Source organism: Malania oleifera, chromosome 4 (assembly GCF_029873635.1).
Source record: "Malania oleifera isolate guangnan ecotype guangnan chromosome 4, ASM2987363v1, whole genome shotgun sequence".
Lineage (NCBI taxonomy): Eukaryota > Viridiplantae > Streptophyta > Magnoliopsida > Santalales > Ximeniaceae > Malania > Malania oleifera.
The window spans coordinates 73,022,670-73,094,758 of record NC_080420.1 but is presented as its reverse complement, the minus strand read 5'-3'; the positions used below and the strand labels follow the sequence as shown (position 1 = coordinate 73,094,758).

Genomic DNA, 72,089 nt, shown 5'->3' with positions numbered 1-72,089 from the left:
AAAAAAATTATGAAAAAAAAATTTTCGCGGATGAAGAACATAATGAACAGTGCTAGAATTGGGTGACAAACCCGGATTCAAAATTGGGTTGGACCATGGGTCGAGGCGGGGATCCTGCTTGTGGAGTGCTAATATCATGCTGACACAGAAGTTGACGTAGGCGTCGTTGCTAACGTCATCCTGACAGGTGCTGATGTCACTCCTGACGTCAGAGGAGAGAAGAAAAAAGAGATTTTTTTTAATGGCGAGTACTTCGACAGCCAAGTTCGAGGTTGAGCCCTTTAATGGGAAAAATAATTTCAGTTTATGGCAGAGCACTGTGAAGAATGTGTTGGTCCAATAGGGACCGATTAAGGCACTGTATAGGAAAGACAATAAGCTAAAGACCATGTTAAATGATCAGTGAGAGGAGTTGGAAATGAAAGCGGTAAGTACCATTCACTTAAGTTTAGCTCCAGAAATTAAATATAGTGTGTTGAATGAAGCATCACCAGCTGAGCTTTGGAAAAAAATGGAGAATATTTATATGTCCAAGTCCCTAGTTAATAGACTGTATTTGAAGAAATAGTTGTATCAGTTGAGAATGAATGAGGGCAGAGAAGTCAGAGACCATCTCAATTATTTCAATAAGATAATCACGCAATTGCTAAGTATTGAGGTAAAAATTAAGGAAGATAAAGCATCGATTCTGTTGTAATCGCTTCTCAGCTCACTTGATACTTTGAAAACCACACTACTGCTAGGTAAGGAGACTATTACAATTGGTGAGGTGACAACTGCCATTCTAGAGAGTGAGAATTTTTACAAACCAGATCATCCAAGACATGAAGAAGGGTTGATGGCTAAGGGTGAGTCTAGCCAATAGTGGGGCAGGAGTTCTACCAGGGTTAATTGGAATTGAGGAAAATCTCAATCTAAGTCCAGGGGTAAGAGTGGGAACTGGAGAAGTGGTTGTTTTTTATTGTGTGAAAAAAGGGCATATAAAGAAGGACTGTCTAAGGAGGAAAAGAGATTTAGAGGAAAAGAACAGGAAGAAGATTGAGCAGGCTGCTGTAGTGGAAAGCAGTTCATCAGTTTTTGATGGGGATCTTTTGGATGTTACTATAGGTTCCAGTTACTTAGCTGATACCTGGACCTTGGATTTGGTGTGCTCATATCATATGTGTCCATACAAGGATTGGTTTAACTCCTATGAACCAATCTTTAGAGGGACGTTGTTGATAGGTAATGATGCTTCCTGTGGTATTCTTGGTATTAGAACGATCAGAATCAGGATGTTTGATAGTGTGGTTAGAACCATCAGGGATGTGACACATGTTCCAGATCTGAAAAAGAATCTGATTTCCTTGGGCTATTTTGTAAAGACACAAATAATTATCATAATTTAATAATAGGAGGAAGAGAGAAAAAGAATTAAATTTGAACTATAACAGGGGTCTCGTTGATGAATGCAACATGCTCGTCGACGAACACGCTTATGGGGATCGTTGACGAGGACACATGTCTCGTCCACGAGAAGATACCGAGAGGCTATTTTTTCCAGCTCTAAATTTTGTCAATGAGGAATAACCATTCGTTAACGAACTTCCTTCGTGGCCTCGTCGATGAAGTGACGTGGCTCGTCAATGAGTGCAAGTGTATAAATAGCCTAAACTCGATTTTTCTGTTGGAAATTTCATGAAAAATCACTCTTTCTCTCTCTTTTTCTTTCTCTCTCTCTCTCTCTCTCTCTCTCCCCTATTCGTCTCTTCCCCCTTCCCTCTAAGATTTCAGGCCAGATTCTTGTCGGTTCGACTATCTAAGGCCACCATGACACTCTTAGGGAAGTTCTTTTCAAGTCTGCTGGAGTGGATCGTTGGTGGGGCTGACTTGAATTTTATCCCAAATTCAAGGTAAGACTTTTTATTCAACATTTGGCTTTCCTACAATTGTAAGAAATGTAGTACTCAAAGAAATATTAAGGTTTTGTTTAGGGGGATATTGTTTTTAGGGAGTTGAACGGAGAACCCTGCGGGTGTTGGATTGGACACTGTAGGGGCTTTTCAGTAGTCAGGTAAGGGAGTAAACTAAAGTAGTCATTTTTCATTAAAATTATTATTATTTAATAGCAGATAAATTTTTAGAAAGCATGTGTTATATATGAGTATATTTGTGAAAATGTATATTTGGAAAAATACTGCTGTTACACAGGAATATGTATTTTTAGTATGAAATGTCAGGAAATGTGATTTCAGAATAGAATTCATGATTTTATTCAGTTTGTGTGGCATGAATATTATTTTATGCAAATTGTATTATATTAAGTCAATTTTACAAGAAAAACATATTTGTAATTATTTCAGGAATAACATGATAATATAGTGAACCATGATTTTAGAATATATGATAAACAGTGCATTTATTCAGATCAGTATGTATGTTATGTTCGGTGCAAGGCCGTGATTGATAGCTGGCGCAAGGCCGTGGATTATGCATGTTTTCAGTCCAAGGCCGCAGTTATGAATGTATTCGGCGCAAGACCGTAATTATTTATGTTATTATAGAATTCATAAAAATTCTATCAATATATTTACATTAAACAATACATTATCATGTACTATATGTTATCAAAACCCGGATGATAGTTCAGATCAGATTTAGAAGCACGGCACCGTAGCTATACAGTTCAATTTAGTTCAGACTTGTGCTAATTGCCCCTACTAGTAGAGGGGGTGGGAGATGGATAGTCGATGTGGTTTTCAGTGTAGAGTTGTAGACGTCCACCTAGTAGTCCGGATCAGGGTGTGGCGGGCCCATCGTACTTACATACATTTTTGACTCGTCAGTGGTCGGCCAGCCTTCGCCGGGTCCCGCCTTCGAGCTGCACAACCCATTATGAGGGGTAATACATGACATCAGCTAGCTATTCATCCTAGATAAATTTTAGAATTACTAGTTATATCAGATGATTTTATGAACAGTATGATTCAGTATAATTATGAAATTATATGCTTAATCAATTATGTTATTATCAATGTTTTCAGGTATGTGACATGTACTGTATAATTTTTATAGCACTAAATATTCATGTTGCCACACAACTGTATTTAGTTTATTTCCCCTACTGAAAGGTGTCTCGCCCCAGCTTAAACTATTTTAGGGAACCCAGAAAGACCGGCGGACTGAGGCCTCCATTGAGACAGTTTTTACTACCCAACTAGTAGGGTAAGTTTTGAGCTAAGATCAACTGGTTTTTGGTATTAGATCCTAGTTTTATCTTTTGGTGACTTTGAGGATCGTATATTTATACAGTATATGGTGGAATGTAGGTACTCTGGTATATTGTATTTTATGGTTGTGTGTATGAAATTTATATTTACTGCTGCTTAGGTTTCTGCTATGTATGACAGGTGTAACCCCGTTACCCATGAGTTTCGGGTTGACTTAATTATGTTGTTAGCTGATGGTATCAGGGTGTTTAACATGATTAATTATGTAGTAAGTTAAATAGGTCATTACAGTTTGGTATCAGAGCATAGGATGCTAGGTTCTGTAGACTCTAGAATGTAGTAGTAATAATACCAGAGTATAGAATAAGGGAATTTGGGGTCTGGTTTTGTAGTCTAGATGCAAGACTTCCATGATGGTTTGTGTTTCTTTCCTGGGGTGACGATTTCAAGAAAGCCATGGTAAACTATCACTGGGTTAGGTATCAAGGTTGCAGGATTGAACCTTGAATTAGGATCAGGGATGATGATTTAGTTAAGGATATAATATACTAGTGAAATGATATTTTATGGTAATAGGGTCCTAGGTTAAGTTTATTGTATTTTCAGGATGGACCCTGGAGGTAGTAGCGCCCATGCTAGTGGTAATGAGGGTGCTGGACCCTCAGGCACTGCAGGTGATGATTCAAACACAGTACTGCACAGCATGGCACAACAAATCATGGCTGAAATTGCCAAGAAATCCAGAGAGTAGGGTGGCCCGTCTATAGGCCATAACAGTTCGATTGAGAAATTTATTAAGATGAATCCTCCGCCTTTCTCAGGAGGAATTGATCCTGCGGTCATTGAAAACAGGGTCCAGGAGATTGAAAAAGTATTTGCAGTGCTGTAGTGTATTGAGGAACAGAGGGTGTTGTTTGCTACATATAAATTGATTAGAGAGGCCGAGAGATGGTGAACGACAGTAAAACTCCTAGAGCAGCAGAGGACAGTGCCTATAGAGATGACATGGGAGTGATTTAAGGAGATATTTTTCAATATATATTTTCTAGCCTTATCCAAGAAAGTTAAGATTGAGGAGTTCCTAAATCTAAAGCAGGGATAGTAGACAGTGCAGCAGTATTTGGTGAGGTTTATTAAGTTATCTCGCTTCGCCTTGTACATTATTCCCGACGAAGTGAAGAAGGTACGATAGTTTGAAAAGGGCCTGAGGAGAGAATTATATAAGCAAGTGTCGATACTGAAATTGCAAAATTTGACTGAATTAGTAGATAGGGCTACTATGGCGGAAGTTGGAGAGCAGTTGGAGGCTGAGGAGCAGAGACAGAGAAAGAGATCCACGCCTTTTGGTTCCTAGCAGGGGTCCAGTAGGAGTTCGTGGAAGAGGGGTGGCTACTATAGGGATCGGAGGTAGGAGACAGGGAATCGTGGTTTCTAGGGTATGCAGCCTTGTCCAACTTTCCCGACTTGTGGGAAGAGACACCCGGGGGAGTGTCATGCCGGGCGAGGTATCTATTACCAATGCGGGGATTCGGGACATATGATGAGAGATTGTCAAGCTCATATTGGTGCTGCTCCCCTTCCTAGACTTGTTCGGGGAGGCTATCAGGTGCCACATGGAGGCCAGTAGAGTAATATGGCTCCAACTAGAGTTTTTTCTTTGACGTCGGGTGATGCTGAGACAGTCGGCGACGTGGTGATAGGTATGGTTAGTATGCTTTCATTTAAAGTTATTGCATTATTTGATTCAAAAGCCACACACTCATTTGTGTCTATGGAGAGTACTAGACTATGTGGGGTAGAAACACAGTTATTAGACACTGAATTGTTAGTGACTACACTAATCGGGTCAGCAGTGAGGTGTAGTAGGGTACTTCGAGGCTGTCCAGTTGATATTCAGGTGAAAATTTTGTCTACTAATTCGATAGTACTAGACATGCACAGGTTTGATGTCATATTCGGCATGGATTAGCTAGCAACTAATTTTTCCAATATAGATTGTCGTTCAAGAGAAGTGATATTTAGACCTCCAGGAAGATCAAAATTCAGGTTTATAGGGTTGTGAGTGCAATCCCCATCGCAGTTAGCTTTAGCTATTCAAGCGAGGAGACTGCTCTTGAGTGGTTATCAGGGATTCGTGGCCTTTATGAAGGAAATGTCAGGGAATGAATTGAAGCTCACTAGTATGCCAGTGGTAAAAGAGTTTATAGATGTTTTTCCAGATGAGCAACTAGGTTTGCCACTTGATTATGAGGTAGATTTTCTGATTGATCTACTTTCAGATACAGCGTCGATCTTAAAAGCACCTTATCGTATGGCGCCAGCAGAGTTGGCAGAACTAAAAGATTAGTTGCAAGATTTACTTGATAAAGGGTTTATACGACCTAGTGTATCTCCGTTGGGAGCTCCAGTATTATTTGTGAAGAAGAAAGACGGGTCCATGAGGATGTGTATAGATTATAGGGAAATTAATAAAGTGACAATCAAGAACAAGTATCCTCTACCCCGTATAGATGATTTATTTGATCAGCTCCAGGGTACACGAGTGTATTCTAAGATTGACTACAAATTAGGTTATAATCAAGTAAAGGTAAGGGGAAAAATATATATATTAAACCAGAATTTTTATGAATTTAATGGAAAATGAATTATGTTATATATATGTTTATATGTTTCGGTATGGGTTTAAAATGCCAACCATTTAAATTATGTTTTTTTGAGTTTTGGGCTGTGTATTGATGCAGCATGGCAGAGTTGTAGCATATGCTTCCAGGTAGTTGAAAGAGTATGAAAAGAACTACCCTACCCATGATCTTGAATTGGCTGCAATAGTACATGCATTGAAGATTTTGAGGCATACCTGTATGGCAAGCAATGTGAAATCTCCTCTGACCATAAGAGTTTAAAGTATTTTTTCACTTAGAAGGAACTTAACATAAGGCAGAGAAGGTGGTTGGAACTTATTAAATATTTTGACTGCACTATCAGTTACCACCTAGGGAAAGCAAATGTGGTAGCTGATGCACTAAGCAGGAAGTATGTGGAACCAGCACTGGAAACTATAGAGGTTTAGTATCTAATTATGATGGATCTGGAGAGAATCGATATAAAGTTGGTCGAGAGTGATCTTCAGGCATGTATTTCCAGTTTAGTGGTACAACCTACTCTGCAAGAAAGGATTAAAGTTAATCAAAAAGAGGATCCAGAATTGGCAGAGGTAATGATCAGAGTACAAAGTAGTTAGGGAGAGGAATTTTGTATTGCAAATGATGAGGCTCTACGGTTCCATTCTAGATTATGTGTTCCCACTGATGCTGATATCAGGAAGACCATTGTAGAGGAGGCTCACAAATCTTTGTACATAGTTCATCCCGGCAGTACAAAAATGTACAGGGATCTGTAAGAGTCTTATTGGTTGAGTGGTATGAAAAAGGAGATTACTGAGTATGTAGCACATTATTTGACATGCCAAGAGGTAAAAGCTTAGCACCTGAGGCCAGCAGGTCAATTGCAGCCACTTTTTTTCCCAAAATGGAAATGGGATCATATATCCATGGATTTCATTTCAAGGCTGCTGTCAGCATTACATGGCTAGAATGCAATCTGGGCGATTGTAGATCGTTTGACTAAGACCGCCCATTTCCTTCCTATTAAGATCAGCTACTCCCTTAATTGACTAGCGAAGATTTATATTTAAAAGATAGTTCGTCCTCACGGAGTACCAATGTCTATAATGTCAAATCGAGACCCGCGTTTCACGTCACATTTTTGGAGGAGCTTGTAGGAGGCTCTAGGGTCTCAGTTATCTTTTAGCACAACATTCCATCTTCAGTCAGATGGGTAGACTGAAAGGACGATTCGGATATTAGAAGATATGTTTCGAGCATGCGTGCTGGACTTTTGGGGTAGTTTGACACAGTTTATGTCGCTAGTGGAGTTTGCGTACAATAACAGTTATCAGGCCAGCATTGGTATGATACCGTTTGAGGCACTTTACGGTAGGAGATGTCGTTCTCCTTTATATTAGGAAAATATGGGTGAGCGGTAAGTTGTGGGACTAGAGTTAGTACAGCAAGAATATGATAAGGTTCGGCTCATCAGAGATAGAATAAGTGCAGCTCAGAGTCGACAAAAGAGTTACGCCGATAACCATCACAGGAAATTGGAATTTGATATTGGTGATCATGTGTTTTTGAAAATAGCTCCGTTAAAATGGGTTATGAGATTTGGGAAGAAAGGTAAGCTTAGCCCAAGGTTCATTGGCCCATTCGAGATTCTAGAGAAAGTGGAGCCAGTTGCCTACAAACTAGCTTTACCCCTTATGTTGTCTAGGATACATGATGTATTCCATGTTTCTATGTTGAAGAAATACATCTCAGACCCTTCTCATGTGATCAGTTATGGTGAATTAGAGCTCAGTGATTCACTAATCTATGAGGAGGTACCAATACAGATTCTGGACAGGAAAGAACAAAAATTACAGAATAAGAAGATTCCTCCAGTGAAAATCTTATGGAGAAATCACGCAAGAGAAGAAACTTCTTGGGAGCTCGAGGAACAGATAAGGCAGAAAAACCCACAATTGTTCCATGGGGTTCGATTATAACCAGGTAAAGTGTATGTAAAATTATGTATTATTTATCTTGCAAGTTAGTTAGTGTATGTGTTAGTTTAGTTAATAAGTAGTATTTTAATTTTGGGGAAAATTTTATTTTACATATGTAATCTTCCAAAATCTGAATGTAACCACGGTATTCCTTCGCCATAAGTGAGGGTAAGTAATAAAATAAGTCGACCATTTATCTTTAAGGATGGTAAATCATATCGATAGTGAATTTCGAGGATGAATTTTATAAGGAGGGGAGAATGTAGAGACCCGAATAACTATCGTAATTTAATAATAGGAGGAGGAGAGAAAAGGAATTAAATTTGAACTATAATAGGGGCCTCATCGACGAATGCAGCATGCTCGTCGACGAACACGCTTAAGGGGATCATCGACGGGGACATGTGTCTCGTCAACGAGAAGATACCAAGAGGCTATTTTTTCCAACTCTGAATTTCGTCAACGAGGAATAGTCATTCGTCGACGAACTTCCTTCGTGGCCTTGTTGATGAAGTGACGTGGCTCGTCGACGAGTGCAGGTGTATAAATAGCCTAAACTTGATTTTTTTGTAGGAAATTTCACGAAAAATTACTCTCTCTCTCTCTCTCTCTCTCTCTCTCTCTCTCTCTCTCTCCTGTTCGTCCTTTCCCCCTTCTCTCTAAGATTTCGAGCCGGATTCTTGCCGATTCAATGATCTAAGGCCACCACGACACTCCTGGGGAAGTTCTCTTCAAGTTTACTGGAGTGGATCGTTGGTGGGGCTGACTTGAATTTCATCCCAAATTTAAGGTAAGACTTTTTATTCAATATTTGGCTTTCCTACAATTGTAAGAAAAGTAGTACTCAAAGAAATACTGAGGTTTGTTCAGGGGAATATTATTTTCAAGGAGTTGAACGGGGAACCCTACGGGTGTAGGATTGGACACTGTAGGGGCTTTTCAGTAGTCAGGTAAGGTAGTAAACTAAAGTAGTCATTTTCCATTAAAATTATTATTATCTAATAGAAAATAAATTTTCAAAAAGCATGTGTTATATATGAGTATATTTGTGAAAATGTATATTTGGAAAAATACTGCTGTTACAGAGGAATATGTATTTTTAGTATGAAATGTCAGGAAATGTGATTTCTGAACAGAATTCATGATTTTATTCAGTTTATGTGGCATGAATATTATTTTACGCAAATTGTATTTTATTAAATTTTACAGGAAAAACATATTTGCAATTATTTCAAGAATAACATGATAATATAGTGAACCATTTATGATAAATAATACATTTATTCAGATCAGTATATATGTTATGTTCGGCGTGAGGCCATGATTGATAGCCGGCACAAGGCTGTGGATTATGCATGTTTTCGGCGCAAGGCCACAATTATGAATGTATTCGGCGCAAAGCCGTAATTATTTATGTTATTACAGAATTTAGAAATATGCTATTAATCTATTTACTTTAAACAGTATACTATCATGTACTATATGTTATCAAAACCTGGATGATAGTTCAGATCAGTTTCAGGAGCACGATACCATAATTATACATTTCAGTTCAGTTCAGACTTGTGCTAACCGCCCCTGCTAGTAAAGGGGGTGGGAGATGGATAGTTGATGTGGTTTTCAGTGTAGAGTTGTAGACGTCCACCTGGCAGTCCAGACCAGGGTGTGGTGGGCTCATCGTACTTATAAAAATTTTTGACTCAGCAGTGGTCGGCTAGCCATTGTCGGGTCTCGCCTTCGGGCTGCACAAACCGTCATGTGGGGTAATACATGACATCAACTAGCTATTCATCCTGGATAAATTTTAGAATTACTAGTTTTATCAAATGATTTTATGAACAGTATGATTCAGTATAATTATGAAATTATATGCTTACTCAGTTATGTTATTATCAGTGTTTTCAAGTTTGTGACATGTACTGTATAATTTTTACAGTACTAAATATTCATGTCGTCACAAAACTGTATTTAGTTTATTTCCCCTACTGAGAGGTGTCTCACCCTAGCTTAAACTATTTTAGGGAACCCAAAAAGACCGACGGACCAAGGCTGCCGTTGAGACAATTTTTACTACCCCGCTAGGAGGGTAAGTTTTGAGCTAGGATCAGCTGGTTTTTGGTATTAGATCCTAGTTTTATCTTTTGGTGACTTTGAGGATTGTATATTTATACAGTATATGGTGGAATGTAGGTACTCTGGTATATTTTATTTTATGGTTTAGTGTATGAAATTTATATTTACTACTACTCAGGTTTCAGCTGTGTATGATAGGTGTAACCCCGTTACCCACGAGTTTCGGGTTGACTTAATTATGTTGTTAGTTGATGGTATGAGGGTGTTTAACATGATTAATTATGTAGTAAGTTAAGCAGGTTGTTACATTTTTGGACAGTAATGGTTTCTCTTTTTAAGTTAAGGATGGTGTCTTGAAAGTAGCTAGAGGTTCACTGGTAGTAATGAAGGGTCATCTGAGAAACAATTTGTATGCTCTGGTGGGTAGTATAGTGATAGAGGGAGCTACAACTAGTACCTCTTTAGATACAAATACAGATGATACTACTCTATGACATATGAGGCTAGGTCACATGAGTGAGCATGGTTTGTAGGAGCTGCACAGGCGGAACTTACTGGGAGGTAATTCTTGTTGTAAGCTTAAGTTCTATAAATACTGTTTGTTTGGTAAACAGCGCAGGGTGAGTTTTAGAATAGGAAAGAATACGAGCAAGGAGGTGCTGGAGTACATTCATTCAAAGTATGGGGTCTAGTACAGGTACAGTCTCACAGTGGTGCTATTTATTTTGTCTCATTTATTGATGACTTTTCAAGGAAAGTCTGGGCGTATATTCTGAAGCACAAGAGTTAGGTATTCAGTAAGTTCGTGGAATGGAAAGTTCAGACAGAGAAGCAAACAGGGAAACAGGTGAAGTTTCTGAGATTTGACAATGGTCTGGAGTACAAAAACAGCCAGTTCATTGACTTCTATAAGGAAGAGGGGATCACTAAGCACTATACAGTTCCACATGGGCCACAACAGAATGGGGTGGCTGAAAGGATGAACATAACATTACTAGAAAGGGCAAGGTGTATGAGGATTCAAGCTAATATGCCTAAGTCATTCTGGGCAGAAGCAATGAGTATGACATGCTACTTGGTAAATAGGTCTCCTTCTGCAGCTATTAACACAAAGGTTCTTGAAGAGGTATGGACAGGTAAGCCAGTAGATTACTCTGTGTTTAGAATATTTGATTGTCCATCATATGTGCATGTGCAGGAGCAGGGTAGATCAAAGTTGGACTCTAAGTTCAAACCGTGCGTGTTTCTTGGTTTCCAAGAAGGAGTGAAAGGATTGCGGTTATGGGACCCTATAGCATGGAAGGTGGTCATTAGCAGGGATATGGTCTTTGATAAGGAAGCCATGTTGAAGGAGAATTCTGATAAGAAGGTGGAGTCTGATTCAATGAGAGTACCTATTCAAGTGGAGCTAGACAGTATTCAGAATTCAGGTATGGGTAATACTTAGACTACTGTTGTTGATTTTGTTGCACAGGATACAGTGAGACAGGCTACAGTTCCTCAGGAAATTCCTTAGACAGGTGATAGACATGAGCCTATAAGGCTAGCCATTGGTAAAGAAAGGAGGAATGTTAAGCCTCCCGTCAGGTATAGGTTTGAGAACTTAGTTGCATTTGCTCCGATTACTAGTAGTGGAGATCCTTATGATTTTCAAAAAATAGTTCAGAGTTCTGAACGAGATAGTTGGCTTAGAGCCATAGTCAAGGAGATGGAATCTCTTCATAAGAATGACACTTGGGTGTTGGTTTAGAAGCCCAAAGACAGGAAGCTGATTGGTTGTAAGTGAGCTTTCAGAAAAAAAAGAACCTACTTCAGAATCAAAAGGGATAAAATATAAGGCTAGGTTAGTAGCAAAAGGACACAAACAGGAATGAGGTATAGATTATAATGAAATCTTTTCTCCTATTGTTAAGAATGTTTCTATTAGATCCTTGTTAGCATTGGTTGCCATGCATGATTTAGATCTGGAATAGATGGATGTAAAGACAGCTTTCCTTTATGGTGAGTTGGAGGAAGATATCTTTGTGGAGCAACCGAAGGGGTTTGTGGAACAATGGTAAAGAGCACCTGGTATGTAAATTGAATAGGTCTCTTTATGGTTAAAGCAATCCCCTAGGCAATGGTACAAGAGGTTTGATTCTTATATGTTAAGGATTGGATATGTTAGAAGAAATTATGACAGTTGTGTTTATTTCAGATTTCTTAACAGTGGTGTATATGTGATCCTTATGCTATATGTGGATGACATGTTGATTGCCTCTAACAGTACTGTTGGGTTGAATGTGTTGAAAGCCAGGTTACAAGATAAGTTTGAGATGAATTATCTTGGTGCAGTTAAGAAGATCCTTGGCATGGAAATCAGGAAGGACAAACAATAGAAGAAGTTGTGGTTGTCACAGGGTAAGTATATTGAGAAGGTGTTGGAAAGGTTTAACATGGATAAGGCTAAACCGGTAAGTACACCTTTAGCTGCTCATTTTTAGTTGTCTTCTAAACTGTATCCTTCTACTGATGAGGATAAGTTGGATATGGCTAGTGTGCCTTATGCTAGTGCAGTAGGGAGTTTGATGTATGCTATGGTATGTAGTAGACCAAACTTGTCATATGCAGCTATTTTGATAAGAAACTATATTGCTAATACAGGTAGAATGCATTGGAATGCAGTGAAATGGATTTTCAGATATGTGTGTGACACTTCTTGTCATGCCCTAAACTCAGAAATGGAATCTAGGAGTGATTTAGTAAACTAACCTATCCATGTATCGTATAAAACATCCATGACACAACACAATGAATGAGGGTCCGACCCCGTGGGGTTACCAAGCACCCTATACGCATCCATAAATAATTATATACACAGCGGAAAAAAGGTCTTTCTATACATGTACAGTACCATACCAGAGTCTATACAAAACGGAGTCCAGGCTCCATACATACAAAACATACATCTGAGTGCCAAACATACCCTAAAACAGCAACCTTCTAAATATAAGTCCTAGCACTTACCCAAGCACTACCCACAGTACACCAGCCACTACGCTCCCTACACCAGGACGTTAGTTCCGGTTACTCAAGGGACCTATAAAAATGTACGTACAGTAGGGGTGAGACACATCTCAGTAAAGCAAACACAGGTTATATTAGTGTGTGGCATTCGAGTGTTATCATGATAGCAAATAAACACAGTTAATGCAATTCTAGTATTCTCATAGTATATTTCCAATATAGTGCATACACGCACACACACGCATATGCACGCCCAAGATCTACATGATGTCGTTAGACCCCTCGGCCCGTAGTTGGTTCGCGATATCCAACGTTGGGCCGTAGCCAACCCGCGACACACGGCGTCACCAACACATGGCTAGTCCCAGACTCCCATGGCATCGTACTGGTGCTAACTGGTGGATCCACACCCTTCGGTGATCAGTCGGTATAGGCTCACGCCCTCGAATATAGAGCCAGACACTCTTGCCTACATGGCAGGCGATAAACACATGCCTCAGATATAGAGCCGGACACTCTTTTAGTACCTGGAACAATTCAGAACCCAGTTCCTATTGCATTTCAACATAACACATTCATGCATGCTCATATAACCAGACATACCACACCCATTCGGTAATCCGAAAATCATGTTTTCCAATCATATACAGTTTAAAACAAAGTCAAGGCACAACCATCCCTAATATATAAATCGCAATATACCAACGGTTTTCAACAAAACCAGGTATGCAACCCAATACCCCCTTTTCCCCAAAACTGTAACATGAAAAACCCATAATTTTACCCACCAGATTTCCTCTAAATGAGCAACCAAAATGCACACAGGACCGTGGACCACAGTTCCATCGAGTCCGATATAAAAAAACTAATATAAATTGTATTCCCTTACCTTTCCCCCAAAAGATCAATCCCAAACTCTACGGATCCTAAACAGCAAACTGAGTTCTCAAAATCTACAAAACACAGTACAGAATATACTCATGACTCCGTCCTCTACCAAACTACCAAATCAGAAAAGAAAACTGAGCCTTACCTCAATTTTAAGCTGAAACCCAAAAATCTCCAAAACGGGATTCCGATTCGTAGGTTTTGTAGAGAATCTTTTCGTGATCCTCGTAATAACGTTGGATCTACGATTCTAGTGACAAACAGCGAAGAAATCTAGAAAAAGAGAGAGAGAGTAGGGTGAGTTCTAGAGAGAGAGAGACAGAGAGAGAGAGAGAGAGAGAATTTAGTTTTCTTAGCTTGGAAGCAAAGAGAAAGGATATTTATAGCCCCTTTGACTCGGTCGTCCTCGTCGACGAATGGTGTCCTCGCCGACGAGGCCATATAGTGAGCTTGTTAACGAGACGGTGACCTCATCGACGAGCTTGAGATCCCTGGTTTCCTAAAATCTCTTGGCTTCTCCCCGTCGACGAGCCTCAAAATTTCGTCGACGAGAAAAACATGGACCTTGTCGACGAACTTTGACTTCGTTGACGAAGTCTTCTCAACTCCCAATTTTACCCTTCTCTTATTTACTTAAACCCACATATCACAGTTCGGGTTCTTACACTTCTGATTATTGTATCCTATTTGAAAGTATTGATGATTATAATGTTCAGGGTTATGTGGACTTTGATTATGCAGGTGATTTGGATAAGAGGAGGTTTACTTCTGGCTTCATTTTTACCATGGCTGGGGGTTTCATTAGTTGGAAGGTTATGTTGCAACCTACTACAGCTTTGTTTACTACAAAAGTTGAATATATAGCTTTGGAAGAGGCAGGTAAGGAGGCTTTGTGGTTAACTAGACTGATTCAGGAACTTGGTGTTATGCAGGATAGGTTACACGTATTCTGTGATAGTCATAGTGCGATCCACTTGACAAGGAATCAGGTTTACCACTCTCGCACGAAGCATATTGACGTGCAGTACCATGGAGTTAGAGGTTGGGTTGAAAGTGGTAAGTTCCAGTTATTGAAGATCCAGACTGATGGGAATGCTACAGATATGCTCACGAAGCCTATTACATTAGTTAAGTTCAAGCGTTGTTTGGACTTAGTTAATGTAGTCTCTTGTTGATTGTTGACAAAGCATCCCAGAGCGTGGGGATGGAATGTTGTGCTTGGATGTGATTAAAAGCCAAGGTGGAGATTGTTAAAAAATATGTTTATTTTTATTTATTTATTGTGGCTTTTATCACAGACATTGGATCATCTCTAAATCCAACGGTTGTGTGGTGTCAAATATATATATATATATATATATATATATATGTTTATAAGACATGGGAAAATATAGGGTTTGCTTGTCATTTTGTGCAAAGAGAGCTAGAGAGGGGTTCTCTTTAGGAAGAACTTTTCTTCAATGGGTTGAAGGTGAAGGGGTGTACGTGGGATCTGGGATGAGGGAGAGACTGATCAAATCTTGTACTGCCATCGTTTCATAGTAGAGTTTTCTCCAGGTGCACGCTTTGTGGACGCAGGCAACCTTGCTGAACCACGTAAAATCTCTCGTCTCCATTTTTATGTGAATATTATTTGTGTGATTTATTTTATTGATTGGAAGATTAAAATCGCTGTGCGTCAACACTAACCTAGGGGAACAAGACATTAACTTTCTTCACAAGCATGGGGGATAGGGCATGGGAAAACTCTCATGGGAAAAACAAAAAAATATTAAACACTCACAATTTACTAACATAATAAACACTCAAACAATTTTCTAAACCTACACATGCAAGCAAGTCATCTTGCCTGTTTACAAATTAAATACAAACATAAGTCAAAATGGAGGCCCAATCCGTGTGGGGCCCAATGGAGTTGTGTGGGCCCCACATGACCATGTGGGGCCTATATAGGTCTTGAACTCAGACTTTCTACGACATATCAACTTGGGTCTTCTCGTACCAAAATTCTTTGAAATTCTCCATGTGTTCCTGCAAGAGTTACAAACTAATGTGGACATCCGGACGCCGTCCACGTGTCTCCATGTTGGCGAAAGAAAGGGGTAAGGGCTGCTAATCCCCATCATATTTGTTGTTGTTTATAAAATATTTTTTTAATATAAAATTGTTATTGCCTGAAAATCGAACGACCTTCACGAATCATTCCTTGATTTCGACCACCTGAAAAGAAACAAGTAAGAATGGCTTGGAATGTTAGGAATGGTGTATTCCCAAGAGGGGGGTGAATTGGAAATTTTAAACTTCCTAGGTCAATTTATCTTTATTTAGAGATCTACAATCAGTATAATGCAACCCAGGGTTTTTCTAAGCAATCTCAGTTCCCACAAATATTAATGTATGCAGATAATTAAGACAAATAAAGCATTCACAACAATTTGATCATAAGCATACAAGTGCGAAAAATGAATTGCGTAGGAAATGAGAGAATGACACAATTATTGTTATCGAGGTTCGGCCAAATCAGCCTACGTCCTCGCCTCAAGCTAACCAGTAAGAGGATTCCACTATTCGCTCACTTAATCGAACGAGCGACGCCACTTACACTCTTCTTACGGGGAAGAGACTCCTCAACTCAATTACGGGGTTAAGCCATAATCAATTCTCCTTATGAGATGGAGACACATCAATTCAATTACCAGGCTGAGCCAAACTGTGCACACTTTACAGGATGGTTCAAATCCTAGCTCACCTAACCGGGTTCGAGCCAAATCGGGACTCCTTATAGGGCGAGTCTACCTTTTCAAGCCACACCTGGAATACAATAGATGATAATATTTTTCGAACCAAACAAATGCTTCTCAAATCAAGCAGGGATGTACAAATTGAAGCTCAAGAATGCACTCTAATATGATGAGAGTTTATGCTTAGTAGAGTTTATGTGATATCTCTCAAAAATGAATTTATGAAATAATGTGATAGATAATAATGAAAATGATCTATGAATCAAATATGTAATATTTACTAAGTGTATTTCAAAATCTAAGATTCAAATAATATCTCCAAAAATATTTTTCAACAGTAAAATGTAGGAGATAATGGAGGTTAGCTTCACAAAAATATTTTTTTGCAATAAAGCACAAAAACAAGCTTTTGAATCTTGCAATGAGGATGCAAAGATTCACAAGCTATAGATAGTTTTCCCTAATAATATTTATCAAAGAAATAATATGGGAAAAACTCAAGCTTACTCTCTAAAAACAATTTCAAAATATGAATGAGTATGAGAGTGTATCAGCTTTGAAGTGAATATAGTATACCCACAAGAATGTATTCACTCAATCTTCAAGTTGCAATATATATATATGCAAATTGAAGAGAATGAATTTATGAACTCTTTCTAAGATGATTTTGCAAAGAATAAATGAAAAAGTATGAAAAATATGCTTGAATATGTGGGAGTAAAAAAATAATTTCCCAAAAATATTTGAGAGAATTTCTAAGCTAATCTTCTACCTAATTATGTTTATGAATGGGGTGTATATAGAGTCTTGAAAATTTTTGACCGTTAGGGACACGAAGGACATTTTTAAATTTGTTTGATTAAAAAATAATGATGTTTTAGCGCTAAAAAATTGCCTAACCAGAGAGGCTTGGTCGACTGAGGAGAAGCGCCGATCGACTGACTAAAGTTAAAATTTGAATTTTCAAAGAGGGTCGGTTGGCTGTCGAAAACACTAGTCAACTGGCCAGGGCGATATTCCAAACCTTCGTAGGTTCGGTCGGTTGAGGCTCAAGGCCTGTCTACCAGGCTTGAGGTCCAGTCAGCTAAGCTAATTTTGTTCATTAAAGTTGGTTGGCCGAAGAACAAAATTGACCAAGAATCAATGGCCGGTCGGTTGGCCATTTTAAGAGAGAAATAGGTCGGCCAGCCGAGGCTATGTAAATGGGCCAGATATGAAGGGTCGGTCGACTAAGGCGTTTATAATGCACAATGGTTGGTCGACCGAGGTCCTTGAAAAACCTAATTTTGGCCCTAAATGTTTTAAACCCTTTTGTATGATTTTAGTTTTTTTATGGAAAATGGTTTTCATGAAAGTGTTGAGTGTCCTAAGGTCAGTCTATCGTCATCTGAGCATTCAATCACATCATGCATGATATGCATTATTACAGACCAAAACTAAGATGCATTTACATAAAAAATAAACATGTCTTCTTCTTCTTTTGCTCTACACTTCTCCATGGAATACACTAGATGATGTACTCTTAAAGTGCCTTTTGGCTTCCATTCTTCTTCATCCTTGTGTGCGTGCTGAGATATAAATCTGTTCAAGCATTCAATGCACAGATGAGATGCCAGTACTTTGTCAACATTAAAACAGGGATCGAACTCAAAAAGTCAACATGGAGGACTAGGGGTATACCTTAGAGGATCGCTTTGATGCCTAAGTAAGAGATTAAATAAGAAATTTTGAATTGCAAAAGTAGAAAGAGTGAGTTTGAGTGATATGTTTTACCTCTCTTGGTGACCCCTTTTTTATAATAGTAAAGGCTAGTCTTTTCCCAGCTTGACATTCATGAGATACCATTATGCCTAGGGGGTTACAAGCAACTAGTGGATTGTAAGTAACACAAGCAAGTAACTTTCGAGCGGTTATGTAAGCCATCAATTACTGCTTTCGTAACTGCGCTGGGGATTATTAATAGTTTAGTGAGAGTTACGCAAGACACCAACGCTACCCAAAGCCGACCTTACGGTTGCTTGCCTCCATGGACATATTTATAAATATAGGCGTACTAATAACTATTATTATTTGATTCCTTTAAGATGATCATGGTTGAAGGACGATTCATGAAGCCATTTGATTTTTTTACAACAACAAAAATAAATATGATTTCATGGAATCAAAATTTATTCCAACTAATATGAATTAGAATCATGATTAATACAATTTCACCATTGATTCAATGAACCAAACGTTTTGATTCCCTTCAATTTTGTTGGGAAAGTGTTTTATTTTTAAATAAAATGATATACCTGATTATTATCAAATTCTGTTATTTTAAATAAAAAAACTTGAAATCTATCCTATCCAATGCCTGCAATGAGTATAACTTGTAGCACACGCGGCAGAGCCTAACCGGTCAAGACCAGTCGGCGGTTTGCTCTTACGCTCGCTCGGGAGTCAAGACAATCGCACCCCTATTTTCTCCCAAGAAAGTAAATACGAGCTGGACCAACGGGTGGATTTATACGCCAATCACAAGACGCCGCGCGTCCAACCAAGTGCCTCAGACCATGCCTCCGGTCCGAGGCTCAGACACAAACACAACGCAGCGCCCAACAGACGTACCATAAAAATGTAAAGTTTACTCGCAGCCTAAAGTCGTACACTCGTTCCAGTTAAGGCCTCACCCTCTCTCTCTTCCCCACCTTCTCTTCAGATTAGATCCGTTGTTTTTTGGTGTCGTGCCCTAGCAATCCCATGCGGCCATAGGCCTCTGCACGGGCTCTCCGTCTCCGCAGCCTATCCTTCGCCGCGTAATTCCGATATTGGAGCCGCCATGGCAGCGGACCCTCAAAATCTCCCGCAAAATCCACACACGCAGCAGCGGCAACAGCAGCAGCAACCTTCTGCTTTATCGTCCGCGGAGGATGATGCCCTCAAGAGTAACACAGACTGCGTCTACTTCCTTGCCTCGCCTCTTACCTGTAAGAAGGTGCGATCCCCTCGTCTCTTCGCCGCCTTTCCTTTTTCTAGGGTTTTTAGATTTTTCAACGGTTATTTGGTATCCGATCTGCAATATGAGATCTCTTCGTGAATGTGAAGAATTAATTCGTAATTCGGATCTTTGCTGCAGGCAGCGGTTTTAGGGTTTCTGGGATTTAGTTCCAGATATTGGATCTTGTTAGTGTTTTTGGTTTCCTTTGCGTATGTCTTTTAAATCTTATTGCTGATGTAACCTAGCTTCTCTTTACTTATTAGATTTTGACGGTATCATCAAAGCCCTTAAACTATTATGAGGAAATAATAGGAATTGTGATCTCTGCTATTTCTATGAGACCTATCTGACGTTCGCAAAGCCATTTTATTCATATATCAAAATATTTTTAATTTTTATGAATTTTACACAAATTTCTATAAATCGTTCAATAAATTTGGTGTTATGACTTGTGAGAAAATTCCTTCCGGAATTTCTCTGAAATAGGATGTCTTAATGCTGACACTCCGACAAGAGTTTTCTCATAGTTGAATAGATTAATGCTTAGTCTCTCTCTCTCTTCTCTCTCTTCTCTTCTCTTCTCTCTCTCTCTCTCTCTCTCTCTCTCTCTCTCTCTCTCTCTCTCTCTCTCTCTCTCTCTCTCTCTCTGTTTTATACTTTGAATGATGTCTTTGTTGAGTGGTTTTTTATATCTGTTTTTTATGAGGAGCGTGAGTGATGGGAAAGACCAAGGATTAGTGTATATGTTTGTTAGATATCCTATGTTTTTGCTATTCAATAGAATAAGCAACAGTTATCTAGCAAAAAAGTAGGAGAGAGATGGACATCTATTTTGGCATGGTAAATGTTAAGTGTAACGGTTTTGAACCTAACTCCGATGAGGTATTGTCGTTTTGGCCCACTGACCTTATGGATTTGTTCTATAAAAGGCGCCTCATATGGTTGGATTCCAAATCATCCTTATAAGTTCAAGATCTGCCTAGTACATATCTAATGTGGGACCGTGACAGACTCTCCTGTTCGACTTCTGATGCCCTCGTGAGAGTGACTTACACCTATGTGTAGGACCCACCCACATGATAGTACTTTTAGGATAGCTCTGATACCAAATGTAACGGTCCTACCCAACACCGGGGAGATATTGTCCATTTTGGTCCACTGGCCTCACAAATTTATCCTATAAAAGGCGCGTCTCATAGTTGGAGTCCACAACTATTCTTATAAGCTTAAAATCTCTCTAGTACACATGTGATGTGGGACCGTGACACTAAGCATATGAAGCACTCTATATATGTTTTCTAAATGCCTTAGGTGCTTAGTTGGTAATGCTACATCGCTGCTGTTTCTTAAATAGCAAAAGCAGTGTAAAGTGGTTTTTGTGCTGTTATTCTTTGGATTTGCCTAATTTAGCTGTGTATCCCCTTTTTTCCCAAATTGTCTAAGGAGTTTTTGAAGGTTGACAGTTTTGATTTCGACTCACAAAATTAAACCAAGTGCACATGTAAAATGATTAATTATTTTTTTAGTGTAAGACAGAGCGAATCTACTCTATTCAGTTTCCTAAAAATGTTATTGCACATTACGCACACATGTGAAAAGGTTAATCTCTGTGTGTGTTTGCATTTTGGTGGAGCGAGGGAGTTACTTTATAGCTTATTAAGTCACTAATTCATGAACTTGTGGTTATTTATATTGTTGAGTCATTTCAATGAAGATGCAGTGGATGTTTTATGTTTTACTGATGAAAGAATTTATCTTCATCAATTTTCTTCTGTATGTTTTAGATGGTCTAATACAGCTCTCTGTTTTCCCCTTTCTGTTTCTTACACTTTTCAACAGGGAAGTGAATGTGAGTATCGCCATAGTGAATATGCTCGGGTTAATCCAAGGGATTGCTGGTTCTGGTTAAATGGAAATTGCTTGAATCCGAAGTGTTCCTTCCGCCATCCTGTATGTCCTAGTTTTGTGTTTCCATATTTTATTTCTGCAATAATAGGTTTTAAAAGTGATGCATTCTTGGTATTTGAACATCATTTATTCTATTATGAAATGATATATATAAGTGCTTTTTGTGTCTCTTTTCAGCCTCTTGATGGCTTGTTAGGAACTCAAGCGGCAACTTCTGTTGGATCTTCTCTGCCTACTTCACAGCCTGCACCATCAGCTGCAGTGCATGCTCCTCAGAGTGCGAGTAAACAAGCAGTCCCCTGCATTTTCTTCCAAAAGGGGCTCTGCCTCAAAGGTGATAGGTGCGCCTTCTTACATGGACCAAATTCTGTTAATAAAGTGCTGCAGGTTCCAACGGCTGCATCCATTACTGAACCTCCATCACCTAAGAAGGCTTTCGGTGGTCTTGCAAAGTGTATTCAGGAACCAAAGATTTCAAAAGCAAACATCTTGAAGTCATTTGAATTACCCCCACTGGTGAAACCAGCTGGGGAAACGGAAACTGCCCTAGATAAAAATGAAGTTTCCATTCACAGAACTTTACCACCAGCTATAACTGTAGATGCTGAGCCTCTTAGATACAAGGCAACAACTGTGCCTCCGGTTAATAATGGAAGCTCCAATAGCAGGTCCAACCGCATGCATCGAGGTCTTGTGTCTGATGATCACAGTAAGGATGCTGATGATTCCATAAGGGAATCCTCTCCTGGTTTTGATGTTCTTGTTGACGATGAGCTCAGGGGCTCTGATTTCTATCACAATGAAGATCAATTTGGAAGAACTAGAAGTCACGAAGGAAGAAATCTAAACTCTATGAATGAATTTGATCTTGGTCGTTCTGCAGATTACAGTTCTATGGTTGATGTTGACAGAGAAAGGTTTCGTGATTCACATGGCTATGATTCTTATGAGTTCTTGCAAGGGCAATATGCTTGGGAGCAGCGCAGGGCTTCATCTGAGAGGAAGTTAGTGGGAACAACTCATGTGGAGAGGAGAGGTTACCCTAAAGCTGACAGTCCTGATCAAATTGAGGAGTCAGATTTGCGGCTTCGTTTATTGAAGCAAAGAAGGGTTAATGACTTGAGGTCAGGTCATGATTATGACCATGACAGCCGTATTGAGGAGCGAAGCTGTCGGGGTCCTCATAGGGACTCGCATTATTTACCCCCACATGAGAGTTCCCTTAGTAATCGCCTTCGGGGTAGAATTAAGCTTCCACGGAGATCATCTCCCATCAATGGAAATGAATTGCATTCGGAAAGGGAACTTGATAGGGGAAGGAACCGGAGCAGAATGTCACCTGGAAGGCCACAAACTTCATCTCATCAGGGTAGGGTCCAAGATAGAGTTAAAGGAGTGGTGCAGGATTTCAATAATGAGGCAAGAAATTTTTGGGGTCCACGGATGAAGAGAGACATACTGGATGACAAAAGCGCCGATTTTGCTGGTCCGAAAAGCCTTGCGGAGCTGAAAGGAGGGAAGAATGCTGAAAGCAAGGAACAGTTATCTTCTCTTGGAAGGCAGCAAAATCTAAAGGTTGACAGTCATCATCAGTCCGAGGTTGATCTTTCATTTGAAGGCCCCAAGCCTCTCAGTGTAATTCTGAAGAGAAAAAGGGAGGCTGAAGCAGCGGTATCTGGAAGTGTAATGTTATCTGACAATAATGAAGAGAATAATAAGAAGAGTAAGGAAATCTCGACTGGGAGCTCCAAGACTACATCAGCTATAGAGACACCTGGTGTTCTTCCCCCAGTATCAGGGAAAGAGACTGGCAATAATCGTGTGCTTGGAAATGAGGGAGAATACAAATCTGCAGTGGCTGCAGTCACATTTGAAGAAGATAATGAAAATAATGAAGTCGCTGATGGGCAGTCATCTCAATTACAGAGGACAAACGAGAATGAGGTTGAAATGGAAGATGGTATGATCCTTGAAGAAACAATGGAAGATCATGAGCTTGAAGCCTTCGACCAGAGGGATGCAGACTATGATTATGAGAATGTTGACGAGGGAGAGTTTGATTTAGGTGGGGGTGAAAATCCAGACCCTGATGAGTACTTTGATGACGAAGATGGGGATGATGGGGATGACTTTGCTAAGAAGATTGGTGTTATGCTTACATGAGATTGAAAGAAAGCCAAAAGTTAAGCTCGTCTAGGTTGGTTTTGATTTTCAGATAAGCAGTTTAGCTGCAATGTATTATCCACAGTAGGGATCTTAAGCCTTGTGTTACCTCTTCATTGTATGTAGAACAATTTAATGCAAAATTTTTCATTGTGGTTGAGGCATTTTGGCATGCCTAGCACAGAGCATGATTAACAGTAGAAAGGCCGAATAAGAAAAAATTGCCATTTATCTTTCTAAAATATTTCCTATTGTGGTTGCTTACAAGTGATGCGTTGTTTTAATGTCCATGGATGCTTGCCTATGCAATTGCTCTGTTTTTCTTTTCGTAATTCTGTTTCTTGTGGTGTCGAGCCAGGTTTCCTAAACTTGCCAAAGTTTGTAATGAGTTGAAATTGCCCCCTTAAAAGGCTTTAGGTTGACGAGTATGAATGAAGTGAGAGGTGCTCTATGCTCCTCCACCATGCGTGCCTTCTGCCAAACTTAATCATCGCATTTTATCATTCTCAGGCGGGGGTTTCTGAGGAGCGAGGGCCTGCGGGTTATTTGCCTAGTCTCCGGAAAAGGTCTGTCACTATAATTTGAAAGTTCTTTTATTAATAATAATATTATTATTATTTTCAGAACTCCATATTCTGAACAAAGTCTTCGTGTGTGGTAATTTTTAAGACATGTAAGAATATAATAAAAATATTTTTACTGACTTTTTTTTTAAAAAAATTTAATAAATAGGCTTCTCTTACTCTAAGCACAATTTACTTCAAATTCTTTACCTAGGTTTTAATACTTAAACCAAGTCTTTTATAATGCACCAGAATGACATTATGATAATTTCAATAGGAAAGATGAAAAATTAAAACTAGCTAAAAAAAAAAGCAACTTCTAATAAAATTTTTACTTTTCTCAAAGATTTGAGTTTTAGAACTTTCCTCTATCATTGATGAAGTTATATTTGGGTACTAAGTTTGTTCTACATTTTTTTTTTAATAAAATTCTCTTTACTAAACATGTTTTATTTTAATTGTTAATTGTACATATTTTCATTTTTTTTTTTTTGGTATAGGACTGTACTACATTCATGCCTTTTTGAGATTAATGTTTTTTTTTTAATTATTATTTGAGATATTAAATTTACAATTTCTGTAGGTATTACTTTGTTTCTTCATTCACCCGAACTCATTCCTCTTTGATCTTAAGAGATTCTACACTCAAAACTCACCGATTAAATCGTGAATTTCATCTTCCCATATCACTCCCTTTTAGATTTCTAGGGTTTCTACTGATTCGTTTTGCTCTCCAAATTAAAACCCTCACTCACTCTCTCTCTCTCTCAGCTGCGAACTCTCTCTCTCTCTCTCTCTCTCTCTCTCTCCTCATTTTCTCGCTCTAAACTCGCTCCATCGATGATCAGACTCCGTATCTAAGGCCTAGCGGCGATCCTCGTCAATTTGACTGGTGCAAAATTATGTTCTGAGGATCCGAGACACCATCCCAAAACTGAGGTAAGGAAGTGATTATGGTGTTGATTAGTGGTTTATTATTTTAATGGGTGTATAGGTTTAGGAATGTGAATATGAACATTATTTGGGGTTGAACTGATAAAATTGGGATTTGTGGAATACAGGGTTTTGGTGCGAATGCTGTAGGCACGTGTTTAGGGTCCCTGCGGGCGTTTCCTCAAGGAATGAGGTAAGAGTAATAAATAGTTGATTATTTGATGTTTCATTGATTAAATGGAGTATGTGGGTCCGAAAAAATGTGAATGTGATATTATTCTAGGGGATACATGATTTCAGGGTTTTTGAGCTCCAAACGCCGCGAGCGTGAGTATAGAGTTTTAGTAGGCCTCTCAATAATTAGGTAAGGGGAATAAGTTAAACCAATTAATTTCGAGAATTATATCAATTAAAGTATGACATGTGTTTATGGGATTTTAGCATTGATTTACTGGATATTACAGAATATAAAATCTAGAGTATGAGATTTGAATTTTACATCTGTTATATATTTGTGAAAATTCAGAATTTTTGGGATACATGAAAGTTTTGCAAATGATATATATTATTTTTATACAGCAGAAAATACAATTTTTCCCATACAAATTATAGTATAAGAGTTTCATTTAAATTGTATGGCATGGGAAATACAACTTTTACAGAAATATAGTATAGAGATTTACTAAAGAATTTTTACAGCTTTTACAGAACCATGATATTATAATTTGTACAGAACCATGATTTATAGTTATTACAGAAGTTATTATAGAGCTATAATTTACAGTTATTACAAAATCATGGTTATTTCAGCTTATATAGAATCATGGTAAAACAGTAATATACAGAAATAGTATTATATAGTATCAGATCCTTGAAGGACCAGAACATATTATAGAGCACAGTACCGTAGCTAATACAGTATAGATAGTGCAACCACATATCTCAAATAGAGTGTGGAATGACAGTCGATTGTGCTCGGAGGAGAGACGAAGAGCTCCCTGGCAATCAGGATCAGGTTGAGAAGGTCAATCGTACTATAGAGGTTTACAGTTTGACTTAACCTGGTAGGCTAACCAGAGTTAAGTCCAACCCACGGGCCGCACAACCCGAGCATGCAGAGTCAATCCATCTAGGGAAACTTTCACAGTTATATAGATAAATGTATATAGTTTTACAGAGAACAAGAACTTTCTATTACAGTTAAAAGTATGTTTAATAGAAAGCTTATTTTTAAAAACATAGGTGTGAGTTATAATATGTTTTACATTGAGATGTTATTACAGTTACAGTTGAATTAATAATTATGTTATTAAGGTAAAACTCATTTGCCACACACTGGTTGTAACTTATTCTGTCTTACTGAGAGGTGTCTCACCCCAGAATTCCAAACTTTTCAGGTGATTCAGATAGGCGTGCAGAGCGAGCTCCGAGATAGAGGGGACTTTAGTACTGCCCTCGTTAAAGGGTAAATGTTGTATTAGGAGATGAATTTTGAGTAGTCCTTAGAAGTATTTGTGGATTTTCTGAGAGATGTATATGTATGTTTTGGGAAATACTAAAACTCTAGTATTGTAAATAAGGTTAATGTATTTTTATGTTTCTACTGCATAGGTGGTATGTTTTGTGAACAGGTATCCTGGGTACCACTTGAGGTCCGAGACGTTATAGTGGATATGTTTATAGGTATCAAAGTGATATTTGTTGTAGGATATATATATATATGGTAATGATTTTGGGGTCATTACAAGTTTGGTATTAGAGCGTAGGTTGCTAAGTTATGTAGACTTTAGAGCGCAGCAGAAAACAATACCAGAGTATAGTAATGGATTTTGATGAGGATAGATAGAGGATTGACTAGATTTTGGTAAAGTCAATGTGAGGGATTATCATGAGAATTTAGGGTTTTGTCTCATAGTTTGGAGATAGAAACTTCAGGGTGGTTTCTGTGATTTTCCTCAGGTAACAATTTCAGGAAAGTCATGGTAAACTATCGTTAGTTTTGTTTTCGAATGGTAAGATTGAGCCTTAAATTAGTAGATTGGTTGTATGAAGATATGTTATGATTCTTAGTTAGATTAATGTAAGAATTGTAATATGAAGTTAGGATTCTCAAATTATTATCGTGTTATTGTAGGATGGACCCGAGAAATAGCAATGCTCACGTCGGTGGTAGTAGTGATGCCTTCCAGTATGGGTGGCAATAACTCTAACCAGGTGCTGCGTAGTGTAGCACAATAAGTTATGGCAGAAATCACCCAAAATACTCGAGAGCAGGGTTGCCCACTAGTTGATCAAGGCTGTACAATCCAGCAGTTCACTGACATGAATCCTCCGACATTTTTAGGGGCAGCCGAACCTACAGTTACCAAAAACTAGATGTAAGAAATTGAGAAAATACTGACGGTACTGCACTGCACTAATGAATAGAAGGTCCTCTATGCCACGTACAGGTTGATGGGTGAGGCTGAAAGGTGGTGTATAGCCGTGAAGTTGTTAGAGGAACAGAGATCCGTACCAGTAGCCATGACTTGGAGCCAGTTCAAGGAGGTGTTCTTCGACCGATATTTCCCTGCTACTACTAGAGAAACTAAGGTGGAGGAGTTCTTGAATTTGACGCAAGGGCATCTGACGGTCCAATAATATATGGCAAAGTTTATTGAGCTGTCACGCTTTGCCCCATATATTGTCCAAATGAGGCTAAGAAGGCAAGGAAGTTTGAGAAAGGCTTGAGGCAGGAAATCTATGAATAGGTGGCAGTTCTGAAGGAGCAGTATTTCTCAGAATTGGTAGATAGGGCCGCTGTAGTAGAGATGAGCAAGCAGAGGGATACTGGGATATAGAGCCAAAGAAAGAGGCCCGCACCTCCTGGGTTTCAAGCAGGTACTAGCCAGGGCCCATGGAGGGGAGACTAGTACAGTGGAGGTCAGAGGCAAGTGACGGTAAATTATGGATATTAGGGCGAGCATACTTGTCCTATCTGCATTAGATGTGGTAGGAGGCATACGAGAGAATGCCGTATGGGATAGAATATCTGCTATCGGTGTGGGAGCCATGGACACATTACATGGGCATGTCATGGGATGTTGATCAACACACCAGCTCTTAGACTATTCTGGTAAAATAACTAGGCACCCTGAGGAGGCCAACAGAGGAACATCGCCCCAGCAAGGGTTTATGCATTGACGTCGGGAGATGCTAAGGCTTCGAGTGATATGGTGATAGTTTCCATTAATATGCTTTCAATTAAAGCTATTGTTTTATTTGACTCAAGGGCCACACATTCTTTCGTGTCTATGGGGTATGCCAAATTATGTGGGGTAGAAACTTAGCTGTTAGACACCGAGTTGTTAGTAGCTACACTGATAGGGTCACTAGTGAGGTGTCGAAGGGTGCTTAAAGGTTATCCAGTGGGTATTCAGGGAAGAGTATTACCAGTTGATCTCGTGGTATTAGATATGCAGGGGTTTGATATGATTTTGGGTATGGACTGCCTAGCACCTAACTATGCCAATAGTAATTGTCATAAGAAAGAAGTGATATTTAGGCCTCTTATAGAGCAGAAATTCAGATTCACGGGGTCTTTTGTGTACACCCCACCACAGTTGGTGTTAGCTATTCAAGAAAGGAGACTACTTCAGGACGGTTGCCAAGGGTACATAGTTTGTATAAATGAAATGTCTGAGGAAAATTGAAACTTGCTAATATTCCAATAGTCAGGAAATTTTTAGATGTTTTTCTAGAGGAGTTACCTGGTTTACCACCGAATCATGAAATTGAGTTTGCAGTTGATTTATTTCTAGGTTTGGCATTGACTTCTAAAGCACCCTATAGAATGGCTCCAGCCGAATTAAAAGAACTGAAAGACCAATTGCAAGAGTTATTAGACAAAAGGTTTATCAGGCCTAGTGTGTCGCCCTGGGGAGTGCCAGTTTTATTTGTAAAAAAGAAAGACGAGACGATGAGGATGTGTATCGTGACTACAGAGAGATAAATAAAGTGACAATTAAGAACAAGTATCCTCTTTCCCATATTGATGACTTATTTGATCAACTCTAGGGAACCCGGGTCTACTCTAAGATTGATCTTTGGTCAGGATTTCATCAGATAAAAATTAAAGCAGAAAATGTTCCGAAGACAACCTTTTGAACTAGGTATGACCACTATGAGTTTTTGGTTATGCCCTTTGGATTGACCAATGCACTGACAGCGTTTATGAACCTAATTAACAGAGTATTCCACCAGTATTCAGACCAGTTTTTTGTTGTTTTCATTGATGATATTCTAGTCTACTCAACGAGTTTTAAGGAGCACGAAGATCATCTAAGGATGGTGCTATGGGTTTTAAGAGAAAATAAGTTGTTCGCTAAGTTTAAGAAATGTGAATTCTGGCTGAGGGAAGTTACGTTCCTTGGACATGTGGTCTCTGGGGATGGTATCTCGGTAGATCCGAGGAAGATAAAAGTGGTGGTGAATTAGACGAGACCGAGAAATGTTCAGGAGATCCGAAGTTTCTTGGGACTGGCAGGATACTATCGGTGGTTTGTAGAGGGTTTTTCCAAATTATCAGCTCCTCTGACACGACTTACAAAGAAAAATGTGAAGTTCGAGTGGACTGACGAATGTGAGCAAAGCTTTCAAAAGTTGAAGCAGTGACCTATCACCGCACTAGTTTTGACCATTCTATTAGGGGATGGAGATTTTGTGATCTACAGTGACGCGTCTCTGAGAGGACTTGAGTGTGTATTGATGCAGCAAGGAAAAGTTGTGGTATACGCTTCTCAGCAACTCAAGGAATATAAAAAGAACTACCCGACACATATTTAGAGTTGGCTACAGTGGTGTACGCCTTAAAGATATGGAGGCATTATCTGTGTGGTGGGAACATATTTTTACGGATTTCATTTTAGGATTGCCGCCAACACTTCATGGTTAGGATGCAGTATGGGTAGTCGTAGAGCAGTTGAGAAAGACTGCCCACTTTCTTCCCATCAGAGATGGCTACTCCATGAGTAGGTTGGCAGATATATAACAGAAGATAGTGAGACTACATGGAGTGCCTATGTCCATCGTCTCTGACCGAGATCCACGGTTCACATCACATTTTTGGAAAAGTTTGCAAAAAGCCATGGGTATACAGCTGACATTCAGTATAACCTTTCATCCTCAGACCGATGGACAGATGGAGAGGAGGATTCAGATACTGGAGGATATGTTACAAGCCTGTGTATTAGATTTTGGTGGTAAGAGGATTCAGTACTTGCCACTAGTCGAATTTTCTTATAATAATAGCTACCAGACCAACATTGGGATGACACCATATGAGGCGTTATATGGCAGGAGGTGCCGATCCCCGTTATATCAGGATGAAGCTGGTGAGAGATAGGTTTTGGGGCCAAAGATGGTTCAACAAACTTCAAAGAAAATCAAACTTGATGAGTCCCTAAAATACATGATTTTAGACCCTCATTTATCTTTATTTATCCTCATTTTATTATGTATTTACCCAGAGTTATCATTATCAAAAGCTATGCAAGGTTTGTTTGTCTTTTTAGGAAAAATAGGTTAAAACCATGGAATTAGGCATTACAAGAAGCCAAAGAGGACTTGGAGGATTCAGAGTTCGAATTTAGACGTTCAGCCAAGCTCTTGAAGCTTTAGATCATAAATAGACAAGAAGTTGACGCTCAACCATGTGGTGCGACCAGAAAACCACAGGGGCGACTTAGTCTTCCACTGCAAACTCCAAGGTTCAGACCGAGATAAGAGTGTTGTAAGGTTCGACCAAGTGTGCGACCAAGTGACACCCTAGATTGACCATGGTGAGATACTAAGATAGAACTTAAATTTAGAAATATCGAGAGTTTTGACGAAGTGTTCAACCAAGATACATTACGGGGCAACTATGTTGAGACACTAAGATTTTCTAAGGATCGAGATACTGCAAGTCTCGACCATCAGCTCGACCATTAATACCTTGAGGCGCGATGAAGTCAAAGATATTGAAGATTTGAATCCCTGACTTTCCACGAGATCCGACTAGGGCACGCATGAGAATGCCAGAGGAGTGACTTGGTCGATAGCAACGATCTGCTGCGCGGGATTTGCTGCAAACTTTCCTAACATGTAAAACAACCCTTGTAAACCCTAGGGTCTATAAGTATTCGCTATGAACACAAGCTCTAGGTTCCTCTTTGACCTCTCTTAGGTTAGTAACAGGCCTAGGAAGTCATTAAGAGCCAAATTAGAATAAGAGTAGAGTAGTTTTGGTTCGTGTATAAAGTGTTCGATGGTTGTGACAACCGGTGGTGTTTATAAATTAGCCGTGTATATTAGGATCTCTTCTTGTACTTCTGGTGATAGTGACAGATGTTTTGAATGATAAAGGGATGATCTTTTTATTCATGCTTTCATTTACTTCTTTCCATTTACTTGTTGTGTGTTTGATGAAAGATTGCAAATAAGGATAAGTACTACTACGTATCAATCAAAGGGAAACAGTCGACTACGGGACCGTAGAGGTGTTCGTTATCGTTGAGACAGGGTATACTCCGGTTCCCGACCATACTCCAGACGGTTGGTGCACCCTTGCTACCTTGTGCCCTCGATCGCCCCTCTCCCGCTTTGATCCACTTGGGTTAGTACTTCTATGGAAGTTTGGATGAGCATAATTAGAAGCATGGCATCCAGCGTCTAATTTGGATCACAGTATCGCTTTGTAAGAGTAGGGTAATTTAGAAATTTACTTTCTTTCTAGTAGTATAGATTTACTTGCTTTCAGTTACATGCTTTCCAGTAGTTGGTTAAATTCCATCCATTGAAAAATACCATCTTTCACTTCTTTTTCATAGCAAAGCCATAATAAACTATTTTGGAAGAGGTTTAATAACTGCGCTTCAAGTCCCCGAGGTTCAACACCCAACTTACCCACTTTCTACTGAACTTGGGATAGTTAGGTTTTATAAATTTATTTTCGGTAGTTAAGGACCCAAGCATTGGCAAGCCTACCAAATTTTGGCGCCGTTTTCAGAGACTTGGCTATGGTTGTAAGCCAACTTCCTCTTTAAAGTATTATTACGTTGTTATTTTGATTTGCTCTCCTTTTGTTTTCACTTTCTTTATTAATTTCCATTTTCTTTATTTTGTTTTCTGTTTTTGAAGTCTGAATCTGTGTGCTTACATGTGTGTATGTTTGGTTTGCATTCTTTGGAACTCAAGATAATTCCAATGGATCTTGAGATTGAAAAATCTCGTAGGTCTCTTAGGAAACCTATCTCTAATCCGGAGAAGGCTGAGTCATCTGAATTGAAAGCAATGGCTGAAGATAACCCCCTGGTTCCCGCTAAACAAATCCCGGAACCCTATGCTCCCCACCTATCTATGGTGGGAGAGCAACACCTTCGGCCTTTTAGGGACTACTTTGTACCTAATGCATACACATCACCATCTTGCATCCGGTTCCTGAATGTTCAGGTGGCACAATTTGAGATAGAGACTTCAATTATCGCGATGCTGCCCAACTTTCATGGGAACTCGATAGAAAATCCTTATCACCATCTAGATGAGTTCTTAGAAATTTGTTCCACCATACGCACCCCTAAGTTCAGTGATGATGCTCTTCGTCTTAGGCTCTTCCCATTCTCTTTGAAGGATAAAGCCAAATATTGGCTTATGTCCTTAGAACCGAACTTGATGACCAATTGGGCCACCATGCAACATGAATTTCTTAAAAAGTACTTTCCAATTGGGAAGACTAACCAGCTTCAGAGAGTCATCACAAGTTTCTCACAGATGGATGGGAAACTCTTTTTTGAGACTTGGGAGTGCTTTAGTGACCTGCTCCGTAAATTCCCACATCACCAGGTCCCCAAGTGGCAATTAGTCCAAACTTTTTACAAAAGGTTGGCTAAAAGAGATAGGCCCATGGTTGATGTGTTGTGCGGAGGTACTTTCCTCACTAAGCATGAGAACGAGGCCTAGATTCTCTTTGAAAATATGGTTAAAAACTCTCAGCAACAAATGGCTGTGACCCGTAGACTACCTAATCCATCAACTTCTAAACCTAAGGGAGTTTACGAGTTAGCCACGAGCTAGGACTTAACATCCATCCTGCACACCATCATTCAAAAGCTAGATTGGTTCTTGTCCTTAGGATAGCAACCGCAACCTGTGGCATGTGCAAAGTGTGCCATCTGCTCAAACCCCTCTCATACATGCTACTATTGCCCACATGCACCTTCCTAACCTGAGATTATGCAGGAAGAAGTTAATTCTACCCATAATTGGTATGATAGGTCATCAAATGACCCCTAATCCAATACGTACAATTCTGGGTGGAGGCAACATCCCAACTTCTCCTAGAGGCCACAAGCTCCGGGTTTCCAAGCTCAAAGACCTCAAATATCACCCAATGCTCCAACTCCTTGCCTGTATCAAAACTCTCAAAATCCTCCTATTTCTGCCCCAAGACCATTATATTTTCAGCAACCATCTCCTCCTCAACCTATGTATGATTCCTTCCAGGAGACGGTGTTGAAAACCCTCAAGAGCATAGAGGCTAATTGCCATGTAAACTGGCAACTACTCCACTCTCATTCTAAATTTATTGCCAAGCCCGAAGCCACTATGGGGCAACTAGCTACTTCTTTGAGTAGAAGAGATAAGAGTAAGTTGTCGAACCAGCCTCTCATGAACCCTAAAGGCCAATATGGGTTAGAATGTGAGTTAACTGCTGGAACTTCATCGTATAATAGACAAGCCTAGGCCAAAACCACGATTTGGAGTAGTAGATAGATAAACAATAGGGTCATGAGGAAGTAGACCAAGAAAAGGGGAGAGAAAAGATGAGGAAAGAATCAAAAGATGAATCATGTAATCCTTTTTCTCCTAGTTTGGTAGCTGATACCGAGACACTTGCCCTCTCCAATGATGGAGCATTGCCCCACTATATCCCTACAATGTCATATCATGCAACTCTTCACTCGAACCCCAAGTGTAAGAAGAAAGCTAATGTTGAGTCCATGATTAACACATTTAACCAATTTAAGGTCGACCGCCCTCTCACAAACGCAATCAAACTTCAACTTAATAGCCCATCCATCTCAGGCCTAGAGGACCCGTATGAGAACTTTCTGCTATTTGTGACTTGGCCCCTAGTCTAAAGAGAAGGCCTTGCACATATGTGAAGTGGGCTAGTGAGGGATTAGTGGAGAAGGCTCTTATTATTAATCCTGGTTGAATATGAAATGAGCATTCACTGTGTCTGGATGAAGACGGTAAACTTAGTGCTTGTGGGTAGCAACCCAATTGTGTTTCTTATTTTTCTTTCTTCTTTGAGTCTATAGGTTGTGTATTGTAGAGTATATAGCATTTAGGGTCCTTAGAGTAGGTCATAGGTAAGTTAGGGGGTGCTACTGACTCAAATTAGGCTAGAGCTAGTTCTTGGGATTTTCTTTTGATGTGCTCTCTGTGTATATACTGTCTTCTTTCTTTTTATTTTGCTTCTTTTCTCTTTTCTCTTCTTTGTATTTTCTTTTATCTTGCGCATCACCATGCTTTTGGAAGGGCTGTACTTGTTCTCTTGATGATCTATATACATTGTTCTACCTATGAATATAAATGAAAATACATGGTGTTTTTGGTATCTCTATGTATTTTGCGCTTCAATATATTATTGCATGCGATATTTGGATTTTATGTTTCTTACTTACGCAAGTACATTCGTTGATTTTTATTGCACCATGTCGTGTTTCCTTTCCCATGATTATAAGGTTTTTTCTTTCCACACTTCAGTGAGGATACTGAAGTTTTACGTTGGGGGTAGGGGGTAGGAAACCACTACATGGCACATTTTAAAGCACAAAAATGACAACTTTTTAAAATATTTTCGTGAACATTGTGTATTTTATGCCATGTTAACATCTATTATACTCTTTACATACTCTTATATTACCTAGATGTTTTATGCATAGGCTTATCAGTTATATGACCTTATTATACTCACTAACAAAGTAGTGGGCCATTTGTGCATCGTTTCATAGGATATAGCCTAATTACTAATATAACACTCTAGGAGGGACGATAGTGATTCATTGGTGTCAATTCTGTTGGGTAATCTCTTGTATTCACATGGTACTTCATGAGGCAAAAAACACACTTACATGTGGTTTGTGGCACTTAGGGTTCCTTGAGAGCACTAAGAGAACAACTGTGGCGACTATGACACCTTATGAGGTACTGTTGAGCCGTTCGTTCATTTCTTGAGTTGTTGACGTCAAACTTTGAGTTTTTAGAACTCAACTTTGTATTTTTCTGGATTTTCCTTGTACACTAGTCTTTATTCTTGCAGTTGCTAGCCTAGAGGTGATGTTTAGTGGGGAGATATAAACCTAGGTCTTGTAGCCTACTCAAGACGTAAAAATTAAGCCACCCTTAGAAATAGACTTTGTTCATGGACCCCTTTTCAAGCTTAAAGTCCCATTGGTGATATGAAGACATAAAAAGTTGTGAAAAATTTCCTAACTGACCATGAAAGAAAAAGGATAAAAAGAATGAGCAAAAGAAAAAGAAAAAAAAAGAAATGAAAAATATGTAGAATACTTGCTCTATATATGAAAAGGTCAAGCCAGGGACATAACACATGATTCTACAAGACTCTTCAGATGTTCGATGCATGAGTTATGCTCACGCCTGGTCCATGAATAGGTCAATCTAGGGTGTTCTTGATTGGATGTGGAGAGTAGATGAGAATATGCTAGGGTGAAGGACCCGAAACCTCATAATAGTCTAGATCCCATTCTGATGAGACTAGTTTACTCCATGCTTAACGTCAGTTCTTCAAAATATGTGGGATGTTTGATCATGACATTCTTCCTCACATATGAGAGTGAACCTATCTTTCTTGAGTGTTTTTGAGGGTATACCAGTGAGGCTGAGTCAAGGCAACCATTCTGTAGGTGTCTAAAGGTATCCTGAGTGTGGCAGATCATGCACTTTACACATGCCTTGTGATGTAACCTATCTATGCTTGAATTTACACGATAATATTAGCTTTGAATTGCAATTACTGGGTGATTCTCTACGAGTGTATTTTTTTTTATGGCTAGATACTGTAGTGACTTGCATGAGTAAATTGCTGCGAAGTGTGTGTATAATGGAGTCATGTATGAGAAGGCCTGTATGTAACTAGGTTATATTCTTTTATGTAAAATGATATGATTATATTGCATGTGTTCTTATATTTTGTTTACTACACTGGTGTTTGTGGGTATCACCTTGGAAACCTTCATGAGGCTAGAACTCATTCACTAGGATCAACCTAGGGGTTTAAAGCAATGTTGCATACAGTAAATGCAATCGCATTTCCCGCAAAAGAGGATATAGGTAGGATTTGGTAGTTTTCTTAGATTTTGTTTTGCTCAAGGACTAGCAAAGTGTAAGTTGGGGGTTATGATGAGTCTCTAAAATATATGATTTTGGACCCTCATTTACCTTTGTTTATCCTCATTTTATTATGTATTTACCCAGAGTTATCATTATCCAGAGCTATGCAAGGTTTGTTTGTCTTTTCAAGAAAAACTGGTTAAAACCATGAAGTTAAGAATTACAAGAAGCCAAGGAGAATTTGGAGGATTTAGAGCTCAATTCAGACGTTTACCAAGCTCCAGAAGCTTTAGATCATAAATAGACAAAAAGATGATGCTCGACCATGTGGCGCAACCAGCAAACCACAGGGGCGACTTAGTCTTCCACTGCAAACTCCAAGGTTCAAACTGAGGTCAGAGTGCTACAAGGTTCAACCAAGTGTGCGACCAAGTGACACCCTGGAGCGACCATGGCGAGATACTGAGATAGAACTGAAATTCAGAAATACCGAGAGTTTTGATGAAGTGTTCGACCAAGAGACATTACGGGGCAACTATGTTGAGATACTGAGATTTTCTAAGGATCAAGATACTGCAAGTCTCGACCATCAACTTGACCATTAAGACCTTGAGGCACAACAAAGTCAAAGACATTGAAGATTCGAATCCCTGACTTCTCGCGAGATCTATCTAGGGCATGCACAAGAATGTCAAATGAGTGACTTGGTCGACAGCGACGATCTGTTGCGAATACAAGCTCTGGGTTCCTCTTTGACTTCTTTAAGGTTAGTGATAGGCCTAGGAAGTCATTGAGAGCCAAATTAGAATAGGAGTAGAGTAGTTTCAGTTCATGTATGGAGTGTCCGACGGTCTGTGACGACCAACGACGTTCATACAATAGTCATGTATATTAGGATCTTCTTTTGTACTTTTGGCGTTAGTGACAGACGTTTTGAATGATAAAGGGATGATCTTTTTATTCATGTTCTCATTTATTGCTTTCCATTTACTTGCTGTGTGTTTGATGAAAGATTGCACATAAGGATAAGCACTGCTACGTATCAGTCTAAGGGAAATAGTCGGCTACAAAACTGTAGAGGTGTTCGTTATCGTTGAGATAGGGTATACTCTGGTTCCCGACCGTGCTTTGGATGGTTGGTGCACCCTTGCTACCCTATGCCCTCGATTGCCCCTCTCCCGCTTTGGCCCACTCGGGTTAGTACTTCTATGGAAGTCTGGATGACCGTAGTTAGAACCATGACATCGAGCTTCTGATTCGGATCACAGTACCGTTTTGTAGGAGTAGGATAATTTAGAAATTTACTTACTTTCCAATAGTTTAGATTTACTTGCTTTTAGTTACATGCTTTCCAGTGGTTGGTTAAATTCCATCCATTGAAAAATACCATCTTTTACTTCTTTTTTAGAGCAAGGCCATAATAAACTATTTTGGAAGAGGTTCAATAATTGCACTTCAAGTCCCTGAGGATCGACACTCAACTTACCCACTTTCTACTGAACTTGGGATAATTAGTTTTCATAAATATTATTTTTGGTAGTTAAGGACCCAAGCCTTGGCGAGCTTACCAAAACTCATCTAAGATAGAATCGTAACAGCATAGAGTTGGCAGAAAAGTTATGTAGATGCTCACCGGCAATAGTTGGAATTTGGTGTAGGAGATCATGTATTTTTGAAAATTGCACCCGATGAAATGAGGTTTAGGAGGAAGGATAAGCTAAGCCTTAGGTACATTGGACCATTCAAGATACTTGAAAGAGTGGGTTTGGTTGCTTACACGTTAGCCTTACCACCAGTTCTATTCAGAATTCATGACGTATTTCATGTATCCATGTTGAGGAAATACATCCCGAATCCCTCCCATGTGATTATTTATGAGGCACTGGAGCTTGGTGATGCCTTGTATTATAAAGAAGTGCCCGTAAAGATTCTAAATCGAAAGGAATAGGAGTTACGCACAAAGAGGATTCCACTGGTAAAAGTATTATGGCACAACCATGCAATCGAGGAGGTTTCATGGGAATTAAAGGAACAGATGTGCTAGTGATATCCACATTTGTTCAGTGGAGATCAAAGATGAGATGTTAAGAGTAGAATAAATAACAGTGTATGTATTTTTGACTTATATAGCATAGGGTTGGATAGTTAGTGTTTTTGGGTTTTAGGTTATAAATGGGTTTTGGAGAGTTTTCTTTTTCTTTAAATGATATAATCTCCCAAACTCTTTCTTGTAACCACGGTATTCCTCTACCATAAGTGAGGGTAATTAATAAAATTGCGATGTTTTTCCTTGAGATTGGAAAATGTGATAGATAACAAATTTCGAGGACGAAATTTTATAAGAAGGGGAGAATGTAAAGACCCAAAAAATATAATATTAAAAATAAATAAGAAAAAGAGGAAAATGGTTTGGTAAGAGGACCAAACTGGCGACAGTTTTCTAGAGTGCTAAGAAAACCAGCGACAATTTTGTAGTTACCGCAACCAGGTAAAAGGGTAAATTGTGAAAACGGTTTGGTTAAAGACCAAACCGTCGACGGTTTTCCTAAGACCCCAAAAAATCGTTGACGGTTTTTGCGTGGGATAGAATACTATATAAGGCTACAAGGTAATTTTTCCTTGCAAAAATTTTAAAACCCTCTCTCTCTCTCTCTCTCTCTCTCTCTCTCTCTCCCCTCATTTTCTCACTCTAAACTCACCCCCATCAATAATTAGACTCCATATCTAAAGCCTAGTAGCAATCCTCGTCAATTTGACCGGAGTAGAATTATGTTCTGAGGATCCCAAGCACCATCCCAAAACTAAGGTAAGGAAGTGATTATGGTGTTGAATGATGGTTTAATTGATTTAATGGGTGTATAGGTTTAGGAATGTGAATATGAACATTATTTGGGGTTGAACTGATAAAATTGGGATTTGTGGAATATAAGGTTTTGGTGCGAATGCTGCAAGCACAAGTCTAGGGTCCCTGCGGGCATTTCCTCAAGGAATGAGGTAGGAGTATTGTTTAATGTTTCATTGATTAAATGGAGTATGTGGGTCCGAAAAAAATGTGAATGTGATATTATTCTAGGGGATACATGATTTCAGGGTTTTGGAGTTCCGAACGGCGCGGGCGTGAGTATAGAGTTTTAGCAGGCCTCTCACTAATCAGGTAAGGGGAATAAGTTAAGGCAGTTTATTTTGGGAATTTTATCAATTAATGTATAACATGTGTTTATGAGATTTTAGCATATGATTTACTAGATATTACAGAATATAAAATCTAAAGTATGAGATTTGAATTTTACATCTGTTATATGTTTGTGAAAATTCAGAAATTTTGGGATACAGGAAAGTTTTACAAATGATATATATTATTTTTATATAGCAGGAAGATACAATTTTTCTCGTACAGATTATAGTATAAGAGTTTCATTTACATTGTGTGGCATGCAAAATATCATATATAGTACAAAGATTTAATACAGAATTTTTACAGCTTTTACAGAACCATGATTTATAGTTATTACAGAACCATGATATATAGTTATTACAGAGCTATGATTTACAGTTATTATAGAATCATGGTTATTTCCGTTTATACAGAATCATGGTAAAACAGTAATATACAAACATAGTATTATATAGTATCAAATCCCTAATGGACCCGAACAGATTGCAGAGCATGGTACCGTAACTAATACAGTATAGATAGTGCAACCAAACATCTCAGATAGAGTGTGGAATGATAGTTGATTGTGCCCAAAGGAGAGACAAAGAGCTCCCTAGTAGTCAGGACCAGGTTGAGGGGGCCAATCGTACTATAGAGATTTATAGTTTGACTTAACCCGGTAGGCCAGTTAGAGTTAAGTCTAGCCCACAACCACACGACCTGAGCATGCGGGGTCAATTCATGCATACAGTTATCCATCCAGGAAAACTTTCACAGTTATATAGATAAATGTATATAGTTTTACAGAAAATAGGAACTATCTATTACAGTTAAAAGTATGTTTAATAGAAAGCTTATCAATAAGACATAGGTGTGAGTTATAATATGTTTTACATTGAGATGTTATCACAGCTACAGTTGAATTAATAATTATGTTATTCAGGTAAAACTCATTTGGTACACACTGGTTGTAACTTATTCCATCTTACTAAAGGTGTCTCACCCCATAATTCCAAAGTTTTCAAGTGATTCAGATAGGTGTACAGAGCAAGCTCCGAGATAGAGGGGACTTTAGTACCATCCTCGTTGAAGGGTAAGTGTTGTATTAGGAGATGTATTTTGAGTAACCCCTAGAAGTTTTTGTGGATTTTCTGGGAGATGTATATGTATGTTTTGGGAAATACTAAAACTCTGGTATTGTCAATAAGGTTGATGTATTTTTATGTTTTCTATTGCATAAGTGGTATGTTTTGTGAATGAGTATCCTTGGTAGCACTTGAGGTCCGAGACATTATAATGGATATTATTATAGGTATCAAAGTAATATTATATTGTGCCAGGATATATATATGGCAATGATTTTTGGGGCCATTACACACTCCAAGTAACTTGGGGAGTACGAAAATTAATCTTTTTCATCTATAAATACATGTTATATCAAAGGATTAAACACCCATACAAACAATCAGCATTCAAGAAAAATACTTTCTACTCTTCAAAATTTCTCTTGCATAAACTCTTGCTGAAGTTTTCTACTGAGACTTTGCCAATTAAAGCCTATGATTCTCTACGTTTCTACCGAGTTTCTCAATCTAAGAAAGAACCGCGGTGATAAATTTTTGATCTTCAATTCTTTCTATATTGAATTTGATTGAAGTATATTTGGTTTACATTGTACTAATCTACTATTGCAGAGAGTTTCTTTGTACACAAGAATTGTTCTTTTTTTTCTTGTTGTATTGACGGCTCAGGATTGTCGAATCGTTGGACTACTGAGCGTGGGGTATCGATTGGAGAGGAGGGCTCTATCCTACTTGAAGGAGTGTGTAAACGGTTTGCTCCACCCAGTAAAGGGAGCGGTATAGTGAAATTGTTGGGTGGTTTACCTAAGGCGAGGACGTAGGTGGGTATAACCGAACCTCATAAAATCTCGGTGTCTTCCTCTTCCCTAAATTTCTTTAATTTTCTACTTATATAAATTGCGTGGATGTTTACTTAATTTCTGGAAATTAAATAATCATTGGGAATTGCATAAACCTTGATTAAAAAAAGTACGTTGATTGTGGAAATCTTGATTAAAGGACGTATGTTGGTAAATATCAAAAATTCATTAAACTTACTTAAATTCAAGTAACTTGTTTGAAATCAAAGTTTGAATTTTGGAAGCATTGTTAAGATTTCTATTTTATTTCATATTGTGAAATCAAGTTTATCTTATTGATTAGATTGAGTATTGGTCATTAAAAATCAATCATACTTGTGTGAAGTTGCTGATAAATTTAATTGTGTTGTTAATTAGAGAGTGTGATTGAAATTGATTAAATTTTCCAAAGAAATTTTAAAAACCCAATTCACCCCCTCTCTTGGGAGTACACCTTACTTCTCAGTTGGTATCAAAGATGGATTATAGCAAATCTTAAATTAGAAGTTATATAAAGATCTCTATGGCACACCTAGGTGTATCTCCTTTTGCTGAAGGTCAATCCTCATCTAGACCACCTATGTTTTGCGGTGTAAACTACACCTTTTGGAAATAAAGAATGAGAATTTATTTACAAACTATGGATTGGAAAGCATGGAAAGTTGTCAACCATGGTGACCTTATCCCCACTAAAATCGTGGATGGTAAAGAAATACGTAAAGAAGAAAAAGAGATGACTGACAATGACCACAAGATGTTGCAAGTAAATTCAAGTGCTATGAATGCTTTACATTGTGCTCTTGATATAAATGAATTCAATAGGATTATAGCATGTAAATCAACTAAAGAAATCTAGGGAAAACTTGAAGTAACCTATGTAGGTACTATTGATGTAAGAAATAATAGAATCGATATGTTCACTAGCGAGTATGAAGCTTTTAGGATAAACCCGGATGAAACTATTACTAGTATGTACACTAGGTCCACCCAAATAATAAACTCCCCTCGATGCCTTACGAAAGAATTACTCAACTTATGAAATGATATGGAAAATCCTTAGAGGACTTCCACCAATTTGGGAACCTAAGGCAACTGCGACAATAGTAGGAAGAAACTTGAAAAATACTTCCTTAGATGACTTGATAGGATTGCTCCTTCCTTATGAGATGGTAATAAATGAAAGAAATTATGAGAATAAAAATAAGAAATCAATAGCCCTCAAAGCCGCTAAAGATAGCTCTAGTGAAGAAGAAGAAAATGAATTAGATGATGATGAATGAGCCTTCATCACTAGAAAACTTGGTAAGTTTTTAAAAAAGAATAAGAAATTCACTCAAAAGTTTAAAGGTTTAAAACCTGAAAAAGGGGAGACAAGTAAAAAGGAAACAAAGAATGAACCTCTTACTTGTTATAATTGTAAGAAGGTTGGACATATTAAACTCGATTGTCCATAGCTTAAGAAGGACGCTAAGAAGAAGAAAAAGAAGGCTACGAAGGCTACATAGGATGACTCAAGCTCAAGTGAATTAGAGGATGAATCAAGAGATCAAGAAATAGCAAACATCTGCTTCATGGCAAAAAATGATGAGGTAAACTCCTATACTAGCTCATCCAAAGAAACTAGTGATGAGTCATGCAGTGAGTCATGTGATAGTATGCCTTCATATAGAGAAATACAAGCTGAACTATTTGCCTTACATAATAGGTTTATAAAAGTAACTAAAAGAAATATAGCATTCAAAATCAACTGAAAAGAAAAAGGGATTCACATATTGATGATCTGATGGGGAAAATTAACAAAGTGTCTTTAGATTTGGTAAAACTACAAGTAAATGGTGAAAGCAAGAAGAAGCTTGAAATAAGTAATTTTAAAAGTAAAATTGAGGATAAAGAGAAAATAATCTACAATTTTACAAAAGGAAAGGAAAACTTTGAAAAAATGATTGGTACTCAAAGAATGTCACTAGACAAAGAACGAATTGCATTCAATGGAGTTTGTTGGTTTTTTGAGCCCGATCTCTATTTTGATGTTGACAAACCACTAGTATCTTATGTGTGCATTTAGTGTGTGAATAGGTTTTCAATTCAGCATGAACATAAGATACCGATAGATGGATGCCAGAAGAATTTGAAGAGCGATGTTACCTGGCATATTTCATAAGGACAAGAGAGCAAAGAAGAAGAAGAAGAAGACATTTGTTTTAATTTGTATATGCATTTTAATTTTTATTATTTTGGTCTGTAATATTGCATGCATATGCATGAAATGATTTGAATACTCAAACAGAACCGTAGAAAGACCTTAGGGCTGTGGTCGACCGATGCCAAGTTTTTTAGGATAAAAAAAAAAAAAGCCTAGACCTTAGATTAACCCTAGGTCCCTGCACATAATTTTTCTAAAAATCAGGACAAAATCTTAAGTGTGAAAGGGCTTCAGGTGACCAAACTATGTGTGTTGAAAACGCCTCAGTTGACCAAATGGTTGACTAGTCAACAAGTTTGACTTGGTGCGCCGAAACCAAATTGAACTGAGTGTTCCCGGGCGATCGAACCCTTGAGCAGTCACTTTTCATCTTCCCTAGGCACCCGAATTTCATGTTCAAATATGCCTCGGGCAACCGAAAGTTGAAGTTCGGCATACAGAACTTTAGACTGGGCGACTGAATCGTGCTCTTTTGAAATCGCCTTCGGTTTAGCAAATCGAGCCCATATTTAGGCACCAGAAGTTCAAAAATTGTCTTTTTCTTTTGTGTCTATTCGGGCGACCGAACCTATAGCTTGATCAACCGAAACTATCAGGTTGCCAATTTTTTACCAATATAATTAAGGTTAAAACTCAATTAAAACATTTCCAAAATTCCAATAGGTCCCCAACGGTCATAATTTTTGTAAAATATATAAATACCCCCTCATTTACTTTGATTAGCTAATTTTCCTCTCAAATCTTTTTCCTAATCAAAGTTCCCCCACATACTATTTTACTTGAAAAATCATTTTGGGGTCAAATTTTTTACTCTCCTACTCTCTTTATTGCTATTTGGAAAATCTTTTGTACGAAAGTATTTATTTTGTTTGGGCATCTATTTTGATTGAATTTATTGCAAAAACAAATTTTGAGTATAACTCTTAATTTCTCCAAATACTTCTTATTGCTACTCTTTGTTGGAAAAATGCTTATTTTATTTTGATCTTTGAAGCATGTGCATATTTCTCTCAACATCAAGATCACTCATCTTTGTTTTATGAACAAAAATATAAAACTTAAGGTTCTTGCTCTCTCAATAAAATATTAAATAAAACTATGGGAGAAGAAAAACTTTTACAATGAAGATTAAATTCCCAAATATAAAACCTTGTATACCAAACCTCAATATCAAATGTGCTAGCAAGATGTGTGAGTGAATGCCCTTTGTGAAGCTGAGAGAATGCCCAAAAGATGTTTGAACTTGATAGAGTGTAGGCAAAGTATGAAAAAGTTTGGCAATATGTTCAAAACTCTCAAGAGGTAGGCAAAAATTCATGCTTTAGGGTTTAGAGGTCATATTTAAAGGTGTTCTCGGCCTTAGTTTAAGTTCTGGCCATTGGATCAATTTAATCAAGAAAATTCCGCACATATTCATGCTGAACCGACGTTCTGCGCGATCTATCTTCAGTTTTTTGGACATAACTTTTACTATAGAACTCAAAAAGTGGACATTCTTAGTGTCACTAGAAAGCTAAGAGAAAATACCACAACTTTTATGTTAAGGACATTTTAAGATAAGAAGTTATGGATTCCAAAAAATGCTCATCAATGTGACATAAGAAACATGAAGGGAATTTTTTTGTTATGTACACCTTTCAGTGTTTTGGCCCTAACCTTTTCTATATGATTCCAAATTGGAAATTGCTAGTATCAACAGAAAGCTAAGATAAAATTCCACAACTTTCATGTTGAACACTTGTTAGGATAAGAAGTTATGGATTGAGAAAAATGCTCATTTATACTGTCCAATCGGCTGGCCGATCAACTAACCCCTTTGTAAAAATTAGTTTTTGCCTTATTTTAACTTCAAAATCATTTTAAAACATTTGTATAATTTAGGTATTTTATAAAAAAGGTTTTTCATGTTACTTGGAGGGCCTATGGTCAATCTAAGGTCATAATTGAGCTCCCAATTATATCTTATGAAATATGTAAATACAAGTGGGACTAAACACACATTACAACTGAAAATCTGAGATATCTTCATCCTTTTGATCTTTTAATTTCATAAAATATGTCAGGTCGTATGCGCTTCAAGTTTCTCATGGCTTCGAAAGCATTCATATCATTCGTGCGTGTTAAATAATGATCCTGCTAAAAAGGCTCAATGTAGATGAGATAATTGTGTTTTGTTATTATCAAAACGGGATCAGACTCAAAAAGTCAATAGAGTGTATATGGTAGGATCTTTGTGTCAAGATAATAATGTCAATCACACAGTGCAGTAATAAAGATCTTAAGCACACATGCAAATATCTCAAAAATATTTTTCTCAAAATCAACCACGAGATATTTGAAATCGGTTTGTAAAAATTATTTCACAAACAAACACAATACAAGCTTTTGAGTATTGCAATGATAATGCAAAACTCACAAGCTCTAAAAAGTTTTCCCAAGAAAGACTTATTAACAAAGTCTCAAAGAAAAAACTCAAAGCTTACTCTAAAAAAAGGAAATCAATCTCAATCTAACCCAATCACTGAGAGTGTAAGCTTTATAATATAATCTCTAAAACACTCTTACTAAATGATTTTTGAAAGAAAGATGAGTAAGAATGGAAGTGGTGAGCTTGAATGTGAAAAATAGGGTTTTGGAATTTCAAAGAGAATATTGTTAATGATGTTTTCTAATCAAATACTAATCAAACCAAATGAAGGAGTATATATAGACATTCCAAAAATTATAACTGTTCGGGACTCATTTGGTATTTTTGAGAAAGTTTAAGTAAGGTTAATAAAAAATAATCACGTTTAAACCTCGGTAAAATTAAGCAACTCAAGAGTTTTGGTCGACTATATGTTACGTTCGGTCGACTATATTTATAAGTTCGGTCGACCGAGCCACTTTTGAACTATATAATACAGTCGGCTCAATCAAGGCGATTTTGGAACCCTTCAAGGTTCGGTCGGCTGTATTTGAGTTCGGTCTGCTATTCATCAAGTTCGATCGACTATATTATAAATAATCTTGGAATTTCGGTCGACTGAATCGTTGGGTGTCAGACACAAGCGAGTTCAGTCAACTGAGGAAGACATTTTTAGAAATCATTCGACTGAAACATGGTCAACCTGTTGACCCTTGAGAGGTTCGGTTGACTGAACTAAATGTTCTCATCTAGGTTCGGTCGACCGAACACACTAAAAGTGTGCATTTAAGTACTGATTGACATTTAAAGTCACCCTATTCACATAATTGTAATTTCTAAGTTATAGGGGCCTTGTCACATGATGTTTGGGGACCTAAATTCAATATATGGTCTTTGAGCTTATATGTCCTATCATGCAGGCAATGCATTAATTATTACATACCATTAATATTATAGACCCAAAATAAAGTGAAATAAAAATTACCACAATAAACACTTTGGATCTTCATCTTCTTCAAGTCACCTCATGCCATCATATGATTTTTCCAATATGATTCTGCACACAAGCTTGACATACATTAAATACCAAAGTATTTGTCATAATCAAAACAGGATATGACCTATAAGGTCAACATCCTCTTTGCTTGTCTTGATGTAACCTCTCCCACTGAGTTGTTTATCAAACGTACTTGATATGATCTTTTCTCCTCTACAACACTAAAACAAATGGGATATGAAAAAAATGAGCTAGGTTGGTTTCAAAAGGGTAGAAGACAACTAGGACAAGATGCTGCACCAACTCCACCTCCTATTCAGAAACTAGCAATTGAGCTTCATGCTCCTTCATGGTTTATGTCTTATCATCAGTAGTTCATAGACTTTAGTATGAAAATGTGTGCCAACTACAGCTCTCTTCAGGCACACTATACTTCTCTAGAATAGAGACTTGGTTGGATTGAACAACATATGACCGTCACTTCCTCTTCATCTTGAAAAGCTCTGATGGAAGCTGATGTTGACTTTAGTGTAAACTCAAGAGGGGGGGGTGAATTGGATATCTAAAATTTTTCTGCCTAGGTTAACTATCCAGCAATAGTATTTCACAAACATAGAGTCAATATGGAGCATATATAAAATAAACCGATAGATGCAACTGCTATTAATTTAGACCAGATAAATTAAACAACCAAGCACAATACAGTAGACTAGATAAAGTAAAGATGACACCAGATGTGTTATGAGGTTCGGAAAATGTGCCTATGTTCTAGCTCGCAAGCCCGATGATTTCACTAAAGCTCACTTGTGGGTGGAGTGACACCGAATACAAAATCCTTTCTTTACTAGGCAAGGGAAACCCTAGGTCAGATTAACAGGGCTAACCCCAACCTCAACCAATCCTTATGGGCTAGATGAACACCCCCTTGGGCCATGCCTAGAATCCAACAGATAAACAATACATATTTTGTGTGCAATATCAATGCTTCTCCAATAAGCAAATATGTACCAATATAATCAATGCACTTCAATATGATAGGAATTATAAGCTCAATGAAGTCTAGTATAACAACTCTCAAGATAACGTCAATGTAGCAAGTAATGTGTGAGGGTGTGTAATGAGAGATTCTTTGAAACAATATATATATATATATATATATATATATATATATATATATATAATCACAAATATGGTTTCAATGATTTTAAGAACACAATCAAATATCTCAAAAATAATTTATTAAGTATTACATATAAGAGATATTTGGATTTCTAGCTTGTCAAAATGTTTTGCTAAAAGCACAAGACAAACTCTTGAATCTTGCAACAAGAATGCAAGACTCACAAGCCTTGGAGAGTTTTCCCAAAGAAACTTATAGATAAAATCACAAGGGAAGACTCAAGCTTACTCTCAATAAAAATCAATCTCAATTAAATAATATGAGAGTGTAAGCTTATAATAACAGTATGGACGATCTCAAGATACTCTCACCAAAGGAATTTTTCAAGAGTAATGTGTAAGAGTGGAGTTTTTAAGCTTGTTTGGGAAAAATGGCTCAAAAAATTTCAAAGAATGTTTTTTGTTAATCAAGGTATTAATATTTTGTTAATTTTTTCAAATGAAAGGGTATATATAGCTTTTGACAAAAATATAACCATTGGTGACTCATTTGATATTTTGGCAACCTAAGAGTTTCAGTTGCCCGATCCTTAGGGTTGGTCACCCGAATAGACATAGAGCTATTTTTGGGTTCGGGTGACTGGGGAGAACCAGTTGGCTGGAGCCAAGGCGATTTCCTAATCATTTGTGCTTTTGGTCGCCTGGTGAGTGGTTCGGTTTGCTGAACCTCACAATTCGGTCGCTCGGAGTGATGTTGAACTGTAAGTTTGGGTGGCCATGGTTGGTAAAAAGTGTCAGCATTCAAGGTTTGGTCGACCATGGAATTTTAGTTCAAATTTGGACCAATCGCCAGAGCCAAGTCTAAGTATTGACTTTTTACTAGTTCGGTCGACCGAGGCATTTTTAATGCCCTATGTTCGGTCGGCCGAAGCCCTTTCAAAGTTCACTTTAGGTCATGATTCTTATTATAATTCACCCTTTTTAATAATGGTATAACTTTTAAGTTATAGGAGATTTTCCATAAAGCATTTATGGGGACCTAAAGTCAATCTATGGTCATTAAGCTTATTAAACCTATCATGCATGCGATGCATTAATAATTACAGACCATATTACAGACTCAACTAAATTAAACAACAAATACAAATGAAAATATTTTGTCTTCATTTCCTTTGCTTCTCCAAACACCACCATATAATGTGAGCATTGAGTTCTTTATGGCCTTGTCTGAATCTTTGCCATTTCATGCTAAGAATGGTCCTACACACAAACTCAGGGTACAAGTAAGATACAAAGATATTAGTCATTATCAAAACAGGATATGACCTATAAGGTCAACATTCTCCCCCTTTGTTTACTTTTTGAGTTCGATCCCTAGTTTTGATAATGACAAACCACATGTTTTAAAGAGCACATATTCTTAACATATTCAATAGGAAAATGAAAAGCAAAAGAAAAAGACAAGTTGTGCTCCACTGTATTGCATTTCAGTTTATTTTGGGTCTGTAATATTAATATGGTTTGTAATAATGCATCTGCATGCATGATAGGATTATAATGCTCAAATGACCATAGTTTGACCATAGGGAACCATAGGACCTTCGGTCAACCGACGCCAAATTTTTGGGATTAATTAAAAAGCCTAAGCCATAAATCGACCCTAGGTCGCTGCACAACACTTGGATAAATCCCCTTAATCTTACAAATCATAATTATGTAAACAAAGGAAAACTATACTAAAAAACAAGACCTATGTTTAAGTTGGAAAGGGCTTCAAGCGACTGAACCAAGTGCGTTAAAAACACCTCAGTCGATCGAATAGGTGAAAACTCAAAAAGGTTGACTTCGCTCAGGTGACTAGCCCAAAATGAACACACTGTTCACGGTTGACCGAACCATGAATGCTGACTTTTTTACTGTCCCTAGTCACTTGAACTTTTAGTTCAAAATAGGCTCGGACGACCGAATTGTGAGGTTTGGCAGACCGAATCATTCACTGGGTGACTGAACCTCAAACGTTCGGAAAATCGCCTTGGCTCAGCCACCCGAACCTTTCCTTGGCACCCAAACTTGAAAAATAACTTTTTCATCTGCGTTTGTTCGAGCGACTGGCCCTAAGGATCAGGCGACCGAATCTCTTGGGTTGCCATATTTTAAATGTAGTAATTAGGGTAAATTTTTAATTAAACAAATCTAAAAATCCTTAATTTGTCCCTAACGGTCAATTTTCCCTCAAACTCTATATATACCCCTCCATTACTCTATTTTAAGCAATGAGATTCGATTGAAAATCCTCCAAAATATTTTTTAGCTTTATTTTCAAAATCAAACAAAAGGCTTTATAATCTCTTACTTTATTCATTTGAAAATTTGTTTTGAGAGTTTTGATTTGTTCTTTACTCTCTTCATTAGAAAATCCATTGCTATTGAGGATTTTTTAAAGAATCATCTGTTTGGGCATATATATTTTAATATTCAAAGTATTTTCACACTCATTTAAGCATTATCTATTGAAAATTATTTTGGAGAGTATTTCTTGAATTATTCTCATATTATTTCCTTGATATATATTTCTTGGGAAACTCTTCTTAGCTTGTGAATCTTGCACACTCAATTGCAAGATTCATAGGCTTGTATTGTGCATTATTTGAAAAATATTTTTTGGCAAACAAAACCTAAATATCTGTTGTGCTTTACTTTTGACATATATTGTGGAGGCATTTGATTAGGGTGATTAGGGTTATTAAGATTCTCTGATTGTTCATATTTTGAATATATTATCTTAAATCAGAAAATGCCCCAACCTGGGTCTGCGAGGGAGCACTACGTCTCTCCTCCTCCTAGACCAAACAACAGAGGTCAGGCCTTATCAGACTAATGACTGACCCCATAGACCAACACGTGTCCTTTTCAGTGTGTTTTGTCCTCACTCATACACTTCCTGAGAAAACTTCCTAGAAGGTCACCCATCCCAATATTACTCCAAGCCAAACACGTTTAACCGTGGAGTTCTTATGGGAACGCTCCCAAAAAGAAAGGTGCACCTTATAGATATGGGCAGTAACATCAAATCCTTTTCAAACCTTTCTTTTATATGGTATTACATTCTCCTCCACTTACAAAATGCAACGTCCTCATTGCGAACCCACATTTCTAAACCTAGGCGATGTGAATCTCATCACACTTCCGACTGGGTATTTGCTCTGATACCATTTGTAACACCCCAACTTGGGTTTGCCAAGGAGCACTGCATCTCTCCTCCTCCACCTAGACTACACAATAGGGGCGGGCCTTATCAGACTAATGACTAGCCCCATAGACCAACACGTGTCTTTTTCAGTATGTTTTGTCCTTACTCACACACTTCCTAAGAAAAATTCTTAGAAGGTCACCCATCCCAAGATTACTCCAAATCAAGCATGCTTAACCATGGAGTTCTTATGGGAAGGCTCCCAAAAGGAAAGGGCCACCTTGTTGATATGCGTAGTAACATCAAATCTATAGATACACATTCTTTTGTTAGTTGATATACCATATTATCAAGATCTCACTTGAGCTTAAAATCCTATCATACGTAAGTGCATTTTGAGCATAGTGTTGTACACATCTACTTTTTAAGAAGCTTTCTGGTTCTACAAAAATATTTTATTTGAATATCTATTGTATTCCCAACGTGTGGTCGGAAGAGGAAGACTAGCCGTGTAAATAGTCCCAAACTTGCTCAGACCTACTTAGGAGAGCACTAGACTAGATTAGACCCGTTTAAAAGAACTAGGTGCACCATCCTATAAAGTGTTGTATCAGGTGCCACTCCACCCGTAGGTGAGCAATCATAATGGAATCCTCTTGCTTGTGAGTTTGAGGCGGGGACGTAGGTAGTATTGTCCGAACCTCGATAACATTTTTTGTGTTGGCTTTCTGTTTAATTTTTGCACTTTTAATTCCACACATATATGCTAGTACTTGAACTTCTATGAATGTTTTAATTACTTTAAATATTTGCATACATACTTGCTTGGGGAATTGAGTTTGTTTTAGAAAGACCCTAGGTTGCAAAATATTGGTAATATCTGGCATAACCTAGGAAAGGTTTTTAAAATTCCAATTCACCCCCCTCTTGGGAATACACCAATTCCAACACCCTTTTTGATGACAACAAATACTTTAAGGAAAAATGGGTATAGCCGTGAAAGGCTCCCCCTGAGAATATGCATAAAGGAATTTATAATAAAGCTCAAGCATATGAGGAAAGGAAGACACAAATAATTAATCATGCAATCAAATTGTTTACCCAGTTTTGCCTACTTCTCCTCCTTTTGGCATCAACAAAAGGGATAAGATAGAAAAGATATAATCATTTGAAAATAACCTTAGATAGAAGCTTATGGGCATGCAATGGATAATAGTCATTCAAATACAAGACACAGTTTTGGGAAGATTTTTAGAAATTTTGGCAGCATGCCTTCTGAAAATGGAGCATTTCCCAAAAAAAAAAAAATCTGTATATCAAAGACCTGATTGATTTCAACAAATTGTTTACAATATTTCACATCATTCAACTCAAGCAGTCTAGTAGGGATCAAAGTAGTTTATATAATAAGTACATCACTTCCAACATCCAAAAGATAGTATAGTCATGCAGTGCAAAATGGATAACAAAAGTGATCTCACAAAGTATGAAGTATATTGATAATTGATACGAGAGAATGTTTAAATTTTTAGAGCCATAGTTTTCTAAGTTAAGTAGCTCCCCCGCAGTTTATGCACTCAATCATACTTCTAGGTGGCATCTCTACTGTGCATTAGATCTAATTCACGTATAATCTGTATAAATCTATCCTCCTGAAGAGGTTTTGTGAATATGTCAGCCTACTATTCATTAGTACACACAAACTCAAGGGCCACATCCCCCTTTTGCACATGATCACGAATAAAATGATGTCTAATTTCAATGTGTTTGGTTCGTGAATATGAAATCGGATTCTTTGAGATATTGATTGCACTAGTGTTATCACATTTGATTGGAACCATATCATAGTGCAAACCAAAATCCATAAGTTTTTGCTTCATTAAAGCGTTTGAGCACAACAACTTCTAGCTACAATATATTCAGCTTCAGCTGTGGATAAGGCAACTGAGTTCTGTTTCTTGGAGAACTAAGAAACCAAAGATTGTCCTAAGAAATAATAAGCGTCGCTAGTGCTCTTTCAATCTACTTTACTATCGGAAAAGTCAGCATCCATGTAACTAACAATCTCAAATTAAGTATGCTTAGGCTACCAGAATCCTGATTCAATAGTCCTAACAAGGTACCTAAGTATCCTATTAACTGCTAACAAGTGAGACTCCTTAGGTGCAGTCTAAAATCTAGCACACATACAAACACCAAACATAATATCAGGCCTGCTAGCTGTAAGATACAAGAGACTACCAATCATCCCACAATAGAGTTTGACATCAATAGGAATACCTTGCTAATCTTTGTCAAGTTTAGTGGAAGAGCTCATAGGAGTTCCTAGAATTTTACCATCTTCCATATTAAATTTCTTGAGCAAATCCCTAACATATTTTGATTGGCATATGAAAGTCCCATGTTTAGCTTGTTTAATCTGGAGTCCTAGGAAGAAGCTTACTAAACACATCATACTCATTTTAAATTCTTTTTGCATGCATTAGGCAAATTCATTGCACAATTCATCATTTGTAGCTCTAAAGATAATATCATCAACATATATTTGTACAAGGAGCATGTGATCATTTTTAGAATTAATGAAGAGTGTACTATCAATCTTGCCTCTAGTAAATCCATTTTCTAGAAGAAAACCACTTAGCCTCTCATACCAAGCTCTACGAGATTGTTTCAATCCATACAAGGCTTTAGACAATCGATATACATGATTAGGATATTTATGGTTTTCAAATCTTGGTGGTTGTTCTACATAGACTTCCTCATTGATATAGCCATTTAAAAAAGTGCTTTTAACATCCATTTGATATAATTTAAAATCCTTTAAAGAGGCATATGCAAGTAACATTCGAATGGCTTCCATCCTAGCCATGGGAGCATATGTTTCCTCAAAGTCTATTCCTTCCTCCTGATTATACCCCTGGGCTACTAATCCAGTTTTGTTTCTAGTCACTACTCCATTTTCATCCTTTTTGTTTCTATAAACCCATTTGGTTCCAATAATAGTGTGATTGTCATATCTAGGAACTAGGGCCCAGACTTTAGGTCTTTCAAATTGATTTAGCTCTTCCTGCATAGATAGTACCCATAATTCATCCTTTATGGCTTTCTTAATATTTTTAGGTTCTTCTTGAAATAAGAATGCAAAATGATTAACAAGGTTTCTTAAGGAAGGATGTGTGGCAACACCACATGAGGGTTCACCTATGATTTGTTCTAAAGGATGGTTCCTAAAAAATTACCAGTCTCTAGGTAGTTCTTGAACCTCTTTTTCAACTTTATTATTTTCAATTGATTTATTAATAATCTTTGAATTCTTATCTACATTATTTTCAATGGAGAGCTTCTCTAATCCTATTCTAATTTCAATATCATCTTCGTCAGCTATTTTAGAAAAAGGATTAAACTCATCAAAGACTACATGGATAGACTCAATAACAGTCAATGTTCTTTTATTAAATACCATGTAAGCCTTACTGTTAAGTGAATAACCTAGAAAAATTCTTTCATCAAATTTCGAGTCAAACTTTCGTAGGTGCTCGTTATCCCTAAGCCCAAAACATTTACAGCCAAAGACATGAATGATCATTCCATAATTCATAGGGAGTTTTATTAAGAGATGGCCTAATTAAGACTCTGTTCATTACGTAGCAAGCAGTGCTCACTACTTCGGCCTAGAAATATTTGGGTAATTTATGTTCATTAAGCATTGTTCAACCCATTTCTTGCAAGGACCTATTATTTCTTTCAACAACACCATTTTGTTGTGGGGTCATAGGTGCAGAGAAATTATGAGATATACCCTCTAGTTCACAGAAGTTCTCTATGCCTTATTTTTAAATTATGATCCCCTATCACTTCTAATATTTATTATTTTGTACCCCTTTTCATTTTGTATTCTTCTACAAAGTCTAGTAAATTGTTCACATGATTCATATTTATGTGTAAGAAATAGTACTCATGTGAACCTAGAATAGTTATCTACAATTACAAATTCATATAATTGATTACGCGCTTAAATTGCGTAATTATGTGTTTTAATTCATGCATTACGAATTATATTTTTAATTAAATACCTAATTACTCTCAATATTTTAAAATTGTGTTCTATTTATAATATTTGGGTTTAATTGAGTAATTTATGAATTTTTTTTTTTTGTCGCAGGGCAATTATTGGAAGTTAAAACCGATGCTACTTTGCAATCTGTACGTAATTTTCTCGATCGAGCTTAGATCAAGACGATTCAAAATTTTGGAGAACGCTGAGAAAATTATCTACAACTTTCATGTTTTAAGCTTCAAGAGATATGGGCTTTAGGATGATCAAAAGTGGGCTTGCACTTTGGGAAACGGGAAAAGAAGAAAAAAATAAACAAGAAAAAAAGAAAAAAAAAGAAAAAAAAAATATTTTTTTGGGTTGATTTGACTTAGCCATGAAGTCGGGTCCTTCTCCCTACTCTGGGTAGGGCTCCCACTCTCCCTCCTTATATTTCTTTTTTTTTTCTTCTTCTCTTAAGTCGGCTCCACCCTCTTCCTGCTCTCGGCCTCTCTTCACAGCTCCCTCTCTTACCCTCAACTCTCCACTTTCCCTCTTCTCTTCTCCTTATCTCTCTACTCTCATTACTCAGACTCTCTCCCTTATTCTCTTCAATCCTCTCTTCCCTTCTCTCCCCCTTCTTTCTTGCTTCCCCCTTTCTCTCCCTTTCCCCTGCTGATGTCCTTCTTCTTCCTCTTTATCCCTTATTCTTCTCTCTATGTTGCTGCCCTTCGTGCCTGTGCTACTTTCTTCTCCCTGTGCTGCTACCTCAGCTCCTCTGCTGCACCTGCTGCTGCCCATGAACTCCCTAGTCGAGTCACCCTCTACTGATACGCTCCCTCTTTTTCCCTGCTCCTAGTTGCTGCTACTGCTGCCACAAGGCCAAGAAGCCCTCGCTGCTGCCACAGGGTCAAGAAGCCCCTGCTTCTACCATCCAAGAAATCGAGAGACTCCTTTGGCTGCTGTGTGTTGCCGACAGCCACCAACACAAGAGACTCCCTTGGCTACAGTGTGTTGCCGATAGCCACCAAACCGAGAAACTCCTTTGTTGCTGCTGCTACTTGCTACGACCAGCCTATTCTCTCTCTCTCTCTCTCTCTCTCTCTCTCTCTCTCTCTCTCTCTCTCTCTCTTAATATTTCTCTCTTTCTTTCTTTTTGTTTCATTTAGTTGTTTTGTTTTAGCTTTTAATTAATTGAATAATTGTATTTTTTTTCATAAAATTTTAATTAAAGTTTTAATTTTTAATTCTTGTTTGGGTGTTATTATTAAAGTTTATTTCTTCTCCTTCCCTTCTTATTTGTTATTAGCATTAGATTTAAATTTTTTTACTTGCGTTAATTTTAAATTGATTAGAGTTTGGTTTGGTTTCTTGAAAAAAAAACAAAGAGAAAAATACAAAAAGAAAAAAAAAATCTATCTTCTTTAGAAATTAAATCAGTGGGTTTCTTTAAAATTTAACCTTTTTTTTGTTGAGTTTGATTTAGTTTAAGCTTAATCTTATTAAATTCTGATTTTTTTATCGTGTTTCCGTTTCTTGTTTAGTTGTTAAAGTTCTGAATTTTGTTTAAGTTCTTAATCGCATTAAAATTGGTTTTTGTTTAAATTTGTGATCGATTGAGTTCTTTTAGGATTGCATGTTTTAATTACGTATTAAAGTTATCGTCTTTAATTCTTTTTTATAAAGTTCAAACACGTGTTTCAATTCCTGATTAGCTATTAAACGTAGAATTTCCATGTTTCGTTATTAAATTTAGTGCATGTTAGGTTTAGAACTTAAATGGCATGTTCATTTAATTTATCAAAAAGAATGTCAAACAACCAGAGAACCCGAATCTGAACTGTGTTCAATGCCTTTTTGTTTCTTATTTTCCGATTGGAATTACGTAAAATTTGGATTTAAACTGCATTCCTTGAGGACACGATCTGGCCTTTGGGCTAAATATTACACGACATAACTCTTATACTTGAGATAGCTTCCGAGCTGCTTATTTTTCGAGTAAGTAAAGTTTTTTGCGCCCGTTTCTAGGGAATGTTAGTTTTAGTTTCAAACTAGTGTTTTTTCTGTTATTTTAATTTTTCTCATGAAAAAGAAAAAGAAAAAAATTTTATTAAGTTTTGAAAAAAATATGGTTGCACCTGCACCACACATGCTTATGGATTTTTTGCAACCCACATGAACCACGCAACCATATTGCATCATATTGCCTGAGAATGCACAGAACTTTAACATTTAGCCTAGAATGATATATGTGATACCTCAATTTTATGGGATGGAGTGTGAAAATCCGTATCAACATTTAATTGGTTTTGAGCTTGCATGTGTTATATTCATAAATGGGGCTGCTACTAATCAGGCAATTAGATTGTGTCTATTTCCTTTTTTCATTGAAAGACAAGGCTAAGATGTGGTTTAATTCTCTTAGGCCTAATTCTATCTCTAGTTGGGTTGATATGCAAAACGAATTTCTGCATAAATTTTTTCCCTTATAAGTTTTTGTAGGAATAGATAAGTCGATTCATGTAAGGAGTTGATTAGACATTTTATGAAAGCTGGGAGAGATTTAGAGATCTGGTTAACATGTGTCCCCACCATGGATTTGAATCATGGCGCATGGTCAACTATTTCTACACTGCGTTGACTCCTGAATCGAAACAGTTCGTTCATACTATGTGTTTAGGATATTTCTTTGACAAGGAGCCTGAAGAGGCATAAGATTTTTTAGATCATTTAATTGACTATGCTCAGTAATGGAACACTAGAATTGACAGAAGACCAATTGCAACTCAACTATTAAGAGCAATACATGGTGGAGAGTGGTATGAACTAAAAGATGATTTTTATGTTGAGGCACATATGGCTGAACTCACCAGAAGAGTGGATGCTATGGAGATGGAAAAGGAGAATAGTATAGAGCAACTTTGGATCAACCTTCCTAGTCCTATGCACCCCCTTATCAGTCGTCATATCATCAAGCTGCCTTTCAGCATCAGTATCAGCCACAATAGATCTCCTAGAGCTATGCACCTTTAGGCTTTCAATCTAGTGTAGCACCTACTCCACCAGAGAAGTCTCTTGAGGATGCCTTTCAGCAGTTCATGCAAATTTAAGTCATAACTAACAATTAGAACACTCAAACCATAAATGAATTGCGAGACACCATTAATGAGAAGAGCACGCAGTTGAATATCTTAGAAAAAGGGGAATTTCTGGTAGAACCTCAACCTAATCCTCAAGAATACCAGCACTAACAGCAACAAATACATAATGTTTCTTTTGAGACAGTGGAGGCCATTATTACTTTGAGAAGTGGAAAAGAAGTTCCCCAACCTAAGATACTCACTGATAAAAAAACAGTTATCCCAACACCTGAAGTTACAACTGAGATAGATGAGGTCAAAAAAAAAACCAGAGGAAGCAAGCCCAGAATTGAAGAAGTTAGTTAATGTGGAGACCGAGACCAGTAAGGAGTACCAACCTGTGGTACCTTACCCTCAGAGATTGACAGTCATGGAACCATCATTCCCTACTAGATTAAATATCAAGGAGTGCAATGCCAAAGCAAATCCCCACAATGGTAAGGTGATGGGTACACCCGATAAAGAGGGTGAGCAGAATGGTGAACGTTTAAAAAAACTAGGTAAAAATTTTAATGTTGATGCTTTTGAAGAACCAAAGGTAACTACTCTGACAACTTTGCCTCAAAGACTAGTTCCTAAAGAAGTGAATTTCCTAGAAAATATGCTGAATAAAGATCCTTTCTTGATAAAACAAGGAAGGCAGTCTACACATGTTTTCTCTAGTACCTTAGAATGTATTGATTTATTTGAGGCTAACTTTTGTGTAGGTAACAAGACAGATTCATTGTGGAGACTCAAATTTGGACACTTGCTAGTTCAATTTACAAACCTGCACCCATCAGATGAAATTCCTCTAGAGCCTCCGCCAAGACAGACTGTGATGTTTTTCTTTCCTTTCTTTTCATTTTGTTTTACCTTATTTTATTTTTAGTTAATTTTTAGGTACGTTTTTTCTTAGTTTTAGTTTTTCTTTCCCTTACTTCTCTACCTATGTATGCTCCACTTCCCCCGTGCACATCTTTTCTATTTCCCTGATGCTTTCACACTGAGGACCATGTTCCACTTTAGTTGGGGGGGGGGGATGAGAAATTAAAAAAAAAATTGAATATGGATGCTTAGGCCACGATTAACACTGATTTATACCCTTTACATACTTGCATATAACTGAAGAGTTACACACTCGAGTTATTTATGTGTAGTTTCTCTTTATATGGCTAATCTAGGAATTGTAACTTTATGTAGGTTGACTAGTAGTTCATTCGTGTTAATCTAGCTATATAAACTTTTGTATTTGAGGCTGAAAATACATGTTTACGTGACTTGTAGAACTTAGAGTTCCTTGTGAGCATTGAAAGAGCGCATGTGGCAACTTTGACACATTGTGAGGTACTGTTGATCCATTTATCGTTCTTTTGAGTTTTGAGGTATACTCAGAGTTCCTGAAACTCAACTTTCACTTTTTTTCTGGATACTCTTTGTACACTAGTCTCGATTTTTGACTTGCTAGCCTAGAGGTGACATCTAATGGGGAGATAGAAACTTAGGTCTTGTAGCCTACTTAAGATGTGAAGGCTAAGCCACCCCTAGAAATAGACTTATTTCACGAACTATTGTTCGAGCTTAATTCACATAAGTGGTATGAAGACAACAAAAGAAGTGTAATGATTGTCCTAATTGACAATGAAAATACAGAAATTGAAGAATGATCAGAAGAAAGAATAAGAAAAATAGAAATGCGCATGAAATGAAAGGTTAATACCTGCTCCACATAAATACCACAAAAATTCAGGGACACGACACATGTTCTCCCCATATGAAGACTCTTCAATTGCTTAATGCCTCAGATGTATTCACGTCTGGTTTGTGAATAAGTTAATCTAGGCTAGCCTTGGTTGAACATGGCGAGTAGGTGAGAAGATGCTAGGATGAAGGACTCGACACTTCATAAATAGGCTGGATCCTTTTCAGACTAGTCCACTCCATACATTTAGCATTTGTTCCTTACAAAATGTGGGATGTTTGATCGCGACACTCCTCCTCACAAACGATGAGTGAACCCATCTTTTTTGAGTGTTTTTTTTAGGGTATACCAGTTAGGCCGAGTCAAAACGACCGTTCTGTAGGTGTCTACTGGTAACCTGGGTGTGACGAGTCATACACATTACACATACCTCGAGATTTCGCTTGTTTATACTCGAATTTATATGACTACATTAACTCTGAATTGTAACTGCTGGTTAACTCTATGTGAGTATACTATTCTTAATGGCAATATAATGGTGAAACTTGCATGAATGACCTACTTCGGAATTGCATGAATTGTGTGTGAGTTTGTGTGTAATGAGGTGATATTCATGTATGTGAAATGGTATATTCGTGTTGCATGCACATTCATTTAATATTCATTGAAATTAGTATTTGTGGGTGTCGCCCCGGAAACCTTCACGAAACTACAACTCGTCCACTAGGATTGACCAAGGGGTTTAAAGCCTTGTCATATTTGGTAAATGCAACCGTGTTTCCCACGAAAGAGGAGGTAAATAGAATTTGGTAGTTTTCTTAGTTTTTTTTTTATTTCACTAGGGACTAGCAAAACTTTAGTTGGAGGGTGTGATTATGCACTTAAATTGCATAATTAGTTGTTTTAATTCATGCATTACGAATTATATTTTTAATTTAATACCTAATTACTCTCAATTAGATAGTACCCATGATTCATCCTCTATGACTTCCTTAATATTTTTAAGTTCTTCCTGAGATAATAATGCAAAATGACTAATCAGGTTTCTTAAGGAAGGATGTGTGGCAACACCACATGAGGGTTCACCTATGATTTTTTCTAAAGGATGGTTCCTAAAAAATTTCCAGTCTCTAGGTAGTTCTTGAACCTCATTTTCAACTTTATTATCCTCAATTGATTTATTAATAATCTTCAAATTCGTATCTACATTATTTTCAATGGAGAGCTTCTCTAATCCTGTTCTAATTTCAATATCATCGTCGTCAGCTCTTTTAGAAAAGGGATTAGACTCATCAAAGACTACATGGATAGACTCAATCACAGTTAATGTTCTTTTTTTAAATACCCTGCAAGCCCTGCTGTTAAGTGAATAACCTAGAAAAATTCCTTCATCAGCTTTCGAGTCAAACTTTTTTAGGTGATCGTTATCCCTAAGCACAAAGCATTTACAGCTAAAGACATGAAAATAAGAAATGTTTAGGCTATGGTCATTCCATAATTCATAGGGAGTTTTATTAAGAGAGGGTCTGATTAAGACTTTGTTCATTACATAGCAAGTAGTGCTCATTACTTCGGCCCAGAAATATTTGGGTAATTTATGTTCATTAAGCATTGTTCTAGCCATTTCTAACAAGGACCTATTCTTTCTTTCAACAACACAGTTTTGTTGTGGGGTCCTAGGTGCATAGAAATTATGAGATATACCCTTTAAGTCACAGTAGTTCTCTATGCCTTCATTTTTAAATTCTGATGCCCTATCACTTCTAATATTTGTTATTTTGTACCCCTTTTCATTTTGTATTCTTCTAGAAAGTCTAGTAAATTGTTTGCATGATTCATCTTTATGTGTAAGAAATAGTACCCATGTGAACGTAGAATAGTTATCAACAATTACAAATGCATATAATTGATTACACACTTAAATTGCGTAATTAAGTGTTTTAATCTATGCATTATGAATTCTATTTTTAATTAATACCTAATTACTCTCAATATTTTAACATTGTGTCCTATTTATAATATTTGGATTTTATTGAGTTATTTTTTTTTATCGTAAGGCAATTATTGGAAGCTAAAACCAATGTTACTTCGTAATCTGTGCGTAAATTTCTCGTTCAAGTTTCGATCGAGATGATTCAAAATTTTGGAGAACGCTGAGAAAATTATCTACAACTTTCATGTTTTAAACTTTGAGAGATACAGGCTTTAGGATGATCAAAAGTGGGCTTGCTCTTTGGGAAATAAGAAAAGAAGAAAAAAAAAAAAAGGAAAAAAATAAAAAAAAATTTGGGTTGATTTGACCCGACCATGCAGCCAGGTCCTTCTCCCTACACTAGGTAGGGCTCTCACTCTCCCTTCTTATATTTATTTCTTTTATTCTTCTTCTCTTAAGTTGGCTCCCCCCCTCTTCCTACTCTCGGTCTCTCTTCACCGCTCCCTCTCTCACCCTCTCAACTCTCCACTTTCCCTATTCTCTTCTCCTTATCTTTCTACTCTCACTACTCACCATCTCTCCCTGATTCTCTCCGATCCTCTCTTCCCTTATCTCCCCCTTCTCTCTTACTTCCCCCTTTCTCTCCCTTTCCCCTACTGCTGTCCTTCTTCTTCCTCTCTTTCCCTTATTCTTCTCTCTATGATGCTGCCCTTCGTGCCTGTACTGTTGTCTTCTCCCTGTGCTGCTGCCTTAGCTCCTCTGCTGCACCTGCTGCTGCCCATGAACTCCCCAACTGAGTCACCCTATGCTGCTGCGCTGCCTCTTCTTCCATGCTCCCAATTGTTGTTGCTGCTGCCACAAGGACGAGAATCCCTTGTTGCTGCTGCTGCCACAAGGTTGAGAAGCCCTTGCTGCTGCCATCCAAGAAGAATATATCATAACAGTGTGTGACAGAGAGTTTAAATAAATATAAAATATAATCATTTGTTATTCAACATCAACAAAGGATGCACATATAAGTACCACTTACACATTCATAATTATTTATAATGGTCGTTCCGAGAATAGGGAAGATTACCCGCTCATACAAGTAGCTTCCCTCTGCTCTAGTACCAATACCAAAGCACTCACCCTACTTACTAAGCCCTCAGGTTATGTATCCAAGAAAAGCTTGCAAGAATTGGAAAAATTACCCGCCCATACAAGTAGGTTCCCTCCGCTCTGGTACCCGACTAAAAATTACCAGGGCACTCGCCTTTTTCAGCAAGCCCTCGAGTGGAGAGTCTTACTTTGTCATAAATACTTATGTAATTAAATTCACACATATACATTATAAACCATTTCACTGAGATTCATGTATACGCCTAACCACGCACATCCACACAGGATACCACACACTTTAATTACATCCACACAGGGTCTGTATCCATATAGGAACACCATCCACACAGATCCACATCCACACAGAATACATAACATGGCCCATACAGGCGCCATTATCCACACAGGATATAATGTGGCCCACACAAGCACCACTCCGGCTTCCGCGTCGCGTGGCCCACATAGGCACCACTATTTACTAGTATCCAATCCGCATAACCTACTCGTAGTATATCAATAGAACAAACTCTTTAGGCCCGCCATTGTTCTACCCCAATATATAATGACAATATAACAAACTCCTCAAGCCTGCCAACGTTATATCGTGATTATATCTAGGCAATATAACGAACTCCTCATGAACGCCAACTTTATATTGTGATATACTCGAATAACCACACAAAATGCCCTATTCACACACATCAAATTATTCATCACATGGTAATCACAAATAACTAGTATTCCCAACCAATCCATGCTCACAAATAAACTGTAACCTCAATTAGCCAATATTCACAAGCAATCAGTATTTATCACCAATTAGTATTCACAATAGCCAGTATTCACAACCAATTAAATTATGAAAGTTGCATTCATGCCACACAATTTTTCCCATATATAATATATAATCAAAAATCATTATTTTCCAAATGCCTAAACTGTTTAGAAAATCATACCAAGGTATATAAATTTGTATAATCAAATTTAACCGTTCAAACTTAGTAAAACCTGCTATAATAAATTCCCCTTACCTGTTTTCTAAACAAACCTCCTAAAATAAACAAGAAACTCAAAACCCTAGGCTCCAAACCTGCTAACGAATGGAAACTGATGAGCTACAACATGAACCTTACATCCAAAAGTGATCACCAACCCCTGAATAGGCTTTGAAATGCTTGCAATGCCCTAAAACCCCCAAAGACCCGAAACCCTAGCGGAGAAAACGAAAGAGGAAATAATTTTTCTAAAAAAAATGAACTAGGATCTATTTATAATAATGTTGTCCCGCAGGAAACCATCGACGGAAAAGTACTTGACAAAACCGTCGACAATTTGGTTCTTAAAATGCCCGCTAAAGAGAAAACCACCGACTGTTTTTCTGAGAGATCCTCAAACCGTTGACGGTTTGGTGTTGAACCAAACCATCTTCTTATTTTTCTTATTTTTTCTTTCCTTTATCTATTTTCCTTTTCTTTAATTCATTTTTATTTTATTTTTTGGGTTCGCGTTATTACATTCTTCCTCCGTTACAAAATTTCGTCCTTGAAATTTGTTAATCCATCATTTTTCACATTACATTCACACAATTCAATTTATTCTAAAATATGAACCCTCAAGTCACTTAAAATCAAACAATACTATCACTTATGCAAACGTAAACATATTACCTACACCTCTAGCATTGTCCCCCTCCGTCAGGGTAAGCATATAGACACGCGCTGGGCCGCTGCCGCCGTGAGGTGCTGTTTTTTTCCTCCTATTCTGATCAAGAATGGGTGCATTGCTCGGTGGAGTACGGAAATCACAAGCTATGTGGCCATATCTACCACACCTATAGCACACAGTATTCCCACCCCAGAATTCCCCCCAATGTCTCCGATTGCATCTGGCACAAAGAGGGCGGGATGAATTATCCTAGTAGTCTTGATCAGCCCTATCTGACCTCTATCCCCCAGTATCTCGATCTCTCCTCCAAGAATCCTGTCCGACATCGGTAAGTAAGCTGGAATGTATGGATCTCTTTTTCTGATTCGCTTCTGCCTCACTCTCCTATATGCTAGCGTCAACTGCTATGGCCCTGTCCACTAGCTCAGAGAAACTCTTAGTAACCAATGCCACCACCTAAGCGCGTATCCCCTACATTAGTCCTCTCTCAAACATCCAGGCTTTCAGCGGCTTGTCCGGGACCATGTGTGGAGCAAAACAAGATAACTCCACAAACTTGGCTGCATACTGTTGCATAGTCATGGACCCCTAGGTCAAATGTAGGAACTCCCTTGCTTTCGCTTCTCGGGTGGCAACAAGGAAGTACCTTCCGAAGAAGACCTCCATGAAATAGCTCCAAGTAATAAATGCACACCCTGGACGCTGTTCCTCCTCCAGCTTTGCTGATCTCCACCACTTCTTTGTTTCCCCTACCATCTTAAAGGTGGCGTATTGTACCCTTTGCTCCTCTGTATAGTGCAGAAGAGTCAAGAGTTCTTTCATCTCCTGAATCCAGTCCTCAGCTACCATCGGGTATGCACCTCCTTCAAAAGCTGGTGGACTTGTCCGGGTGAACTGTTAAAAAGTGTAGCCCCTATTAGCCAGTGGCTAATCCTACTCCCTTCGAGCTTCCTTCTTAGCCTGACGTGCTATGCTATGCAGCACCGCCGAGGCATTAACGTCATCCTCACTGGAGGTATCCACGTGATTATCTCCTCCAATGTCAATGTCCTTCCTCCTAGGATCCATCCTAAAGATAGGATAATAGCAAACTCAAAATCTCCTAATTTATCATAACCGAAACAAGTTTAATACGAAAGGCCACTATAGCATAAAAGTTCTAATCTATGATTCATTCATACCATCTTACCACAAAACCATAATACCAACATGACAAACAGACTCAACCAACCTATCGCTCTGAGTTATATGCCCAAGTTCTTGTCTCTTAACCCAGAAATGACACCATTAATGGATTTACCGTAGTTTTCCAGAAATCGTCATTCCTGGAAAAATACAGAAAACCAGCAAAGGATCTCCACCTCCAAGTTTCCAGACCACTATTCCACCTAACCTACCCATCCTTATCCTTATCCTAACTCGAACCTATACTCTGGTATTAATCATTCTTAAAGTATGTCAAACTGTTAGGCTCTGATACCATCTGTAACACCCCAAACTTGCCAAGTGAGGCCCAAAGGTTACGTATTTCATTCACCTATTTCTGATACCATACACTACAATCATGCAGCAGAAATAAATAAACAACCTCAATTCAAATACCAGAGTCTATATATTGATCCCACATAAAACATTAGCATCCATCTATTTATAATACATCCCAGTGTTTAAAACATAAACTATACATAACTCTTCTTACACTCACCCCAAAATTTACCAAAAATACTACCCTACCTGGAGCTCTAAGTTTGATCGCCTGATGGACCTGAAAATATAATCATTCACTAGGATGAGACACATCTCAGTAAAGAAGAATAAATCATAATAGTGTGTGGCAGAGAGTTTAAATAAATACAAAATATAATCATTTATTATTCAACATCAGCAAAGGAAGCACATATAGATACCACTTACACATTCATAATTATTTATAGTGATAGTTCTCGAGAATAGGGAAGATTACCCGCCCATACAAGTAGCTTCACTCTGCTCCGGTACCAGGGCACTCACCTTAGTCAGTAAGATTCATGTATACGCATAACCACACACATCCACACAAGATACCACACACTTTAATTACATCAACACAGGGTTCGTATCCACATAGGAACACCGTCCACACAAAACTCACATCCACACAAGATACATAACATAGCCTACATAGGCACCGTCATCCACACAGGATATAATTTGGCCCACACAAACACCGCTATTCACCAATATCCAATCCCCATGACTTGTCAGTAGTATATCAGTATAACAAACTCCTCAGGCCTGCCAATGTTCTACCCCAATATATAATGACAATATAATGAACTTCTTAGGCCTACCAACGTTATATCGTGATTATATCTAGGCAATATAACAAACTCCTCAGGCCTGCCAACTTTATATTGTGATACACCCGAATAACCACACAAAATGCCCCATTCACACACATCAAATTATTCATCACACAATAATCACAAATAACTAGTATTCGCAATCAATCCATGCTAAAAAATAAACTGTAACCTCAATCAGCCAATATTCACAAGCAATCAGTATTTATCACCAATTAGTATTCACAACCAGTTAAATTATGAAAGTTACATTCATACCACACAATTTTTCCTATATATAATATATAATCAAAAATCATTATTTTCCAAATGCCTAAACTGTTCAGAAAATCATACATAAGTGTATAAATTTGTATAATCGAATTTAACCGGTTCAAACTTAGTAAAACATGCTATAATAAATTCCCCTTACATGTTTTCTAAAGAAACCGCCTGAAATAAATAGGAAACTCAAAACCCTAGGCTCCAAACCAACTGACGAACAAAAACTGATGTGCTACAACATGAACCTTACATCCGTAAGCGATTACCAACCCCGAATAGGCTTAGAAATGCTTGCAGTGCCCTAAAACCCCCCAAATACCCAAAACCCTAGCGGAGAGAATGGAGGAAAGAATTTTTCTAAAAAAAATGAACTGGAATCTATTTATAATGATGTTGTCCCGCAGGAAACTGCCGACGATTTTCCTACACTTGACAAAACCATTGACAGTTTGGTTCTTAAAATGCCCACTGAAGAGAAACCTCCGACAGTTTGGTGTTGAACCAAACCATCTTCTTCTTTTTCTTATTTTTCCTTTCCTTTATTTATTTTCCTTTTCTTTTATTCATTTTTATTTTATTTTTCAGGTTCGGGTTACTACAATATCAATCCAACTAGAGATAGAATTAGGCCTAAGAGAATTAAACCACGTCTTAACCTTGTCTTTAAGTGGAAAAGGAAATAGACGCAATCTAATTACCTCATTAATAGCAGCCCTATCCATGAATGTAGTATATGCAAGCTCAAAATCAATTAAATACTTATGTGGATTTTCAGACTCCATCCAATGAAATTGAGGTATCACAGATATCATTCCATGCTTAATGTAAAAAATCTATGCATTCTCAAATAGTATGGTGCAAGATGGTTGTGTGGTTTATGTGGGCTGTAAAAAATCCATAAGAGTGCGTGGTGTGAGTGCAACCATAGTTTCTTCAAAACCCTTTTTTTTGTTTTTCCTTTTCTTTTTTTTATGAGAAAAATCAAAATAAAGGAAAAACCATTAGTTTGAAACTAAATCTGACATTCCTTGAAAATGACGCCAAAAACTTGACTCACTCTAAAAGAGTAGCGCAAAGGCTATTCCAAATATAGGAGTTACGCCATGAATTAATTAGCTTAAAAAGTTTAGATCTTTTTCTCAAAGAATGAAGATTGGTTTTAAACTAGCACAACATAGAAAGAAGAAAATAAGAAAATAGTTTACTAAAGGTGGTTCAGATTCGATTTCCTGGGGAGTTTTGAAAGTTTGTGATGAAATTGAAATGATGCGAAACCTAAACTATGAACCTAACATGCATAAAATCAACCAAACAACTCACTAATTAACCATTCAAATAATAAAACAAAGATAAACTAAAATCAGACTTCAACAAGGACTTAAGAATAATGAACGGACTCTACGCAATAATAACTTGGATAAAATAGATAGATCTTGTAATATCTAAACATAAATTGAATATAACAATGACTCGACTAAATGAAAATAAACTAAACTAAACAATAAGTAAAGCTCAACTAACTACATAAACTAAACCCAATAATAGATAAACTCAAACAACTCTTAAATAAAAATGAGTAAATTTAAACTAATAAAAAAACTCCATCAAGATATTTAACATGACTTTAACTAGAGTAAAACAACTAAACAACCACAAAGGAGAGAGAGAGAATGAGAAAGACTTAAACAAATACTTAACTTCAACATTAACTTTAAATAAAAGCAAGGCAAACACAGCAATAAAAATATCCAACAAGTATTAATTCCTACAATGACTTTAAAAGAAGATAGACAAAATGAACTTAATAATATAAATAATCCAAATAGAATTTAAATTCAACAGCTACTTTAAAGAAATAAACTAAATTTAATCATTTAAATAATCCAAATAAGTATTTAAGTTCAATAGAGAGAGAGAGAGATGGGCGTCGGCTTGAGGGGTGAGAGCTCCCCTGTGTGCTCTGCTGCGGCGCTAGTTCCCAAGAAAAAAAGACCTAAAAAAATCTTTAAAAAGTTGCCTCCTACCCTAGCCTCTCCTTTTACATTTAAATCCCGAGTTTTTTCCCATTTTAGCCTTTTTTTTTAAATATATTAAATAATACCTTTTTCTGGGAAAATATTTCCCAGAATAACCCTGAAGTAATCTCACTACTTGGAGTAGCGAGATTTGCCACGTGTCATTCCCACGAAAAAATATTATTTAATATATATTTTTTAAATGATAAATCAGGAAATAAATTATTCTGTGTAATAAATCGGGAAATAAATTCTTATACGTAATAAATCGATTTATCATTATTATAATAATAAATGATAAATTTATTACCTAGAAGAATTTATTTCCCGATTTATTTTTAAAAAATATATATATTAAAAGAATTTATTTCTCGATTTATTACGCAGAAGAATTTATTACGCGGAATAATTTATTTCCCGATTTATCATTTTTAAAAAATATATATTAAAAGAATTTATTGCATAATATATTGAAAATACAAGTAGTAATTTCAATATTTATTCAATACCAAATTTTTTTTGTGATAAACTGCTTCTTCACTGTACAAAAATGAATATAAAAAAAATAAAAATGATACCATAGTTTAAATTCTAATTATTGAGATTAATTAGGTGGTTTGGCGTCACTTGAGATGTTCCAAAAAACCCATACATATTGAAATTATGAGTAATAAAAAATAAAAAAATTAGGAGATATTTTAATTCAATTAAATTATCAATTTTTGGGATTTTTTTTTTAAAAAAATTAAAGAACCAAAGCAATGCATACAAGGTAAGAATTACAGATAATTATATGGATATTTTAGAAAATTTTAAAATAGTGTAATATATATATATATATATATATAAAATAATAATAATTTTATAAATGATTTTGTATTTTAAAATTTGAATAAATCTTCATAACTTTTTATTATTATTTCTTAAAATAATAAATATAAAAAGGGGAGAGACGCAAGTGTTTTTTTAAAATAAAATTTATTTTGAATCGTTATAAATACTGCCTTGTTCGCTATCAATGGCTAGTTTCAAATAATTATTATATATATAAATTTTCCAATTGCAGGACGGGTATAAAAAGTTTCCCAAAATGTTCCCGATTTATAAATGCTAATTATTCAAAACTAATAATAAATGCTAAATTTATTATGCAGAAAATTTATTTCCTGATTTATCATTTTTAAAAAAATATATATTAAAAGAATTTATTTCCCAATTTAAAATTTTTAAAAATATATATATTAAATAATTTTTTTTTTGTAATGACACGTGGCAAATCTCGCTACTTGAAGTAGCGAGATTTATACTGCAAGTAGCGAGATTATGTTTGGATTATTCCGGGAGATATTTTTTCAAAAAAGGTATTATTTAATATATTTAAAAAAAAAAAAAAAAAAAAGATAAAACGGGAAAATACTCTTCAAATCCCCTTACTGCCTTTGCAATTCGGCGCCCCATCTGTGCATGGCCAACTCAGCCTTGCTAGTAGCCCACGAGCCAGCCGTCTTCACATATGCATGGGCATGGGCCAGTCTTGTCAAGCCCAGCTCACCTCTCCCTCACGGCCAGCCTGCATTTTGAAGCCCAACTCCTTGGTCTTCAACGCATGGGCCTACTTCAAGGATTGCATGGCATGGTCTTGTCACCCAAGCCCACGTACATGCATGCTTCTTTGCTTCTTGTCCGCTTCTTCATATGGATGGGCTTCACTGGCATTTGCAAGGCTTCACAATATATATATATATATATATATATATATATATATATATATATATATATTTTATTCTCCTTTAAATGTTCAAGAAAGCCCTGCACAAACTAAGTATAAAAATTCATAAATTATCGAATAAAAATCAAATATTGTAATTTGAGCCCAATGTTGAAATACTAAACATGATTAAGCATTTAATTAAAATCATAATCTTTAATGTATGATTTTAATTAAAATTATACAACTTTGATGCGTAATCACTTGCCCTCAACATATCCTCTAAAATTTGAATTATTCTTTCGAATGGACCATTTGTTTCAAGATGATAGAGAATGCTAAATTTTAATTGCGTGCCCATGGTCTTTTGGAAACTTTGCCAAAATTGAGCAAAAAATCTTTGATCTCTATCTGAGATGATGGTTAACGAAATCCCATGTAACCACACAATTTCTTTTATATACAACCGAATTAGCCTTCCAAGTCAATATAAAATTTTGATGGGTAAAAAGTAAGCTAATTTTGTCATAATAATCGACACAGTATCATGACCAAATGTAGTCCTTGTTCTGATCTAGTGTGCACCAACAAATGGAAATTGTTACATGGTGATCCTTAAACAAGATTGTTAAATGGGGGTGGAATAAATTCGAGCGAAAACAAAAGATAGACAATGTGGAATCACCACCTTTATTATTTTTCTTAGGGAAAACAGAGAACAAAATCCTCTAAAAAAGGTCTACGGTCCAAAAAACAGGTTTAGAAGTATA

At 37.3% G+C, this 72,089-nt stretch overlaps 1 protein-coding gene and 1 non-coding gene across 3 annotated transcripts; one reads left to right on the top strand and one right to left on the bottom strand.

The window, feature by feature from the left end:
• Positions 1–19,097: 19,097 nt before the first annotated feature.
• LOC131153399 (zinc finger CCCH domain-containing protein 17) lies at positions 19,098–23,813 on the top strand. 2 transcript variants are annotated; one of them, XM_058105682.1, is made up of 3 exons: positions 19,098–19,497; positions 21,340–21,450; positions 21,586–23,813. In XM_058105682.1, exons 1-3 carry the CDS (start codon positions 19,342–19,344, stop codon positions 23,569–23,571), a joined length of 2,253 nt encoding a protein of 750 aa, XP_057961665.1. In that variant the 5' UTR covers positions 19,098–19,341; the 3' UTR covers positions 23,572–23,813. The 2 variants fall into 2 exon arrangements, with proteins under 2 accessions (XP_057961665.1, XP_057961664.1); XM_058105681.1 differs by having other exon boundaries at positions 19,156–19,497; positions 21,340–23,813.
• Positions 23,814–32,823: 9,010 nt separating this feature from the next.
• Positions 32,824–32,929, bottom strand: LOC131154652 (small nucleolar RNA R71). Its single transcript, XR_009136568.1, has one exon. It is a non-coding gene; the product is annotated as a small nucleolar RNA R71 (small nucleolar RNA).
• Positions 32,930–72,089: the final 39,160 nt, after the last annotated feature.

What these genes read in the sequence shown, in the direction of transcription:
- LOC131153399 (XM_058105681.1), top strand. Translation starts at nt 19,342, where the DNA reads ATGGCAGCGGACCCTCAAAATCTCCCGCAAAATCCACACACGCAGCAG. An exon ending in CGCCTCTTACCTGTAAGAAG is followed by an intron (nt 19,498 to 21,339) that starts GTGCGATCCCCT and finishes ACTTTTCAACAG; the next exon opens with GGAAGTGAATGTGAGTATCG.